Raw genomic sequence first — 71,370 nt, forward strand, 5'->3', positions numbered from 1 at the left:
AACAGTTCATGAGCGTGATCCCAACACTCGCGACACCTGAGTGGCCAGCCTAAACAACAATAAGCGCTGCTTGGCAACCGTGTGTGGCGGCAAAGTACATAGACATTTTGACAGGAGAGATTTAGTTTTGCCGGTATTCAACATATTTTACCAGTCATAGTCTGGTCATTATTTACACTCTTAAGAGTCCTACACAACAGACATGGCGTCAAAAAGGAATAATGTGTGGAAATATTTCGACCAGGTTAGTGAGTGCGGTGTAGAGGTCAAACTATGCCAAATTAAACTTATATATACATGCTATACCTTGCTATACCCGCAACCTCCGTTCCAGCTATGAGGGTCTTCTCTACAGCTGGGCTGATTGTGAATCGCCTCCGCACATGAAAGCTGTAGGCCTATAGCTGTCAAACTGTGATCACCAGTTCAATACATTTGACAAATTCGACTTGGTTTCTACACTTTGAACATGTATGTATTTATTTCATTAAAAAAAAAAAAAAAAAAATTTTTTCTTTTATAGGATATGTACATTTCGGTTAACCGGTTAACCGTTTTTTGGGGGGTCGAATATTCGAATATACATTTGCTTTCAAATTCCCATCCCTACTGGGAACAGATGCTTAAAAAGGAAATACTGTGCATTATCTCTTGAGATAATATAAAACAATGTCCAAATGCTAGTCTGTTCTCTATGTGCTGCTACTATCAGACCTCAGCAGGAAACAGTGTGCTTCCTGTCATCACTCAAGTTCTAGCAAATACTACATTGACTGCCTTACAGAATTACCACCCAGAGAGCATTAAGTGACATTTAATTAACAACAAAACTAGAAATGTCCTTTGGTTGATTATTTTGTACACAACAGTCCACTTGATTAAGATCAACCATTGTGAGATGTGTCTTAAAATGCTGCTGCTCTACACAGTGTGTCACACTGACTACTAGTGGGACCCCCTGGCTTTGAGAGGCTGTCAAAGCCAGACAGTGCTCACAAATGTCTTCCTTCGGGCGTGATTCTAACAAAACACATTCACAATGACACATGCCAGACACAGACGACTACACACTGTCGCCCTGTGCAATCTCTTTCTAATGAAGAAGACTCCTTTCTTTGAAGGTTCATTACATTTTCTATGATGATCACACATATCTGCCCCTCAGAATCAATTCTCTTCAGCAGAGAGTCCCTCCACAACATAAATATGTGTGTAAACTCGAAAAATCCATATTTTTTTCAGCTTAGTATTGCAAATGTTTCAGCTGCCAGGCTGTAACTAAGCTTGAAGGAACCAACCCTGTTTTTCGAGAATTCAAAAAGGAGTTGGTCAGACATTCTGGTAACAATATGTTAACACAGATTTCGTAAAAATAATATAATGTGCTGCCAAGAGGAATGAAAAAAGAGACACACCCTATCCATTGTGAGGCAATGAAACCCTTAAGAGAAGAAAACAAATAGTAGTTACATATATATGGAGCAGTATAACTGGAGAAAGAGAGGGGAGGATGAGAGCATTTTAATCTTACTACGCAGTGAAAAGCGTATCAAGTGGGGTCTAACTACGTCTCACTTCCTCACTCCCTGAAACCGATACAGGGGGTGACAGGACTACCCCAACATATCAAAGTTGGGCCGACTGAAGTCAGTAAATCAGTGAGTAGATGATTTAGTGACTCGCATATTACAGGGACAAGGTGCTGATTAAAAATGAGTCAGTAAAAAACTGTCAGGATATAGGAAATGGTGGTTTGCTGTTGAAACAAACTCAAATCTTCCTAGTGATGTCTCACAGTATAGTCTTCCAATGCAAGAGAATCAAGTCAAGTTTTCCCATGAGGGAGTGACATATGTGAACAAGTGTTGACTTGAAAGTAGAAGATGATTTCTAACTCTCTGATAACCAGTTTTCTGTGACGAAACCGGTTCCAACATATTGACATAGTATGAAAGCCTTATTTAGAAATAATGAGGCATTCTAGAAGCACATAAATGTCCAGGATGCAGGATCCCCAACATTTGTATACCTTTTTTTTATCTGCATCTGGATCAATACCTACACAAAAATAACTGAAAACAAAAATATGCAACAAAAAAAATGTGTATCCAGGTCAGTGTTTGGACTAACGCATTACAAAGTAACGCGTTACTGAGACCATTATTTTTGGCAGTAATTAGTACTCTGACGCGTTATTTTTTAATAATGTTACTAACTCGCAACAGCGAGGCGAACAGAGAGGAGAACTGTACTTAAGTACAGTACTTGAGTAAATGTACTTAGATAATTCCTTTGTCACATGCGGAGACGCGCTGTGGGCGTGTTTGTGTTTACTAACAAGACTATCATGGCGGCAGCGGAGCTCAAGTCGAGTTTCTCCGCCTGGAGATATTCTCACTATTTCGCTTTTGTCGAGCACAAAGAAAATAACGTTTTAGTTAAATGTAAGTTGTATCTTGGCGGGTCAAATATCCTATCTACTGCCCAAAACAGCAATTCAAATCTGTTGAAACATCTGCAGAAACAACATGCTGAGACGAAGCTAGTAGCTAAGACCACAGACCCTGACTCATCCGACGCCACTCCACCTCCACCTAAGCAACAGCGGCTGGACTTTAACCGAGGGACTGCTAGCCAGGGAAAAGTTGATAAAGCCATTGCACGGTATGTTTTAGAACACATGCAGGCTATTTCTACTATTTCTATTTCTTGATCAACAGATTGTATTATTCTCCAATGCAATAACAGTACTGAAATGAAGGCTATAAGGGCATTAATGGGAGCCTTTTTATTAAGTAACTAATGCGTTACTGTACACTTTTTGGTGTAAGTAATCAGTAAAGTAACTGAGTTACTTTTGAAATGAAGTAACTAGTAATGGTAACTAGTTACTGGTTTTCAGTAACTAGCACAACACTGATCCAGGTAAGCTTTGAATTTTAAATCTTCCCACTATGTTTTAAAGAATTTTGCTGACAATGTTTTGAGTTTTCCTGCTTTTCTATAGAAGAGGTAACAAGAACTGAACTTTCCTCTCAACCCTGCTTAGGGGTGTGAAGTACCAACCAACTCATGTTGTATGATTGGGTGTATGATTATGTATGAATAGGAGCTGCAACATTAACAAAAAGGAATAACGTCACATACTCAGGGGTGCTCCAAACAGCACGGTGTCCAAAGATTTGAGCTGCAACTTTTGCACGTGGCTGCGATCCAGGATCTTCAGAATAGCGAGCGTCAGGGAGGTGTTCTTAACAGCCAGCCTGAGAGAGAACAGACACACAAAGTCATTAAGCAGGAACAAGGAAGGAAGAGCAAAGGGTGTAATCCATTCTGAGCCATGTGTAACGTGACCCCTTAACAAATCTTTATTATCTATCATTCAGATTCAAATCACAAATGGTCACTCGATACACTAGCTACGGAAAATATAATTAATGTTCTAAAACTGACACTGACTGATCAGAATAGAGAACGTAATAACTTATAAAGAAAGTCATTTAAATGGGATTCAATAGCTGGCACTAAAGAAGATGCATCAAATCCATGTTATGTGTTGGGGTCATGTCCACACTGGCATCACTGTTGTACATTTGTGAGTTTAACAGTTTTATATAAACCACAACTTACTTGTGGTACATTTCACTTTGGAGAAGTTAGAAAAGTCTTGACATATTTTACCTTGGCATGACGCTTCCATTAAAATTCATCTTGCGAAAGGCCTCAACATATTGTGGCAGTTCCACATAAGTGATGAGCCATTCCACCACCTCCTCCAATGTCCAATTATATACTGTGGGGAAAAAATAAAAAACACATTTAGTTATAGTGCCCACAGATACTTATTCATCCAATTCCTGCAGACGTCCAGTATTGATAAGGCTCTAAGGTGCAGGTACAGTTAGGAAGTACAACTAATATGATCTTTATTGTTGCTCTCTTTCAAATGAATAAAACATTGGCTATGTGATAAAAAGCTGACTTGTATCATATGATGTTTGAGGGTTTTCTTATTGAATGGACAATGTACTCATAGACTTTTTAGCACCTCATTTGAGAACAGTGACCCTACACAGCATCTTTAAAACTCATTCCAAATGATCGTGCGTTTTGCTTATTTAAAAAACAGGCTTACGGTAAAGAGGCTACGAAAAAATGACCCAGCAATAAAGATGTCTGCAGTACAGGCCCAGCAGTGCATCACATAGTAGATACCGACTGTAGCAAAGGTTGTGCTAACTTGTCCAATAATGGCTGTCCCTTAATGCCCCCTTTCTACCTACACTGCTGCTCTGAAATGAATATCAAGAGAGTCAGCACTGACCTGGTGGATATTGTTTGATTTTAAACCCAGTGAACAGAGCCAAAACAACCACCATATGAAACTTCCATAACACTATCAAACTGCACTGTAAATACAACTTGACACATGAGACATATCAAACAAACATGGACAGCTGTATCCGGAATGATCTATGATGTATCCATTAGCGTAGAATACAGTGACCTGCCCATAGTGATAACCAGCAGAGACAACAGTGTGGGCTGTCTGTGTTAGTCTTATTTTCTTGGACAAAAACCCAGTTTCCTGGCTCCAAATCTCCAGAGCCTTGTCAAAAAACTGCATTGCAGGATAAGTCAGTGCTATGAGCAAAAAAGGGGGGAAAGGCAGCCACAGCAAAGGGTGTGAATAGACATAAGTGCCAGATACGGCACATGAAAAGTGCTCTCTATGACTACACGATAGCCCAGCCAAACAGATAGGCCGAAGGAGGTGATAGTGAACATGTGAATTTTTCGTGCTGACAAGAGTCAATAAGAGTGACACACTTGCTGGTGCTGATAGCTAGACTGCACTTTGCTTGACATGACATCTGATTGACTGTTGGGCAAGTGAGTGTCAAGCAGGGGAATGCGAGACCCACCCTTTCAGTCAGAAGACAAAACTAACTCAAATTTACAAGCTACTAACAGACACTCAAAGTCACAAGGAGTGTTTCAATAAACAGTCAAATATCAAACAGTAAGTATTAGCAAGGCGTGTCAATGCGGTACACAGTTTACAGAAATAAAGTTTACAGTCTTTAAACTCAAACAAGCACAACACAAACTGAGAGATTGGCCTTTGTTTGCAGTCACTGCTGGTTTCAGTAGGAACATGTATCAAAGCAATACCTTCAGAGCCCTTCCAGGCCTTCCACAAGTCCTCCACACTGATGAACTGGTCGTCACCATGGAAGGTGTTGTGCTTGGCCTTGGGGTCATGGTAGTTAAGATCTTCTCTCAGGAACTGCAGAATGACAAGGATGTTTGTAATGGTTACAGAGAATACCGTGAAACTATAGAGTCTTTGAAGTTTGAGCAATTCTGCAATCATTATGGCTAAATGTATAATATTTGTTTTAAAGTACACAATTATTATGTATTGATCTTGAGCCATTTAGAACTGGTGATAGTCTACATGAAAATAATTGTAATCCCCTAAACCTGAACAACAGAGGTATCTGGATTTCTTTTTGTATCTCTGTTTTAAAATGGCATGTTGACACCATGGCACCAAAACCCACATTTAGGGCACGAGTGGTAGTGGTCCACTACAAGATATGGAACCACACAGGTGGTTGCCCACTATATCGTAGGCTTACTCAGTCACACACATAACATCTTGCACTCCTACAAAATCAACTCATGCAACATGGGTGGAAACCAATAAGTCATGATGCCTTTCTTTCTTGCTATATCCGTGTGGGAGGATTTCACTACGGTGCATAGAGATAGTCTGTACTGCAGGTGAAGTATCACGCTCCTCAAAGTATTGTCTTTAGAAAATGTGCATCATTGTGGCTAAGGCCTATAGCTTATTCTTTAAAGCCAGATGCAGACTTTGAACTGTGTCATGAAGAATTCAGCTATCCTCTATTTATTTACTGTATGATAACAGGAAGTCGGATTATTGTCTTTAAGTGCTCTTAATCGTTTTAAGCTTTCTATTTCCTGGCTCTGAGCCACTACAGATGTGCGTGCTCAGTGTACAGACAGGGGTAGACATTAAGGATAAAATTCCACTGGCCCAAAAGCATTCGTCCAGAAAATAGACTAATAATGAAGAAAATTAACACATTTGTTGCAATAGTAATTTATGCACAAACTACATTACTACAACATTTTAATCATCAGTTCTTCCTCATTTTCCTCAATTGTTCATATTTGGTTTATTAAAATAATTATATAGTGGTCCTTGTTAAAAAAGGTCTGCTATTATCATTATTATGAGTATTATTATTTGTATAATGCGCTTTCTGCCTTCCTGTCATTAGGAGTTAGACATGTAATGGCTATGTAATAGAATAGAGCCTTCATTCTCCTAAACTGCTGGGACATTTCCCTATAGACAATACCTTTTTCTACTCTTCACTTACTTGTCAGCATAGGTCGGCATTGATGTACAGAGCCGACAAAAGCCCTTGTTTATATTGGCATCATATTGAAGCCAACTCCATCCATCAAGCCAGTGTGATTGAAACTTTCTGTCCCTCTTCTTCTCATACTCCCTGTCACTCTCCTTTAACTCCTCCGCTGACATTCTTTTGTTTAAAGATTGTTTTTTGCCCAGCGCTTGTCCGGTTACAGCTGGTATTAACAAAAATGTTGGCGAATGGTTAGATGGCTCTAAAGTCTGTAGGGAAGGAGCGCGCTCCCGCGCACGGGAGCCTGCTCGCGCGCACGGGAGCCTGCTCTCGCTGCGCTCTACTCCGCAGCAAACAGCTGTCTGCTTTTCACCCAACAACGACGACAACCACCTCACGAAACGCTATGTTGTAGCGTTAATAAACGAAACAATTTAACTAAATTGCTTGTCAAAATACCAATACCACAGGACAATTCCTTTTTTAAAGCAATATTTTCAGTGACCGAGCGGGCAAGTGGAAAGTACGTTATGCTGGCCCGGGGTGTCTAAATAGTGCTTCCGGGCCAGCGGGCCATTTATAATGTTGAGTCCTGAGTAGTACTTGATTTCTTGCCTGTTTTTATGCTCAGTGCCTCTTCTTAAAAAGCAGAGAGGCCATTGGTGTGGCCTCTACAGCAACAGACTGAACTAAAATTAAATGAGGCTCCAGAAGAGGTCTCCTGAAAATCACATGCAACATGTAGTTTAGACAAGAGCCCAGGATGTAAGCTTAATGGATGACAGGCAGTGTCTTTACGGCGCAGTGTTGCCTGATAAGCAACAGACTTGACTTCCGATGATCATTATCCAGCTGTGAGCGCCTGCTACTCTCTATACTGTGCTTTTATTATGCTTCACTGTACTTAAGAGAAAAGTTGCCAACACTATTTGTCATGCATTTCTACCTACAAACTACACAGTCTGATGAAAGGTATACTAACCTTCTGTGTTACCATGTGTATGTACTAATGTGGCAGCATGTACGCCAGTGAATTAGGTTAATTATTGACAAACACTTCAGTAAAAAGGGCACTGGAGTGGAAACAGAACAAATCCTCTTGTTACTCAGTGTAAGTTAAGAACATTACAGGGGTATGATTAACTGACCATGTTAGCAGCCAATCCGATGATCAGTTTACAGAGGATTAAAGTAATGATATCTGTACGCCTCTTTAACCTGAAGGAAGACCACCTCTGTGACTTTACAAACCAGAGTTCCCCCTTCAACAGAGCATCAGCTCCTGTTGAAGATGAATTCTGAGGTTGATACTTACGCCGTCTGTCTCGGACACGTCTACATTGCCGTTTGCGTCATCATCCATCTGCTTGTGAATACTACGGATCGCCTCGTAGCTGAGAAATTCATTCTCATCGTTGCAGAGCTTCTCATCGATGCGACACAAATCTATTGGAGAATCAAAGTCATATGAAGATAGTGTTAACTGGGTACTACCACAACAACAACATGAAGATTAGAAAACATCTTTATTGTCTGCTCAAGATAATTAAACAACATCTCTTTTTACAATAGGTATTAACAGATCATTTTGGTTTATTTGTGTTACCTTCATTCTTGAGAAACAGCAAATATTTGACATAATCCTAAATCTGTGAGATTTTTTGTACGCAATTTCTCTGTTGTTCTTGTTCCATCATAAGGAGTCTCCAAAACAACCAATATAGTTACACACAGAACAGTCCCCAAAGTTTAAAATAATACTTTTCAAAGTAGGTAGGAATTCAATCCCAGACATTATCCTTCCAGCTGCACTTTGAGAAAACTGCTATATTAGCAATGTCAAGATTATACAATAACAAGTTTTTAAAATAATAAATAGAAACAACCAGGCAGATTAAGACAGACCAATACAAAAAGATACAATTTGAATAGTTAAATAACAATTTACTCAAGTACTGATTCAACATCATATCTATGATAGCTCTTTTGAATTCAAATAATCCTGTGATGGCAAAAAAAAGTTCATGACTTTGAACCTTTTGTGTTTTTCAGAAGACCTCACTCAACTTTAAAATTCCTTCAAGACAAAGACTTATTTATGTAAAGCCTAAACCTCAATGAGGGGATGCAAGCCCCTATATGTAAATATACTTTAATATTGTTTTAATGAAAATCACCACAAGTCTGGGCATGTTGAGAGCTGTACATACACACAAGGGGAGTTAGTCGGGTCCGTAAGAGCCAGCATGCGGGACCGGGATATGTAGCCTTTCTAGTTGCGTATTTTTCATAGTCTTATATTTCAACAGTTTTAAGACAAACTGTGACTTTTTTGACATGGAAATTCTTTTTTTAAGATTGACAAACATATGTGTAATTCATGGCACAATTCAAACGGGATCGAAAGATAAGTTTTCTCTCTCCATTGACTTCAATACATTATTTTTCCGAAATAAGGTCCCATGGATGGGGGTGACTTCGCCTCTCTATTATTGTGTTGCATTGTTGGAGAAGCCTGTGACTTAAGATTTTCAACGACATAATTGCTCTGTAGCTATGTTAGTTTGACAATAAAGAACCTTGAACCTTGAACTAACCAAGAAGCTAGACAGCATGACTGTCAGACCAATACTTGGCCTCGACCTAAGGCAAAGCAGCTTTTGATAATTGTGTGCTCTACATTTTTCACATTTTAGACTTTAAAGTTTGGTCAAAATTATGTTTTGGTTGTTAACATTTGTTTTCTTTCAATTGTCTTTTTGTCGGTCAGGCCTCTGTAACTTGTTAGGTTTTCAGTGTGAAGGGCTCCACGATCATTTGAAAACAAAATTAGAAATGCATTTATCAATGGCTACATATCATGATATTTAGCCATCTGAAAAGTATCTAGTGAAGCTCATCAGCCCTCTGCTTCCTGAGGGATTAGAGATCCTCTGCACTAGATCAAAGATAACGCCACCACTCCCTGAGAGGAAACCTTGTTTGGCCTGTTCTGCAGAGATTCAGGAGCTGTGTGAAAGTGCCTGTAGTATCAGTACATTTCATTTAAATGTAATCCATGGTTTAAGTGAATTCAGAAGAATCCTGCCCCTGAAACCTTCAGACATGTATATATATATATATATATATATATATATATATATATATATATATATATATATATATATATATATATATATATATTATGGAATTCAACTTGAGACGGTCTTATATAACCTCTATGTGCTGCTTCTACTGCTATCTGATCCTGGACACTCCAGTTAATTTGTGATAACCAATCTCAGAAAGGTCTTTTCCTGGTTAAATTAAGTTAAGGGAGAAGCATATGTCCAAACAGTATGCTTTATTTAGTATTTCATAGCATTACAACCACAAAAAGAGGAAGAGGCCATGAGGGTTAAGGGGGAAGCTGCCTTGTTCACCAACATGAATAAGTGGCTTGCATTTCCTGGGCTTGGTTTTGTACCAACAACAATGTACCTCTATAAACCATTTAAAACTGAACTTTTTTAATAATATCATTACAGTCCTATGAATAAAATGCTTGATTCTTGTAGTTTATTCTGGTTTGCAGGGTAGGGGCTTTCTTTGGATAAATACTTGGATAAAAGTCATTTATAGAATCGTCATTCTCACAACAATAGGGTGTAACAGTTTGCATAATCAAACTCACTTCCCTTTTTATACATGGCCGAGCTCAAGTCCATATATCAATTGATACTGCTTTATCATTCATTAATGTCACCAACACAATAGCGTATCCAATGCAGGCGTTTGGTTTGCATCAGGCTGGCATTTACAGCGTAATGCCCCCCTCCAAAGAATCCCCTTATCATTACCCATACCCACCCATGTTTTTTTAATTCCCAGAACCATCTGTTATGACAGGCTGGCTCTGCAGTTTGAGACAAAACAGAAAGTAGGCTAAACATTGTCAGAGATTAATCCCTGCAACGGTACAGTGTCCATAAAAGCGTCTATTTAACGGTCTTTGATTGGCAAATAGAGACTTATTTCTGCTAGATGAACAAGGACGGCTTGACGCACAATCGCACATACTGCACCTCAGCGTAGCAAAAGGTTAATCTTTGAGCCAAAGTAAGCAAGCATTCAGTTTGAGAGAACCTGCAAAGCCACATACCAAAAAGGCAATTACTCTTCTGCATTCTCCCTCATTCACACTCACCATGTTAAACAAAGAGCGACAGTTAGCTTAGTGAAAACCTACCACCTGCAACACTCTCATACACCCAACGTGGCCTTCTTTCTCATTTGGCTTGCAAACCTCTGGAGACGCAAGATAAGATATTTACATACCAGTCAGCCGGCCTTTTTTAAGAGCTCAAGTTACGCAACTCATTCTGTGTGCCTGCATGTGCCGGAATAACACACTCCGAACTTTGCTACTTCAAAAGTACCGCAGGTAATAGGCTCTACGCCATTCAGAAACACTTTCATGCTTTGAAAATCAGTCAATAATACAGTTTATCCTCAGAGGGGCCTCATGGGATATATGACACACATAAGTAAGAACAATGTAAATTTAACAATGTCTCAATAGTTGCTGTTTAATTGTTTAGAAGTACTAATATAATATCTTAACAGAGCTTGGTTTGCATGTGTGGATCTTTGCCTCACTCCTGCTTAAAATTAGTGGGGAAAAAACAAAATCCTGAACAACTGTCATGCCTTTTGGGAGTAGACAATGATAATTACACTAGCACATTTCCAAAAACCCTGAGTCATGGTGTGTCTTTACCGGCTAATACTTATTTCTAGCAGACTCAGACTCAAGATATGGATCGACAGATGAAATCACTGTGACCATTGATTTAGAATCACTTCATGGTTTGAGGCAAGAGATTGTCAGTGATAGGAGACCATGGATCATTTTTCTTTTACGAGAGGAGGTTGTTAAATTCACCAAATATGTTGATCAATTTATTATATAAAAAAATGAATGCTTTATAATGTAATGCAGTATTTCACTGTGGGAGGATGCTGTGAGAGGATTACACTAATCTCTTACATATATCCATGTCAGCTAACACACGGTAAAAGGAATCCTTGTCCATAACATACTCTACACCTAAATACCGGGAGGCCATTTTTGATGTTCAAAACTAAGTTGCAATACAAGCATAGGAAATTCGTAAGTTTAAGGGTGGCAAAAACAATATTTTGATTGTATTGTATTGGAAATAATAATGGATTATTACCATCTGATTCTGAAACAACCTAAAACCCTGCTCAAATGCCATTAGAAAACTAACCATTAGACCAGTTAGGCTAATAATGCCAGACTATTCTCAACATGTCTACTTTTAGGGACTGCATAATCACAAAGACGTGGCATTAACACTTATACACCCGATTGTGTGTCATCAACAGGTGGAAAAATAGACAAATGAAAAGCTACAACAAATGAATACCATGATTGATTACTTACCCGACACGCCATTTTCAACAATATGATTGTCTGATGTAGATCTTTCAGTCCAACTCTTTCCAACGAGACACAAGCAAAATATCCACAATGTCTTCAATTTGTTGAACTCCATGACTGGTGTGTGCTGGAAAGTAGACAACAGAGTCCATTCATAATTCAGATCATTCTTGCAACACAATTTTGCAGGGTTTCTATCCAAGTACATCAATTAAACATTGCCTAGAACAGAAACTGCTTTGTCTCTTAGAACATATGAAAAGGAGAGAAAAACGCATTAAGTTGGCTTGTTTAGAGCACACCATGAAATATTGTTAGTTAACATTTCAAAAATATCCCTGGCAGCAAAAGCGGAAACATGCCATCACTTCTCAGTGTCACTGTTTCCTATTCTTGCTAAATAAATTAAGGTACACAGTCGTTTGTAAGTTATCTAATACCTGGCTTCTGCTAAGTCAGCTTGTTAAGCCCTATTTTGACAGTTTAGCTGTGCTTCAGGGTTCTTAGCATCATGTTTTAAAACACATGTTGCCTCAGGGAGAATAATAATAAGATTATCAGAACTGCAGCCTGGTCTGTATGCGTCTGGTGTGCAGATGTCTGACAAGCTTCAACAAGCAATGAAATGCTCAATTATAAATAAACAAGCCTAAAGAAAAGCCTGATGCCACATTTAATTATTTCAGTGAACCTTTATTTTATATTTCTACATTTATTTCCCAGTTATCCACATACTCAGATCATCGGTTGTTTGGTAATTTGTTGTCAAGTCATCAGTTGTCCCACAGCACAACAACCAATCAAAGGAGCGTATCAACTCCATGCCAAAGCTCGGTTGCCATCTGTTATGAACCAGACTTGCAGGGAGCAGAGCAAGTCAGAAACCGTAGCTCGAGTCTTGTTCCCGTAGGTTACTGCAGGGATCTCTCTCTAAAGAAACTGGCTTTGTAGACACAACTGCGGGGACAGTCCTCCCTGTTCTGCTGGTCCCTACAGACAGACTTCCCGAAAACGGACCCAGTGGCACCGAAGACAAGCATCAGAAGCATAACAAATGTTACTTGACTTTCATTACGAGTTACATGTTCCAAACTGTAACTTTAGATAAAACCATCCCCCAACAGGAATATCATAGCATCTTGTCTACAAGACTGGCCCTGACACATCAAGTCAACTGTCAGCCGGACTGTTGGTAAGAGCCTGGCGCCTTAGTTTTTGCGATTTAATGAAAATTACTCTGATAAGCAATTGAGAGCACAAGAGAAACAGAAGGGATGAAAACAAGGAAAAGTCAAGAGGGCATACAAATACTCGCTTATATTTGTTTACTTCCTCTAATCTGATTATTCCAAGACTTGGATATTTTCACTAGGCATGGCCCTCTGAAATAAAGCGTAGTAGTAAGCGAGAGTGAAGTGAAAGCCTGAAAGGTAAACGTTACTTTGTATTTTTTCGACATAAAGAAGCAAAACATACATGCAATTTGGCTTCTTAAACCACCCGTTCTTTGATGTTGGTTTGGTTTTTGGGCATTGAGATCTCCAGCCACATCCCAGCAGGTTCTGAGCGTGACTGGTTTTTGGCAGCGTACGATTGAGAGAAATCTAGATCTGGTATTCTACCTTAGGCGTACAGGAACACTTGAACAAACAAGCATGTCTAAGTCATAGGGTTGGACAGCAACTTGGCTAAACTAAAGAAGCAGCAACTAATCCCAATATAGCACCCTGCCTGTCAGGTTGCTATGTCAATAAATGTGGAATGATAACAAATAAAAGGTCCTCTAAAAAAAATAACTAAGTTAATATTACACTGAAATAAAAGTGCCCCTTACATAATTCAATTTTACATCAAATACAAGTCTCTTGTAATAAACACATTAAAAGTGTTGTTCTAAAATGAAGTTACCTACCTGTGTTATTATGAAACACAAGATCCCTGAAAAAAATGAAATGTGGGATTGTACAAAACAAAATACATTTGGAATTCTGAAATGAAGTCCCCTGAAATAAATACATGTGTAATTAGAAAACAAATGTGAACTGAATCTAATTAATACGACATTGTGCAATAAAAGTCCCTTTAAAAAAAAAAAGAGGGGAAATATAAAATAAAGGTCCCAGAACATAAATAAATGTGGCATTATGCAATTAAAGTCCAGTGACATAATGTTAAATACATGTCATTGTTCAATAATACTTGCTAAAATGTGTGTTCTTCATTAAATACAACCATTTGTTCATGATTTATTAAAAAGCCATAATAATTCATGTCATAGGCATTTTTTGTTACTATGTGTCAAATGGCATTCCATAACTAGCTAGCTTAACATCTCGGTTAATTAGGACATGTGTAATATCCAACAAAGAAGGAGTAGCACTTCACAGCCCTCTCAAAACGCTTCCGTGTTTTTCACTTCTGGTAGGTGTCGACTCTGCATTTTCAACGGACGAACGTTAGCCGCCGTCGGCGTTAAGCTAACGAGCAGACACAAGTCAGAACAGGGTCGTTAATAGAGAGCATCTGTAATGTTAGTTTTAGCTAGGCTATATGATAACTACGGACATACCGTAATGCTGAATAACATAAACACAAAGTTACCTGTCATGTATCAGAGCCAGCAGATCTGTAGCTTCAGCTCTGTGTTAACATCGCAGCAGACGCCTGGTCACCCTTAGTTGAAGCACTGCGAACTCCAAACGTAGGAGAGATCTCGGTCTGGTCTTTCCCCCGACCGTACTGGACCGAAAAAGCCGCAGAATGTGTCAAGGCAGCGGGCTACTCTTACTCTACGCCACAGGGTGCGTGGTTATTAACAGCAAGTGTCGCCCCCTAACGACTGGAGGGTGTAAGCCTACTGGATATCACGTCGAATTGACACAAATTGCTAAAGTGTGCCATCTCGTGGATTGTTTGAGCCAACACCCCTGGCCTACAATGATATGTTAAAGAACATGTTTACACTCAAATTGTCAACCTTCCTTCTACAGTATGTAGCATGTATACCTGTCATTAGGACTGTGAATTAATAGCTAGTTGACAGAAGACATTTTAACATGTCAGAAGTTGGATGACAACAGTGTGACAGCACTCCTATCGCTTACTTGGACCCTTGAATAAAACATAACCATCGCTAATGTTATTGGTAACACCTGATTTTTAAATTGAATCAAAGGTTTTGCTGTGTTGTTTCTGTGTTCATATTATTTTATAAATTGAACTGCTTTGATAAATACATTACAAAAAAAAAAAACTTAGTTATTGAAGGTTTTGATAGAATAATTTGAAGAGTCTTTGTCTAAAGGCAATGACATTGATTTTAATCGTATGCTTTACATGTGATTGCTTCATTATTTGCATATTTTAAATATTGTTATACTGTATATTGATATCAGAAAACTATTGCTATTAATAATGGAACTATGCCGGCCATCTTAGCCTTTACATTTGTATTTACCTTTTATTTGGAAAAACAGCCTACATACATGATGTACAATATGGGTTGGAACCTTAAGAAAGTAACATTACAGTTTTCCAGGTTTTGCTGTACAGTAAATATTATGATCAACATATTGCAAACACAATGAAATGTCTTTTTAGTGCTTGGCCAGTACTTGCATCATCAGGTTCTGGGTTTAGGGAGGAGGATGGCAAGAGGCTTCTGAGCATTCAAATGTTGCTATGGTGTATACCATTCCCTTATAACCAAACCATATATTTAAATTACACTTACCTCGAATTTCTTACATGGCAAAGTGTTACATAAAATAACACAAGTATATGTAAGGCGCTTTTAGAAATATCTAAAAAAAATTGCAGAAATGTGTGCTTGCTGCTGGGTCTATCCAGCTGCATGAACCTTTGGGTGTCAGTTAGGTAACTGATGTGTGATCATAATATCTTGCGCAGATTTACAACAGGCCATGAAGGTCACATGTAGTACAGAAAATGTCACACTCGTGAAATGTTGCATAAAGTTCAAGTGCTAACAATTATATTGTTGTTGCAAGTGAAGATATTTTACAACTGTATCTGAAGTGGCACTCGATTTTTTTGGTGTATGGTGTGAAATAGTGTCAGAAACCATTGTTTTTGTGTGTTGACCCTATTTGAGACTTAAAGGAAAGACCACAAGGAGACTTTGCTTTCCAGCATGTCACTCTTTACTTAATAATTAATATATATTTACCCCTTTTTTGTATTTCAAATAGAAGGCCAAACGTAATTGAAGGACTGTCACTTAATTTCAACAAATGTACAGTATGACGACTTTGTATTTGCAGTGTACAAATATTCAAATGTCACATAACATGGAATAGTGTACTGTATTTGTCACTGCATGTGAGTCAAGGCATCGAATGATGAGACACTGAGGCAGAAAATTCACTTATAGTTCACTCAATTGACAAAAGTACATAATGGAAATATATGGAAAAGGCCTTCATCCCACTCTTCTCCTGGGGCAGGATTAAGGCTGTTCACATCAGGTGGATGTGTGGTTGCACTCAGTCCTTGAGTTTATTCAGAATTCTTTATCTTCTGAGGATGATATAACCATGACCTCCCGGCTCTTAAAGTCCCAAACTGCTGTGAGATGGAAGGCCATATTGGAGAAGACCACTAGATACTCAAACAGGGCAAATAATGTGTAACCTGTAAAAAAGAAAAGGAAAACAAAAAGAACGTAGATATAGAAATGTTTTTAAGTAAGCACTTTTTCGCTTCATTTCAAATTACTGTTCATATAACTGATATGTTTTGGAATTGTGTGTATTCTCCATGGATCACTGTTATCAACCCTCCCCAATTAGATGGACATTATCAAACTGAAGTATTACTTACTCCCTGATTCGCAGAACACGTTGTGTTTCCAAAAAAAGAATCCGGCAAAAGCACAGAAGGATAAGTTGAGAAGTAAGAAGCGCACTTTCCAATAGTGAGACTTTGCATCCTATAAGGGAGAAAAACATGTATTTGATTGGAATGCCTCAAATGACATGATTGATTTTAGTCTGTGGTGCGTGATTTTTCATTCCTTACCTCAGGACTTAATGAATACTTCTTAATGGTCTTCCATAAACGGCAGGTTATCAACATGTGGATAGTGGAACTGACAAGGAAGAGGACAAAACCTTCTTTATGTACAACTAAGAAAAAAAATGTACAAAGAGAAGAAGAAGTTCAATCAGAAAAGCACAGTCATTGTAATAAATAAAAAGAGCATCAACCAGCCGGACAAAAACTCTATAACGTACTGTAAACAACTTTTAGAATGTGTTCCCTTCCTCTTATGTTCATTTCCACCTTCCTTTTTTAAAACTACATTTAATGTATGCCTGGAAAGTTTACTAATGTTGCTGATAAGATGATGAAAAGTTTAGAATACTTTGTTTCAAAAAGGAACAACATTTCAGAACATTTAAATATATCTAAAATCAAGTCAAAACTTTTGGTTACTTGACTAAATTCAAGCTTCATTATGATCCATGCTTAAAGGGAAACATATGTTTGTATTAAACCTCTCAAATAATATAGTACTCACAGTATGTTTCACTAGATGACACGTATGTGAGGAGCAAGAGGCCGAGATTTTCGAGAAGGGAAAAGGCCAGATTGAGGCAACTGAGCAAACTCTCAGGGAACTTAGAGGCAAAACGTGTCTTGTAGAATTTGAAGTAGGTAAATGCCACCAGCAGCCTCGGTGCTGAGTGCAGTCCAATACAGAACCGCCATATGTGACATTCAGGATTCAGGCTTATTGAGGCACTGATGGATGGCAGGTAATTAGGAACCTGGAAACAGACAAAAATGCTTTAGTATATCAGTAGCATCAAATGAAAACATGGTTGGCTCAGATTGCAAAATATGAATATTACCTGGCAATGTGTACCAGTAGAGTCCTCATAATGAAAAACAGAGGATATGAAAACACAAGTTATTAGCCCAAGCAGCGGTAGGCCCACAGTGCCAACAACGCAGGTGCTGAATGAAACCCTGATGACCAGGGGCCTGTCATGACCCAAGATACCGGATCCTTGTAGCATTTCTGAAACTGTGAAAAATTGTAATTAATTAATGTACATGTGGCAATAATAACTTTCTTCAAATATTAATACAATAGATACATTTTAGGTATTTATGATGATAAGTAAAAATGTATGCACAGTTATAGGAATTATCACTCAATTATTTGGGGGCATTTTTTTAATCCGGCATGCATTTAATGACCATCTCAGTCGGAAAAAAAACATAATCAACCTACCTCCACCAGATCTGCTGTTTACCAATAACTGCAAGCAATTACCGTGTAAATAACTACGCTATTACCAAATCATCACATTCATGATATCAGGTTGCATGATGGACATTTTCGGTACCAACAATAGGGTGCAATTCCTTAATCAGAGTTGGGGATGATCCTGACATGTAAAACCCCGGAGACATTTTTTGCATCTACTAAGATTAATTTCCATTGCCCAAGAAGACGATAATAGTCACTCGGATGCAACATCCTCCTTGTTGAAAGGGGGAAAAAAGGGGCGTGAAAAACATCCGCACCCGGAAGAGAAAGCAAGCGGAGGAGAGTGATGAGGCTACGTATGGGCGGCGCAGCCTATCAAAAAATGATGCACACAACACAGACCAGAGACCACGTTTTAAATACAGTAATGTATACATTCATTGTGTCTCTTATGACTAATAGGCCTACATACAAAAATAATAGTGCAAGACCGTTATTAGGTGGCGAGGCTGAGAGCTCTGTGTTGTGCTGCAGAACAAAGGGTATTTTTTAATGCATTTTTTAATATCAGAGACATAGGCTTCAGATCGTGTGTGTGAAGAGTTGTTTGTGAGTCCGATGGTCCTGGTGTTTGTGGTTAACATGTGGTGCTGCTGCCCCGCCTCTCTCCTACTGTCTCTCAGCAGCACTTGGTGGAGTGCAGTTCACAAACAGCTGCAGTCGCTATCAGTCTGATTTCATTTCTGTTTGGATTATTTTTAGTGAAGAAACTCTGAAAGGCACACATCTGCTCAAACGGTCTTTGGATCAGGATAGTTTGTTTCAGCAATATGGAACGATGGAGAATCCAAACGTTATTCTGCTTGCTTCTGTGTGTCAGTCTATTACCAAGTAAGTTCCCACTAATTCATTCTATTAGGATTTTTAACAGTATTATAAGATTGTTGCATTCTCGAGTCAAGTACATTCTAGAGAAAACCTCCAATGCTCTTCTAGCAAAAATGGCGATGAGATGCTAGAACATGAGCAGATACATAATTGAGTAACAACTTTGATTAGTTTTGGATGCTTTTTTCTCTTTTATTAATGTCAGTGTTTTGATATTTTATGAATCAAATATTCCCTCTCTGATTTCCATTCCTCTTTCATACAATCTGTTGCCCAGACTCTGAACATGATGCCAGTAGTTCAGGGATTTGCTGTAATCATAATCCTTTTCTTTCCTTGTATCCAGTTCAGAGGCTTTATCAAAACAGCGTTCCAGGGTTAACAACTGGCCTGCCCAAATCTATTGTTGACACTCTAAACAAGCTCCAGTCACAATATACAGTAAACACGTTTTTTCATTGAAAACTAAACATCTTATTCCAAAATTGACTTGGAATTATTAATGTAAAAGGCATGAAAGCCTTCTTATAAGACATGTACAAATATATTTAAAGATGGTTTATACCATGCTTCTCTTGATTTATCTCCCTGTTGAGGCTCATTTTGATACTCATATGTTGTTTAAGATATTACAGTTCAATCAATACATGCAAAATATACACAATTCGAACTGACAACAACTTACTGCTGCTTAATGGCAGATTTGCCTGATCTCTCTGTAGAGCTGTAGAGCTTAATAGAGAGGGCGATCTAGCTTGACATCACTCTCTGTCCCCTTCACCATCTGTCATGGATTCACATTTTCTTTCCACATGTACCCTCCTCGGCATCCATATCGTTTCATTTATTCAGATTATCACAGGCCAAAAAATTGAATGATGAAAAAATTATCACATCCGAATGTTGTGTTAGAGAACACATTTTTACCTGAAAAATAATATTAAATACAACAGGTGCTTTGTGGCGATATACATCTAATCATCAATTGTTTCTCTTTTTGTTTTAGCCTGTTGGTGTGCTCAGGGAAAATACGCCCAGAAGCTCCTGAATGATTTATTCACGAACTACACTAGTGCGCTGAGGCCTGTGAATGACACTAACACCATACTGAATGTGACCCTGCAGATCACACTGTCACAAATTATCGACATGGTAACACGCCACAGTGCACAAGTCTCCACCAGATTGTATGTGTTATAGGGCTGCACGATATATCGTGTCGTGACGATAATTGCGTTATGCGCATGCGCGATATTGACATCGCAGGACGTGCGATTTCTTTTTTTTTCTTTTTTTTAGGACGTGCGATATTAAGTAGGCAAATTAACTCAAACACGTCATGTTACAATTATTTTGCTGCTTGCTACAAAAGGAAAATTTGCGCGGCTCTCATGTCAGGGGTACTTGAGTGAGTGACATGCAGGCTCTGCATGCAAAGCAAACCACCAATCACAACCATTCTTGATCAGATCACAGCAGGATAATAATAATAATAATAATAATAATGCATTTATTTTATAAGGCGCCTTTCAAGGCACTCAAGGTCGCCGTACAACAAGGTTAAAAACAATTTTTACAAACATAGTTAAAAGCAAAACACAGTTTAAAAACATAACTACTAAAAACATACAGCTTGCAGCACAGGTCAGCCATACGCTTGCCTGAACAGGTGGGTTTTGAGGTGAGTTTGGAAAGTGGTGATAGTGTCCATGTTTCTAATATCAGGGGGGAGGGAGTTCCAGAGGTGAGGGGCAGAGCGGCTGAAGGCTCTTGACCCCATGGTGGAGAGACGGGCTGGGAAAACTTTGAGAGTGATGGAGGAGGCAGACCTAAGAGACCGGGTGGGAATGTTGACATGGACAAGGTCAGACAGGTATGGGGGGGCGAGGTTATGAATGGCTTTGAAAGTATGAAAGAGGATCTTGTAGTCAATGCGGTGTTTAATGGGAAGCCAGTGGAGTTGGTGTAGTACAGGGGTGATGTGACTGATGACAGGGGTTCTGGTGATGATACGGGCAGCAGCGTTTTGGACCAGTTGGAGTTTGTGTAGGTGTTTGTGGGGGAGACCATAGAGAAGGGAATTGCAATAGTCCAAGCGGGAGGTGACGAGAGAGTGGACCAGGATAGCGGCACTGTGGGGAGTGAGTGAGGGGCGGAGGCGGTTGATGTTTCTGAGATGAAACTGAGCTAGCTCAGCTTGTTGCTCTGATAACTTACGATCCAGAAGTCTGTTACTAAAATCTTTCATCCGGTTAAATATTGTTAAAAAAATACCAATTGTATAGCATTAAAGTTCAAGAAAGGATGGTTTGCGGACAAAAAAAACGGTCTTTTCTTCAATTCCTGTATTTTTTCATATCGCAGGGGAAGAAAATATTGCAATGTCAGTTTTTTCCAATATCGTGCAGCTCTAATGTGTTATACAGATACCCAGAAAATTATTTAATATTTAAAAAAAATATATTTCTGTTCAACCTGCACTCTTTCCCCTGTTGTTGCCAATTGTTTTCTATTAATTTCAATGTTTTACAGGATGAGCGAAACCAAATTTTGACTGCGTACTTATGGATACGTCAAGTGTGGGTTGATTCACACGTTCAATGGAATAAAGATGATTACGATGGACTCGATACCATCCGCATACCTGGTAGTTATGTATGGAGACCTGATATTGTCCTATATAACAAGTAGGTCGGATTGGTATTGGGTTAATCAGAGTGGCTCCTTTTGGTCGGTATAAAAGGCACAAGCTGAACACTCCTTGAAGCCATTATTGACACAGGAGTGTCCAGGCCTTTGTCTGCTTTTTATACAAAGGCAATGTCAACTTTACAATTAAGACAGAGGTACCACATGTTTGACAAAGAGGAAGAGGAAGGAGGAAGGAATAATCACCTGAGTATTTGCGAGGCCAGTGCGCAATAAATCCTATGCCTCTGATGACATTTCAGGATAACAGCTCACACTATGAACACTTATCAAATGCTGACACACATAAACACAAACACTTAGCATTAATCAAAACATATGAAAAGCAGACACAAACACTGAGCAATGAGTACAACTCTCATAAATGTGTTAACTCTTCCCTCAGTTGGTGTACTTGTGCCTTTGTATTCTGATCAACCTTTCAAGTTGTCTCGACCTACTGAGGACATCACAACTGCTCCTTTTTTATTTAGTTTTCATGGTATGGACAAATACATTTTCTCTTGGTATGATACTCAATGTTTTCTTTGTTTTTCCAGTGCTGATGACCATTTCAAAGGCTCCATGGACACCAATGTAGTGATCCGGCATGATGGCCAGATCATGTGGGATTCCCCTGCTATCACAAAGAGCTCCTGCAAAGTGGACGTGTCCTACTTCCCCTTCGATTCTCAGCAGTGCAGGTTCACATATGGCTCCTGGACATACAACGGCAACCAGGTGGACATCCTGAACGCCATGGAGAGCGCTGACCTGGCCGACCTGGTGGATAATGTGGAATGGGAGGTGTTGGGTATGCCGGCCAAGAAGAACATTATTCAGTATGGCTGCTGTGCTGATCCTTACCCTGATGTGACCTACACACTGAAACTACAGAGAAGAGCTTCATTTTATGTCTTTAACCTCCTTATACCATGTGTAATGATCTCTTTTCTGGCTCCACTGGGCTTTTACCTGCCTGCTGATTCTGGAGAGAAGGTGTCTTTAGGTGTCACTGTTATGCTGGCACTCACTGTCTTTCAGCTGTTGGTGGCAGAGATCATGCCACCCTCTGAGAATGTGCCACTTATTGGTGAGGGTAATACAAATCCAAACATGTGTGATTAAGATGCATTAGAACTCTATGTTGATGTCCTCTTATTCATCCACAGGAAAGTACTACATTGCAACGATGACCATGATCACTGCCTCCACTGCCCTGACCATCTTCATCATGAACATACACCATTGTGGCCCGGATGCCGAGCCTGTTCCCAAGTGGGCCAAGAAGGTCATTCTGCAGTACTTGGCCAGAATGTGCTTTGTTTATGAGGTTGGGGAGAACTGCTTGTCACCACAGCCCGAGAAGCAGGAGCTTCAACATGTAAAGAACACCAACTGCACCATGAATGGTCAGGCAGGACCAGGCAGAGAGGAGTGTGTCTGCAAACTGGACAGAGGACAAGAGACAGTGGGCTCCATGACCACAGAGGAGAGGGAGGACATGGATCAGATGATGAGCCCAGGTGGCTCCATCGGGAAAAACCCAACCAACAACTACTGCACTTTGATGAATGGTATTTTCATGAGCATGGACTGTGGAGATTCCCAGGGTCAGAGGAGATGCCGGAAGGGGGGTGTGAGTGATGGAGAGAGAAAAGACGGAGAGGTTTCCTGCAACAGTCAAAGCAACGAGAGGCAACTAATGCATAACATCGAGTACATAGCCAACTGTTACAGGGATCAGAGGGCGACACAGAAAAGGACTGGGGAGTGGAAGAAAGTAGCCAAAGTTTTAGATCGCTTTTTCATGTGGATATTTTTCATTATGGTGTTTTTAATGAGCCTTCTCATCATGGGCAAAGCCATCTAACTGAAGAATGGAGACGAGACTTCATGAAAGTGTTTATGGTGTACCCAAGACAGAGATTATAACAGTTTATAATAAGTCATTAAGTAATGTACTTAGCAGTAGTTTAATTTACATTCAGATTGCACTTTTTCCTCAGACCATGTGATCCATCCTACTGCAGTCCTAACTAATAAAAAAGTCGAATTATATCTTAAATACATTTTTGTAAATAAGTGTTGTTGTTGAGAATTTACAATCCCAAATTCAGGTCCCATTGTAGCAAATCAATCACATTGTCTACTGATGCTATTTACACAATGTTGTGATTTTAACCTAAATGATAAAATATTGATTTGTGTCCATACATTTATTTATTTGTTTCTGAAACAATAGGCCAAGGGATTTATAAAGCAACATGAACTGATAAATACATCTGATATTAAAATATATTTGTTCTATTTATTTACATTATGGGTAATGGAAAGTGTGTCTCATAAGTAGGGTAAAAGATACAAAGTCATTTTGAAACCAATTTATATATTTTTAGTGATACAGTCAAAATGACAATGATTAAACGAAACAACACACCAGACATGAAATAGTTTGAGGTTAGAATAATTTACATTTGTAAAAGACTTTAGGAGGTCGAAAATAATAAGTATTGTATTAAGCCCTCATTAGGGAAAATGTGACTTTACCCTCATGACATGAATCGGAGAGAATAACCCAACTTTACAGAATAGTAAATGTGTTCAGAGATATCACCAGGAAAGCTTCTGTACATAAAATCATAGCAGGAGAAAACAATATCTCAATAAAGCTTATATGGATTATCTGTTTAATCCCCTATCAGCACCATGTACTTCAAACTGATACGTTTTAATCTGATCCGGCAAAACTCTATAATCTCAAACAAAAGGGAGATACAATGCTTAATCATCAGAACTGTGTTTTAAACAATTTTGGATTTGGAAAAAACGCTAACGATTTAACTGAGATGCACTGGACAGCAACTGAACAACTGATATGACCTATTTTGGGCCTTTTTTGTTATAAATGGAAAGAGTAAAATTCCGTTTAAAAAAAGTTGATAAATATAATTAGTCTTTACAGCATTAACAGGCCAAGAAACATTTTTTTGTAATTTGGAAGGCCCAATACCAAATACCAGTATAAGTACAGGTATTTAGTATTAGGTATTGTAATATACACCAACACAGTATTTACATCTTATTTTCAATGTATGTCTGTCAATATCTAGATTACATGAAACATTGCTATTATACCTGAAACTCAATGAAAACAAAAACACGAATACACAAATGTTATGCTCATTAATCATCCCTATTATATGAACAGTTTAGGGACAAGAATGGACATTGTGGTTTTAGTATTTGCATGCTATACAAGTATAAAGACAGAAGAGGTTGGTAAAGATCTTGGCACACAGGGGCCAGTGTAGACGCTCATTTTACTGTCGGCACACTTTATGAGGGATAAAGTAATTTCCCATGTTGTAAAAAAAAAGCCAATTGCTATTAATATTCATCCATAAACCACATTATTAATAGATTAAATTTGTATAGTGCCTTTCAAGGGACCCAAGGCCGCTTACATGGTGAGCAAACAAACAAAACAAGCGGGGCAAATATGTTACCATTAACTTTGGTAACAGATGTTTCCTTGTTTATGATCGCCGAGATATACAAAATAAGTTTATACAGAAGGGTAGACAAGCATATACATGTATAAATATTATCATGTTCCAGATACAAGTTAACAGAAGACAGATTAGGTTGGAGTTACTTGTCTTTGCATAATTTGAATAATCTTTTCACGCAATGACCTTGTTTGCATCCCATAAATAATCGGATTTAAGTTAGCAGGGACCACATGGAATAAAATGTAAGCAATTTTCCTTAAATCTGGATAATTTGGGAAACGATGCAATATGATAGTTAAAAACCCTGACCAGAGCATGATGAGATATAGAACAAGGTGGCTGGTACAGGTCTGAAGTGCTCTGCTTCTCATCTCTTTGTTTTTCTTGACCCAGCAAATGACAGCTATTCTGAAGTATGTGACAGCAATACCTCCCATTGAGCAACTAAAAAGCAGCACAGTGAAGAAGAGTCCATAAATATTGTTGATGGACACATCCTCACAAGAAAGCTTGAAGAGTGATGCGTTGTCACAGTAAGCATTTTGAATAAAGGATCTACAACGGGAGAGCCTCACTGTCAGACCTATCAAAACTGACACCAGCACCAAGGACACCCCCCACGCACTGGCTGATAGTGCAATCAAAGTTTTGGTAGTCATGATTGAGCTGTACCTCAAAGGATGACATATCGCCACATATCTGTCAATTGCCATAATAATCAGGATCATATGTGAGGCTGATCCAAACGTGTGGCTGTAGAAGGCTTGGACCACACACTGGTTGTAGGTGATGAAGCGTTCTGTTGAGATGATGTGAGCCATCAGCTGAGGCAGTAGCACTGTGTTCCCTATTAGATCATTGACAGACAGGTTACAAAAGAGAATGTACATGGGCTGGTGCAAACTCTTCTCAGTGATGATAAGCACTAGGACTCCAATGTTAGAGAAGAGCAAGGTTAGGTATACAAACAGCAGTAAGAAAAATAGAGGGTAGATGAACCCTGGAGATATGTCAAAGCCTTGGATCTCTATGATATCACTTGTCTTGTTGCTTTCCATTCTGTTTAAATGGATGATACCTAAATGAGAGAGACAAAAACATGTTAGAAGCTTTAATAGTGATACAGTAGGGCGAAATAATGTGCATTGTTATATATTAGGCATAATTCTGTTACTCATTGCAATTGATTTTAGATCCCATTACAAAATTAAATACTAACAATCACTAATACAAATCAAACATAACGTTGGTTAATTCAATAGAACAGTTAAAAACATTATGCATTTAAAGACAATACTTACTTTTTCAAGAGTTGATTTCAGTGTCCATTTCCTGCAAAAAATACTTAAACCATTTCAGCAAAATGTGTTTTGTGATAATGGAAACTAATAAATAAAGTACATCAAATGTAAAGACCTATATACATTAAATTGACATTAAATGTTACACCACAATGACGCTAAGCAAAGCCAAGCAGGCATAGTCCCAGTGTTCTATCAGCATCTGTTCTCACAGATGATAGTACCTTCCCCTGTGGAGGTGGGAATCAGAGCCCAGCAGCTTCAAACTGGATCTCTTTTATATTCAACTTGAGTAACATGACCTCACTGTTAGAGACTCTTAGGCACCTTGTAAGGATGGAACTATTACATTTAAATTTTATTTGAGTCTAAAGCAACATAGTCTTCATATGCAAGCAGCTTTCCAGTCATACACACTAACACACCCCTGGGCCGTCAGGGTGCTTAACCACCACACTTAATGCAATAACCGTAACCATCTTCACACATATACACACTTTGAATGCACTTTAAAAATTAAAAACTATTTTTATATCAATATTTTTAACTATGTATTCCCCCGTATGATTGCTTCTGCCGTGTTTGTAATGTTTTGTATGGTGAGTTTTTGCACACTGGGAGAGAGTTGCACTCTCGTTGTATTTTTTGTATAATGAAAATAAAAGGCTTTAACTTAACTTTAACACTGGGCCCTGAGGCCTTTCCCCAATACAATACGATAATACCATACAGCTTTATTTATAAAGCACTTTAAAACCTCCACCTATTTTTTATTGGATGTGTGAATTCCTGCTTTTTTATTATACATACAAAATGTGAAGCAATTTCAAACTTATTTTGAAAAAAAAGGCTACATCAATAACATTTGATATTATTATTCATAAGACATTATAAAAGAAGAAGAAAACAGTTACAAACATTGTAAACTACAATTGTAAACATGTTACAATGTATTAATACGTTCAGGGACAACATAGTTTAAAGTTCACATAACCGATGTGTGTGTTGTATAGGGAAATTGAAGAATCAAAAGACGGTGTTAACTTTGAAAAGAAAGGCCCAATCACTTTGCAGTAAGGCGAAATGATCTCTGAACCCAATAATCATGATTATGATTCACGTAATTGTTGAACTGCCAAACAGGAGAAAGACCAGAGAAAATAATTAGAGGGTCAAATCAATTATTATCAAGGGTCCATCACACTGAAAAAAAGGGGAAAGTGGGGTTGTTCAATTTGCAAATATGCAGTTAATATATGAGACATAATTTATTCATGTTTCTCGTCGAAACATGAATCAATCATGTAGAACTATTTTAATCTTGAGGGCTGTACGTTCTATAAGTCTCAATCATTTTAAGAAATAAGAAAAAAGTTATGTTTATCTCTGTAACTCCGCCCACTGAGCACATACGTCAGCAGCTTGCTCTGCAGCCGATTACTCAGCTTCTAATTATTATTTACAAATATTTTATTCACAAATTAATATGGTCAGACTCAAACCCGTACTTTAATAGTTTCGTAATTGAACCTGAACAATATGGCACTTTAATGGACAAGATGTAAAGCACAAAAAAATTGCAAAATATATTTATTTTTAAAAATGTGAAGCTTTTTCTTTTTTAAACAAAGGAGGGGGGGGGGGGGTTCTACCATATTTTCTTCCCGCATCGGAGGAGTAAGCTGGTTCTGTCCCGAGAACATCTCTACAAGGTAAAAGTTATTTAAAGGTTTGTAATGTCATCAAATGTTCGTCATAGTTACAGGTTATCACAAGACGCATTGTTTGCAAAAAGCAAAGTTCACATTTGCCGTTACAACGAGCAACGTAAATACAGCTGTCAATTTGTAAACATTGTCATTCACTGGTGTTAGCTAGGATAAAGCCATGAAAATCATAAGGTGACTTTATATTGATTGACTTGTGTTTAGCGTGTTTTTATACTGTGAGTATTTGTAGAGCGTAAGTCCGGTAGTTGCTTGATTTACAATATTTAAAACTATGAACCTTGCCCAAAGTTATGCACATTAAACCGAGCTCAGTGGGGAGGGGGGAGTCATAGCTGATGGATGAGCTTGCGGCATGTTTGGATGTCTATAGGCTACGTCTTGTTTTAAATGATTGTTTCATGTCTGCTGTCAGGCGGTGTAGAACTGTACTGCGTCGGTCCGGCTCTGCATGTCTACTCTTGTGCCGACTTTTAAGGGCGCTGATACAGGTTGTAGGCCTGTCTTACGTTAAGCGACCCTATTTACCCATTTAAGGTGTTGATTGTTAAAGATACAATATTGTCTGTGGGACCGCAGTGTTTTCCCTAAAAAACTGTGTTTATGTCTCTGCTTTGATACGCTCTGTGTTCATGTAAATACCGTAAATACACACAGATCAAAACGGATCAAAACAGAGACACAATATTGTGCGTGGGGGTGTGTCCCGGAAAGCAACACTTGATATACTGTAAAGTGGAGGATATTAATGATTGTGTTACATTTTATCAGCGGTGCACATACCATGAATATGAGGGACATGCCGGACAGATCAAGTAAGGGTTACGATCCACCTGCTGTGAAATGAACTTAACTTCCATATTTGTCGTACACTTGTGTTTACGGAAGTTGAGATGTTTCTCGGTTGTGATTGGTTGTTCCTCGTCACATGAAGAGCGGTGCGCGCTGCTGCAGTGCACGTCACCATTGAAACCAATGGAAATGAGCTCGCAACGCTGATGTGTATGGCTCGTTACAAAGTTGTAGCCTACTCATTGCATTAGTATATAGGCTACTGTAGCTTTTAACACTGGAGGCGCCCATCTTGGCCGAAGTCGGTTCATATTAACCTAAAAGTACATCATTAAATGGTAAATGTTGCCTTTTAAGGAGCAGAACATTTTTGTTTTATTTGTGTGTGAATAATGAAATAATTTAAAATATGTTCTTATGTCATAGGCAATTGGTGTGGAGAAGATTGACCTCAGCCTTGCTTTGAACATTGTTCCAAAGGCTCTGTAGTAAATGGTGAGTATTCAAATGTTTTGTGTGATTTACTTGACTAACTTAAACTTGAATTTTAACTAATTGAAAACTGGTATTAGTCTGACAATTTCTGAATATTTATTCATAACATTTACATACTGCAAACATTGCAGGGATATACATATTTTCTGATTTCTTAGGCAAAAGTTATTCAGAAAGTGAGAGGCAAAAGCCAAACATTCTGCGATAAAGCCTCCTTCACAAAACTGATTTTTTTGTATGTTGAAATGGCTATAAGGGTGTTTCTTATATGTAGTCTTATATTACAGTAATACTTATTTTAAGTCACTTTGGAAAAAAACGTAAACTAAATTAGATGTAATGTAGTCTAACCTGGTTGTTCGTACTTGATATAAAAAGTTATTCTCACTATAGAGCCAAAACAGGAGTAATGTGGTCCCTTTTCTGTGCTCTGGTCAATACATTTTGAATCAGCTGAAGCAACTTAACTGAGTTCTCATTCGTAACACTCCGTTCGATGTCTCACTATGGGATGCGCCTCATCGCGGAGCAAACGGAAGCATCAATCTCATTACGCCAATCCTGATTGGCTGGTGATCTTGATGTCAAAGTCAGGGAATCCACCCCCTATAAGTAGCTTGCGCTACGCTGCATGCGTCATTCAAACACCTCTTCTCACTTCAGAGCACATCTCTATATTGGTAGCCGGGCTAGCTCACACAGTCCACAGACGGAACCAAGCTATCCAAGCTAACTTCGGTCGACGGGCGCTCGCCGGCTACTTCTATATATACTTCTGCAAGAAGATTGTTAATACTAACACACCAGTTAGTATTGCAAATCGACCTCGCCGTTTTTTCTTCGGAAATAAATGTAAGGTTTTGATTTTTTCAAGCTTGTCTTCCCTCACTACCGACACCACGGTAGCGAGGACGTTTTTTATTTTTCTCTCTCACACCAGAGGAGTAGAAGATAAAAAAGGTATTAACACACCAGTTAATAATCTTTGAGAATAAAATCTACACCGTCGCTTTTTCTCCGGATTAACGACAGGTTGTGATTCTCTTTTCTCAGCAACGCACCTGCTACGAGCGCGTCCTTCCCACGTCGCCATAATGGCGAACAAGGTGGACACGTCTCTCCCTCACACCAGAGGAGCCAGGGAATCGGAGGCTCGGCTCTGCGGCTGCGGGTTGAAGATTTCGGACACAGACGCACACCAGGTCTGCTCGTCCTGCCTCGGGCTGCAACATGCCCAGGAGGCTATCGACAACCCCGACTCATGCGGGCAATGTGCCCGTTTCACCGTGAAGAGCCTCCGCCGACGGTTAGCTCGCCAAGCTAGCTTGTCGGGTCAGGACTCCCTCATGTCCTCTGATTTACCGGACGGAAATCAGGACACGGGGGCGTCCGCCACAGAGATGGAGCCCCGCACTGTGTCGATCTGGGGCTCATCAGTAGTGGCAGCTGCAGAACCGGAGTCCCGCGCCGTGTCAGGCTGGGACTCGGTGGCAGCGAGGGACGTGCGAGCGGGGCCCCACGCTATACCAAGCTGGGGCCCCCGGCTGGACCTCACCATGGTCTCGCCTGCAGAAGATGTCCTGGAGTTGGACTATACAGAGGACGAAGAGGATGAAACCTCTGGATTCCTCCTGTCCGACTCTGATGAGCAGGAAGACAACGTCTTCATGTCATCGGCTCAGGCTGCAACGCCGGGAGCGATGGCTGCTCTCCCGGGCGATAGCACACCAGCTTCGCCCTGTCTGAGTATGGACCTGCAGGCCGTGTGTCAGCGTGCCGCAGCCAGACTAGACATCCCATGGCCCGAAATGGCCAAGGAGACCCGTTACGAGGGGAATAATTTGCCCCAAGCAACGAGGACAAAGAGGCAACTCCTGCCGGTCTTCCCGGAGATGTTGGATGAGGTGTCGGTCTCGTGGAGAGACCGGCCCTTCAGCAACAAGTACCCAATCCAGGGTGCCTCCTCCCTAGACTGCGACGGTATGGAGAGGCTCGGCCTGCTCCGCATACCGCTGATGTAACCGCTGGTGGCAGCTTACCTCCTCCCGAGGATGGCGACTACACCGAGCAGGAACCCCACGCTGCCGGCAAAGGGGGACCGGTTCCAGTCAACCATGACTGAACGGTCCTACAGAGCCGCAGCATTGTCTGCCAGGGCTTTGAACATTTCCTCGATGCTAACCGCTTACCAAGCGGAGCTCTGCGAGGATCTGTCAAGTAATCCTGGACCGGCAGTACTGGACGAGATAGCCGCGATCACGGACATCTGTCTCCGCGTTCAACGCTGCGCCGTCCAGGCCACGGGAAAGGCAATGGGAATTATGGTGGTGCAGGAAAGAGCTAGATGGCTCAACCTCACCAACCTTCCAGACCGGGAAAGAGAGGATGTGCTGGACATGCCCATCGTTCCCGAGGGGATCTTTGGATCTGTGCTCGCTTCTATGCAGAAGAGATGCGAGTCCAAGAAGAAGGAAGACGAGGCCCTCCACCTCTGTCTTCCTCGAAGTGTCCAGCTGCTGCCTCCACAGCGGCAGTCCTTCGCCCAAGCTACCTCAGCTGCTCGGTTTAAAGTACCAAAACAGCAGAGGTCACAGCCCGCCCCGAGTCCCCAGCCCAGGCAGGAGACGAGGGCGAGTTGGCCCAGAAAATCTCCGGTTCCGGCTGCAGCCCAGGCGCAGCCAACCCGGAATTTCGGCCAGCAGTCGAGGAAGAAGAAGCTGGCGGCCTGAGAGCCTCCTCTTCTTCCCTCGGTGACGGAGCTGGAAGGTTCCCCAGCTCCAGATGTGTTCCCGCTGCCTCGAGAGATGCCTCAACGCCATCCTCAAGTGCACCAAAACACATTTCACAATATTGTTCTGTTTTCTCGGATAAAGCATTTTCCGCTGACGCATCCAGGCCTCAAGCTGAGGGCGCAGCTCAAAAAAATGAAAGAGAAAACAATAAAACCAATAAACAGCCCGCCATTTGTTCCCCTTTTGAGAGCAGCTACGGCCTCTCTCAAAAGGCGGACAATGAACGGGTCTGTGAAGGCACCGCCGCCACGCGCATGCGCAGTGACGACTGGGGCTGTGAGGCTACCACCGTCACGTGCAGGCGCAGTGCCGGCTGGGGTTCTGAAGGCACCTCCGTCACGCGCATGCGCAGTGTTGGTGGGGACTGTCAAATCGGGGTACCACCGTGTTCAGACACTAGAGGGCCCCATAACACAACAAGTAGAGACTCAGAGGGCAAAAGACGTGACATCTCCGCTGGCTCTAAGGAGCGAACAGTGGAAGATGCTCACAACGTCTGCTTGGGTGTTCAAGACAGTTACACGGGGCTACAGACTCCAATTCGCTGTCACCCCCCCCTCACTTCTCGGGGGTTCTGTATTCACAGGCCCGAGGGGAGTCGGCCCACATTCTAGAAAGAGAGATCCTCTCGCTTCTAGTAAAGAAGGCTATATCTATAATACCCGCCGAGCGGAGTCAGAGCAACTTTTATTCCAAGTATTTCCTCGTTCCCAAACGGGGAGGGAACGGAATTCGGCAAATACTAGATTTGAGGGCTCTGAACGCGTATCTAAAAAGATACAAATTCAGAATGCTCACTCACACATCTCTGCTGCGTCTCGTGCGACAAAACGACTGGTTTACATCAGTCGACCTGAAAGATGCGTATTTCCATATCCCAGTATATTACCCACACAGGAAATATCTGGGGTTCGCATTTCAGGGTGTCTGTTACGAATACAGAGTACTTCCCTTCGGGCTGTCTCTCAGTCCAAGAGTGTTTGTACGGTGTCTGGAAGCCGCGATAGCCCCGTTGAGACAACAGGGTATTCGCCTGGCAACCTACCTAGACGACTGGCTGCTCCTCGCACAGTCGTAGCAGGAGGCTATTACGCAGACAAATGTCCTCGTAAAGCACCTGCTCAACCTGGGTTTCATAATAAACACAGAAAAGAGCATGCTGTGCCCAGCACAGACTGTACTCTTCCTGGGTTTACGCCTAAACTCGGTGCCCTTTACAGCCCGCTTGTCGGCGGAAAGAGTGAAAGCTTTCAGAGCTTGTCTCGCTCATTTCCAGCTGCGCAAACATGTTCTCTTCAGATCATGCCTGCGGTTACTGGGGCTCATGGCGTCAGCCATCCTGATCGTAAGACTGGGACGCTTACACATGAGGGAGTTTCAGCGCTGGGTAGCCGCTCTAAAACTAAACCCCGCACGTCATGGCGCGCGGAGAGGGATAGTTACGGCGAGATGCGTAATGGCACTGCGCCGCTGGCTACACCCGACTTTTCTAGTACGGTGGGGACTGTCCTTTCACGGAAGGTGGTCACCACGGACGCATGTCTGACAGGCTGGGGAGGTATTTACGAGGGTCGCCCGCTGAGGGGTCTCTGGAGCAGAGTCCTCCAGCGGGCGCACATAAATTACCTGGAGCTTTTAGCGGTGTTTCTCACCCTAAAACGCTTTCTGGCTTTTCTCAGAGGACACCATTTCCTCGTGAGGACGGACAATACGACCGCAATATTGTATATAAACCGACAAGGGGGTTTGCGCTCTCTCCAGTTACACATGCTGGCACGCAAACTAATCTTGTGGAGCTGCGGCCGTCTCCTCTCTCTGAGAGCGATGCACGTACCAGGGGTATTGAACCTCGGGGCAGACTTACTGTCCAGAGGTGCAGTATACTATATGCAGACTGGACTCTACATCCAATGATTGTGAGCCAGCTGTGGGTGCGTTACGGCCGAGTCGCGGTAGATCTGTTCGCATCAAAAGAAAATGCTCACCGTCAGCTTTTCTTTTCAATGCGCGATCAAAACGCACCGTTAGGCGTGGACGCGCTCGTGCACAATTGGCCTCGCGTTCCCACCCCTGGCGCTGATACCCCAAACTCTGGCCAGAGTGAGGGAACAGCGCCACGCAATGGTCCTGATAGCTCCGCACTGGCCTGCAATGTACTTGCTGGCGGACATCTATCAGTTGCTGTGCGGTCAGCCGTGGCAGCTCCCCCTGCGCAGAGACATACTGTCTCAGGCGGGGGGGGGCGATCTTTCACCAACACCCGGAGCGCATGGCCCTATGGACCTGGCCCGTGAGTGGTACAATCTGAGTGGGTCTCCCGCAGAAGGTGATAAACACTATTCAGAGTGCAAGAGCCTCCTCCACCAGGTCTCTTTATGACTGTAAGTGGAGGGTGTTTGAGGAATGGTGCCTTCAAAAAGGGCACACCTCTTTTCAGTGTCCTGTTGGAGTGATTTTATAATTTCTACAGGACTTAATTGATAAACACAGAGCTTTCTCCACGATCGAAGTGTACTTGGCTGCTATTGCTGCATGCCATGTGGGCTTTGAGGGTAAGACGGCCAGCCAGCATCCTCTGGTCTGCCGTTTTATGAAGGGAGCTCGCAGGCTCCTCCCTGTCTCCAGGTCACTGGTGCCCTTATGGGACTTGCCAGTGGTTTTAGATGGGCTCACTCGAACCCCATTTGAACCTCTGGAAGAAGCTGACATGAAGCACCTGTCACTAAAGACAGTGCTGTTACTGGCTCTGGCATCAGCCAAGCGAGTCAGTGACATTCATGCGCTATCTGTACATCCTTCATGCACTCAGTTTTCCCCAGGGCAAACGAGGGTGTTGCTGAAGCCCAACCCTGCCTTTATACCTAAGGTGGTTGGTTCGTGTACCTCAATTGACATTGTGGCATTTCCTCCGCCGCTGTGTCCCTCCGGGGAACAGCAGCCGAATTTGCTGTGTCCAGTTCGTGCTTTACGCACCTATATGGATAGGTCAAAAGAGTTTCGTCGTAATGACCAACTCTTTGTATCCTGGGCTAACCCTCACAAGGGCAAGCCCGTTACTAAGCAACGGCTCTCCCACTGGATTGTGGAAGCGATTGCTTTGGCCTATACGAGTCAGGGTTTACAGGCACCTCCGGGTTTGCGTGCTCACTCTACTCGTGGTCTGGCTACATCCTGGGCTTTGTTCAAGGGTGTTTCCATTCAAGACATTTGTGCAGCGGCGAGCTGGTCCTCGCCGCTCAATTTCGTCCGCTTTTACAGATTAGACGTCTCTGCTCCCAGTGTGGCTCATGCAGGGCTGGGCCCCCTGCTCAGTTAGAGCTCTAACTGTTAAGTTCTGGTTGGTCTTGGTGACTTTCGAGATAAGCTCGTCTGGCAATACGGGAGCTACAATATCCCATAGTGAGACATCGAACGGAGTGTTACGAATGAGAACTATAGGTTACTTACGTAACCCCAGTTCTCCGAGTAACATGAAGTGAGATGTCTCACCAGACGGCCCTCCTTGCTATGGTGAAGCGAGAAGAGGTGCTTATTTTGAATGACGCATGCGGCGTTCCGCAAGCTACTTATAGGGGGTGGATTCCCTGACGCTGACGTCAAGATCACCAGCCAATCAGGATTGGCGTAATGAGATTGATGCTTCTGTTTGCTCCGCGATGAGGCGCATCCCATAGTGAGACATCTCACTTCATGTTACTCTGAGAACTGGGGTTACGTAAGTAACCTATAGTTTTTGGTACACCCTGATAATAAAGAGTTATAATAAGCTAGCCTTGAAGTAACAAATGCATGGGCTATTTTCTCTGCATCGTTTTGAGGCAAGCACACAACTACAATCATAACATCATTAGAAAATGAAATGATTTCATGATTTTTATGACTGTGATATTTTGTTTTCTTTGATAAATGCGGAGTTTAAGCGCATAACAACCCTTACCCTCCAATCAAGATTTCTCTCTCAGCTGGATGTGCTATCTGACAAACTTCTGAAGGTTTTTGAGAAGAGAGGAGGACAGATTGGCCAGCGTCTGAACTGTATTATGTCAAACATGACTCAAGTAAGAATTAATAAAAAAAAAATTATACATCGAGTCAATAGTGTACACATTTCATTGAGCAAAATAGATTCTTTATTTTCTTATTCCCCTTCACTTAGGTTGATGATGTCGATTTAGACCGGGATTGTCTTCTCAAGGGGCTGTGTGTGTACCTCAATGAGAGAGTTTGTGGTCAGTAGAAGTAATATTTGACCTTTTGATTTTTTTGTTGGGCTTTAAAATATGTATTGAAACACCACATAGTATATAGCCTAAACCCTAAAGTATGTGAACATCCCTGTTTTTTGTTTAATAGCCAGACTACACTGAAAAGCTAGAGGGCTTTTAATTTAAAACGGATACAGGAAATGAAACATTTTTTATCAGGTCAGACAGGAGTATATCAGATAACAAGGAGGCTTAAAAGTACAGAAATCTGACAAAATGTACTTGTTAAACACAGGGACTTAGTAATGGGTATATATATGTATTGATTTGTTAGATCTCACTCTGTTCCTTTTGTGACTGTGCGCTCTGCAGGCAGAAGATGAAGACATCATTCTGCGGTCCATTCAGGGGATTACAGTGGGACTTTATTTTGTCAAACACAATTCCACCATGAGACCAGAGGACAGATTGTCCTGGAAGGCCAACAGGTAGCCTACTAACTGATGTGGACAACATTGCATTAGCTGCTACCAATTCTGTTTGGACTAATGTATGCAATGAACCTGAACTACCCCCCTAAACTGAAGTGCACGTTCGAAGTGCTCCAGCAAATGTTAATGGAGCTAGACGGCAACATGCTCTCCAAGAAAGCCCACGCGTTTAAAAACAAACTGTTTGAGTGAGCTGTTGCCATGGACCATTGTGCACTTTTACAGCATTCATACTGGACTTTCATCAATACAACTGTCTTGCACTTCTTTTGCTCATGCTTTCTGCTTGATTTGCATGTTTCCGAAATTTGGGTTTTTCCTGGGGTCATGTGTTTTCAGAATGTACCACTTCTCATGTGTTTCAGAATGTACTAATTGCGCTACTTCAAAATGTCAGTTCTTGTTTTTATTTGTAATACTTTCTTTAGTATATACAGGACTGTCTCAGAAAATTTGAATATTGTGATAAAGTCCTTTATTTTCTGTAATGCAATTAAAAAAAAAAAAAAAATGTCATACATTCTGGATTCATTACAAATCAACTGAAATATTGCAAGCCTTTTATTATTTTAATATTGCTGATTATGGCATACAGCTTAAGAAAACTCAAAAATCCTATCTCAAAAAATTAGAATAGTTCCTCAGACCAAGTAAAAAAAAAAGATTTATAACAGCAAAACACAATCAAACATTTGAAAATGTCCATTAATGCACTCAGTACTTGGTTGGGAATCCTTTTGCACGGATTACTGCATCAATGCGGCGTGGCATGGAGGCAATCAGCCTGTGGCATTGCTGAGGTGTTATGGATGCCCAGGATGCTTCAATAGCGGCCTTTAGCTCATTAGCATTGTTGGGTCTGGTGTCTTTCAGCTTCTTCTTCACAATACCCCACATATTCTCTATGGGGTTCAGGTCAGGGGAATTTGCAGGCCAATCGAGGACAGTAATGCCATGGTCAGTACACCAGTTACTGGTGGTTTTGGCACTGTGGGCAGGTGCCAGATCATGCTGGAAAATGAATTCCTCATCTCCATAGAGCTTTTCAGCAGACGGAAGCATGTAGTGCTCTAAAACACAGTGGACCAACACCAGCAGCTGACATGGCTCCCCAAACCATCGCTGACTGTGGGAACTTCACACTGGATTTCAAGCAACTTGGATTTTGCTCCTCTCCAGCCTTTCTCCAGACTCTGGCGCCTTGACTTCCAAATGAAATACAAAACTTGCTTTCGTCTGAAAAGAGGACTTTGGACCACTGTGCAACTGTCCAGTGCTTCTTTTCCTTAGCCCAAGTCAGACGCCTCTTCCGTTGTCTTGAGTTCAGAAGTGGCTTGACCATGGGAATATGGCTATTGTAGCCCATTTCCCGGACACGTCTGTGAACAGTGACTTTTGATACCTGGACTCCAGCTTCAGTCCACTGTCTTTGAAGCTCCCCCAAATTCTGGAAGCGACTCTTCTTCACAATGCTGTTAAGGCTGCGGTCATCTCTCTTGGTTGTGCAGCGTTTCCTGCCACATTTCCCCCTTCCAACAGACTTTTTGTGGATGTGCTTTGAAACTTCACTCTGTGAACAGCTTGCTCTTTGAGAAATTTCTTTTTGTGTCTTACCCTCCTGATGGAGGGTGTCAATGACGGTCCTCTGGACAGCAGTCAGATCAGCAGTCTTCCTCATACTTGTGATTTAGTTTACTGAACCAAGCTGAGTGTTTTTCAAGGCTCAGGAAACCCTTGCAGGTGTTTCGAGTTAATTAGACGATTCAAGTGATTCGTTGAACACCCTACTAGTATACTTTTTCATGATATTCTAATATTTAGAGATAGGATATTTGAGTTTTCTTAAGCTGTATGCCATAATCAGCAATATTAAAATAATAAAAGGCTTGCAATATTTCAGTTGATTTGTAATGAATCCAGAATGTATGACATTTTTGTTTTTTTAATTGCATTACAGAAAATAAAGAACTTTATCACAATATTCTAATTTTCTGAGACAGTCCTGTATATGTGGTGAGAAACCAGGCCATTATTATACTTTCATGTATTTTTCCAAAGCAATGCCATTGCTTTTTTGCATTAAAGTGCCCTTTCATATTAGCAGGTAACTATTTAAATAATGGATTTGCAAGAACATTTCCTTTTTTCGGCTAGGTGTTGACATTTTCTGTTAATTGTTTACTATGAATGAGTTACAAAAATAAGCCTTTCTTTGCAATTTGGCACAATAAACTTTTATTTTGGTCGCGAGAATAGTTTCCTTTAAGCTTCCTTGCTGTGTTCTAACACAATAATGTATATGTACATGCATCACAAACATTTTCTATTTCTTTATTGTCAATGTATTTGTTAATTCTCCTGGGGCTGCATGATGGAAAAACCAAAAGCTCATCTGGATGTGTGGTGGTTGTTAATATTGTTTTATTTTTTGAGAAAAATACATGAATGTTGTTCAAAGAAATGTGTTTGTCTTTATTGACAATTTGTTTTAAAATGTTATGATAAATGCTGTAGATATAAGAGATTAGGATGGATCCTGTTGAAGAATGTACGAAATGCCTCTATTCACATGAAATAATTAATCTTAACGTATGTAGGTTAAACAGCCAATTATAGCATGTAGTTTAAACAAAACATTAATGTGGCTTTAACAGGTACAAATGAAATATACTGAGTATATTAAAAGCCTAAAATGAACATAAAAAGTAATGTTGGTTAAACATAGGGTAAATGAATATACCTAATATTAAAGGAAATATTCACATTAACATAACAATTTCATGTTTCTTTGACATAACATAGTTGTGTGTCTTATAATGGAATAGTTTTGAGTACACATTTTTTTAATATGTGCAACCAATGTCCATGTTAAAATCATGTGAATCCAACAGCCTTTTTTTTCAGTGCATGACCATTCCTCTTGGGTGAGATGGTTTGTCTTAGGTCCCAATGTCCTTAAAGCTCTTTTGTCCGCATCCACAAGGTCCATATTCCCAAAGGCCTGATGTGACCACTTCAACGCTGTGTTTCAATGAGAATCTTTCTCCTGGGACACATAAACGAACAAGAAAATGCTTTAGAATATGGTTTACATGTTTAATTAATTGAGCCATTTCACATATTAATGAAAAGTGTGGACTTGCTTATAAAACATGGCAGTTGAATGGAGAAAACAAAGCAAATACTATTTCATGTGATGCTTCAACTCAACTTTAAAAGTATTCTTTTTAAATGTTTTATATATTAACACTCGTAGCCATTAAAGTTAAGGAATATAATGTTTAAAAGATGTATTGTGATATGCAGCATCCCATGTGACAGCTTCCCTTGGGTGTTATTAGACAACATGCTTCATTAGCAAACAACAAGGAATCTTATTATCAACAAGAGGTTTACTAATTATCCAGGGGTTAATTACAATGTGAGACAGTTAATAACACATCATTTTATTATATCTCAAAGGGGCTCATTAATGCATTTGTTTTGCCTAAAGTAATAGGGCATCCAGCTGATGTAACTCTGGATATTTGTATTGTATCACATTATATGCTACAGTAGCGCTTTGCCTGAGAAGCTTAATAAAATAAAAGTTGGAATAAATATGTTTTATTTGTGTTGATATCAATACTCTATAAACATTTTTAAATCAATAGAAACTAAAAAAAGATTTCAGATATATTAGCAGCAGTTGTTTTTAACTAAAGCAGTTGGCCAAAATGTCTTTTTTTTTATTCGGCTGAACCAGGGTCTGCCAACCCAAAATCTAGATAACAAAACTGGGCACATACACACTGTAGATGTAACAGGGTAAAGTGACAGTGAAAATCATTTGCTTTACCGTCCTGCAGCAAAGAGACTGTGATACTATGAGTCATTTTTGTAATTGAGAAAAGTAGGTACAGTTGTTAAGTCATTTAAAAGACAAATAACATTTTGGTCCAATAATAGACTAACATTTTGGTACGATGATCCCTAACCTCCCTATAAGGACAGTGTCAGGGAATGATTTCCCCTGCATGTCATCTTTCGCCCTCTGAGGCAGATGCCCAGCCTTGGGCAGCCATTATCTCCCTTAAGGAGGGGCTGCCCAAGCATTTTGTTGTTGTTACCGGTTTATGACAACAAGGCAACTTCGGTCAGAGATAGTCATTGTTATGGGACATCTAGAACACATCCTTCTCGAGGTGTAGATGACCCCGAGCCATAAGCGACAACAAATGTGATTCAGTGTCCCTCAGCTGTTTAGTCTATCTATTGAAGAATGTTGATTATTACACTCTGAACTAGTTAAAACCTCAAACTACAGAAGGTTGCTTCAGAATTGATTTGGCATCTCAACCGTGTGGTCAGATCGTGGCCCATGACATGTCTCGTGAATTCTCCGGCCGAAGCTCCAAATAAACCGTCAGTGTTTGTCATCAAAGCTCCAGCTCACCTCGTGTCTCTCTGAGTCCTGACTCCAAGTGCTTCAGAAGTTTCCCCCACAGACAGAATATTAGTTGCTGTGACTGTTAAGTAAGAAGTGGGGTCATATGCATCAACACAATCAGACTTATTTGCAATCAGTGGAGCTATAAGAGTTGTTTTTATATTATTATTATTATTAAGAATATTTCAGTACATTTGCATGTTTTAGGAACTTCCTAATAGCCTTCACTGTTCACCTGGAGTTTGCAGGGTTGCTTCACTAACAGTAATCCACATATTATTCATCTCTGCAAAGCTAATGACAATCCCAAAAGCAAAATGTGACGTCAACAAGTTATGGTGCAGTAGCATGACTTAAAAAAGGATGGGCAGGGCAGTTGTCATCCCTTCATGCAACTCTTCTAAGAGAGTGACATGTTGTCTTACATCTGAGTGCTTTAGTTTAATTTCATAACAGTTTTTGTTTTAATAATACTAGTGAAGATTAAATGGAGAACACTTCTTTTTTGTTCAGCTCTGCATTAACCCTCGACCCATTTGTTATTCCACCTGGAGGAAGATATCCCATCTTTTTTCTCGGTATTGCAATTTATTTGTTTATAATTTTTTGCAACCTGACCTTGATGACACTGATCATTTTCAAGAAGAATCTTCACAAGCCCATGTATTTTATCCTGTTCAGTCTTCCTCTCAATGATCTGATAGGCATAACTGCCATGCTACCAAAAGTACTTTCAGACATTGTTACTGAGACAAATAAGGTTTACTACCCTCTCTGTGTTTTACAAGCATTCTTACTCCACATGTATGGTGGTGGAATTCTGTTTATTCTTGCAGCAATGTCTTTTGATCGTTATGCTGCCATCTGCATGCCGTTACGCTACAGTTCTTTTATGACCCCCAGAGTGGTGACATGTATTATCTCTCTAGTTTGGGGTCTTGACTTTGTCTTGATTGTGTCATTGTTCTCTTTACAGACAAGGCTTCCCAGGTGCAAATCTGTGATTATGAATGTGTTCTGTGATAACCCATCTCTACTGAAGCTCACATGTGGAAACACGACACTCAATAATATCATAGGATTGTTTAACACAGCTGTCATGCAAGCTGTATCTGTGTCTATTCAAGCCTTTTCCTATGTGAAGATTCTGATTGCATGTGTGTTTACGAGGAGGTCTGAGGAAAAGACCAAAGCTGTCAACACTTGTGTTGCACAGTTGCTTATATTGATTATATTTGAGATTGTAGGGACATTCACAATTTTATCTTATAGGTTCAAAAATGTCTCAGGTGACTTACAAAAGATAATGGGCATGCTAATATTTCTTGTACCTCCACTTTTGAATCCAATTGTTTATGGGCTGTATACAAGTGAAATACGAAACACTCTTCTGCAAGTTATGAAAAAGAAAAATAGACTATTTACCTGAATCTTTACACAAGGTGCTTTATTTTTTGTTTTTCAAACCTTTTTATTTTCAGAGGAGCTACACTGAGAGAACCACACAGATATACATCCACACGAGGAAGCTGCTCAGTGTATCCACTCTGATCTGCTGCTCACTGAGTAGCTCGGGTCATGGGTCACACTCATAGGCACCTGAGTGATGGTAATGAGGATATTTGTCTTTTAAATTACAAAAACATTCACAATACTGTGTTTTTCTGGTAGTCTCTCAGTTGGGGTAAACAACATTCATCAGTGGATGAACTTGAACACAAACTGAAATCACTTTCAACAGTTGTGTTGGTTGCGGACATAGAAATGCTGATGTTTTGTAGTACAAGAAGTTTAAATCTGGATCGGAAGTTTATTAACTTGTCAAATTGTTCCTCAATACAAAACAACAATTGTTTTGCGCAGGAGGGGAAGATATTTAGTTTAATCAATCTGTGATAGGGCCTCGCATTAAAAAGACAAGATGAAACTGATCTTTTCCTACTGCAATCATATAAATAATATGTCACTTGTTAAAGGTTTGGAAAAAATATTTTTTATTGTGATCTTTCCCGATGTGTTTCTATTGATGTGAACAGCACTTTGTTCTGTGTAATTACAACGCTGTGTGGTTCAAAAAAGGGATACTAGTCTTAAATTACACACAGTCTGACACTCAATACTTAATTTGGCATACATTACAATTTTATTTAAAGTATTTTGTAAAAATGTATGAGATTTTGCCTGCTCTTTGCTTGCTTTTATATTCATCACTTTTGATTGCTTCTTAAATTATGTTAGCTATATCAAGATGGTTACATTTCTGTTTACTCATGCACTCCTAATGTTAGAGCCATTTTCATTTAGTTATTATTGTCTGAATGTTAGGCTTAATAATAATATAAAGTAGATTGAACTCTTAATTAATCAGGTATTTTTGTGAGTCAGACTATGGTTTAAAATTTATTAATTTAAGGCTCACTTATTATTTGTTATATGTGCGTCAGTATCATGTGCATTGCTATATGCCCTATATATGGTAGGTTGATAGGACACAGCTGAGGTTGATGAGACGGGGAAACGAAACATGCAGATGTGTTGATGTTAAATGTGTGATCCATTAAATCCAAATATTCTGAAACATTCTGTATTTCATTTTGTTACAAACATTTAATTCATTTTCATAGTAGCCTATTTTGACTGAAGTTAGATGAGAACCCAATACATAGTCAGGTTTTTTTTATATGCAAATTGAGAGGTTAAGGGAAAAAAGAAGAAAACAGAAAAGGATGCAGATAAGGGTGCCTAGAGCAATTCTACCACCGATTATGACGTTTAGTTGTGGTTGTGTTTATTCAATAGAAGTAGTACCGTATATGTAAGGTTTTACTCACTATGCCAGTCCAAACTACTTTTTGCATCTGGAAGAATCACAATTGTTGCATGATTTATCATTCTGTTGTGTAATACATCTTAAAGTAAAGTAAAGTAAGGCTCTCCTACAGGTAATTCAAGAAATGTGTCTATTGTAACACTGAATCGAGAAACATCTAAAATATTCTATATTATAAATCATTTTGTAATGTTTTTCATATCTGAATTCTTAACTCCTTCTTCTAAGCGCTCCAAAACATTAGAATCTTGTACCCTCAAAAAAAGACAACATCATACTGAGTATCAAAGCAGTCCCTCATTACTGTATGACTGTCTTAAATCATAAATCACAGCATCAACTTTTTTGTTCCCCTTCAAGTTAAGTAAAGCAGATTATTACAAAACTAAGAATCAGCTAAATAGTTTGAACTGGGGAAATTCAGTGCCATTAAACCAAATCAGATATATCAATTAAAATGTAAAAACAAAAGAATACAGTTCGTACCAGTGGTAATACGTTTATAAAGATATAATAGGCCAATGAAGTGTATGGAAAGGCAAAATCACCTAACACAATATGCTTTCACTGTGTTTAAAGGACTCAAGTGAGGACCCCGGATCATCTTGGAATAACTTTATATTGATGTGAACATTGTGTATGTACCAAAAAACCCACAATAAATAGTTACAAAATAAATGTTTCCCGTATTACTATTACTATTATTATTTGATGTTGAATTTTGCTTGTATGGCAGGCCTTGAGTGTTTCTGGTTCTCAGGTCTCAATAGGTTAAACCTGATCTAATAAAAAGCGGGCTACATGAAATGAAATAATAAAGTCAAAAATAACTAGTGTGATGTCATAACTGATTGTGTATGGGCTCAAAAATTTACAAAACAAACCAACTGGAAAATATATAGAAAGGTAGCAGTTTAAACATTTAATTGTGTTAGATTCAGCATCCATCAAGTTTATTGTACTCTAATATTACTTTCACAAGTGATCTCTTATGCTGTTTTTTTTATAACATTATAAACATCTGATGCAAGCTGCCACCTATCTGACCTGAAACTATATCTTTTATTTTTAGGTTTTTGTGCAAAAACGCGTTAAAATATAAGTGTAATATTATGGATACATTTATTTTTAAATAAAGGCAATGGGGGAGGAGGTTAAAGAAGTGACACAATAAATAATGTTACAGAGATAAGTATTCTATTTAAAGTTTTTGTTCTTTTTAATATGGATTAATGATTAATATTCTGCACAAAAGGCTATTTTATAACTACAATAACTGATAAATGTTTTTCTCATGATGTCAGTTTGGTCACTTCAATTACACACACCGTCATATTATGCTCTCTGACCTCAAGGGTGTAGCATACAAGTCAATAAAAGAAAGAATCTCATTCCTTTCCCTCCCCAACAAAGTGCAGTCGAGGGCAAGATAACAAGGTGTAACAGCAGGTATGACACCCTGACGTACATTTGTAACCATGTATAGCACTAAATTCTAAATTGTTTGTTTTGATAAAACATTTATTTCAGGGGAAGATCCTTCATCGGCTGGCTTGGTTATTGAGAGAGACATTTTGTTCCATGTGTGAGGCGAGGACATAACAAAGACAGAATAATGATGTATACAAATACATCTTCTAGGGAATTACTAATGCTAGTACCATTAGGGTTATCTACCACGCACATCTATCCAGCGTTTGTATTTGGCACTCTTACCTATCTTATTATTGTCTTTTGTAACTTGTTGGTATTAACAACTATTGCTGTGAGTAAAAAGCTGCACAAGCCCATGTTCATCCTGCTGATTAACTTGCCCATTAGTGACATTGTGGGTGCCACAGCTTTGTTTCCTCAGCTTCTTTTCAGCATGGTGACACAGAACAGACAGATCTCGCACCCTGCTTGTGTTATTCAGGCATTGCTGATTCATATTTATGGCACAGGAAACTTGTTGATCTTGAGTGCCATGGCATATGACAGATATATTGCTATATGTTGTCCTTTGAGGTATAATGCAATAATGACCCCACACAACTTAGTTAGAATAATTATTTTGATATGGTTCCTTAATATTTCGCTCATAGTCACGTTGATTATTCTGGTTGCCCGGATGCAAGTTTGCAGGACGGACATAGTGGATTTGTACTGTAATAATCCATCATTAACTAAACTGGTCTGTGAGGACACCATGCTGAACAACTATTATGGATTGGCAACTATAGTTGTGCTTATGGGCGGACCACTGTTAGTGATAGCATACACATACGCACAGATCTTGCGCACATGTGTCATGAATAATAATAACATGGATGCTCGGAGAAAAGCCATTCAAACATGTGGTACACATTTAGTTGTTTTCCTAATTTTACAGATTAATACTACCTTTACACTCATTGCTCATCGCATTGAAGGTGCATCCCCAAGCATTAGAAGAGTTCTTGGTATATCCGTTTTAATATTTCCTCCTTTATTGGACCCAATTATATATGGACTGAAAATAACAGAACTCAAGGAGAACATGCTAATGTTCCTGAGAAGAAATGTTTTTTCAACCAAGTTTTAACCAGATTTTGTATATTCTGCACAAGGGGAATTATTCTCATTGAACAGTCGCACATTTTTCTATACACCGCCTAAATGAACACTGATTTCAGAATCCACTTCAAATTAAGCCTAAGAGAGTTTCACTTAACAATATGCCATGTTTTACTGTACTGTGCATAAGCCACACACATCTTTGTGTTTGATGAATACCCTGTATATTTCTCTATACTGTATATGTGTAAGCTTGTCTTTATTAGCACAAGTACAAATCAATAGGTCTTTTGTCATTCTAAGGTCCACACTGTACTTACTAAAATGTGAAGAAAAGGACCAAACAATATACTTTGTGCACATGTACTAAATCATATATGAAAGGATATAATGGAGTGAATTGATGTCTAAATCAATGCATTTTTGAACATTAGAAACACTAAGATTATCTGATGCAAATATTTGACCACCATTTTTGGTTTTCAGTCTTCTGTCCATGTTTTGCAAATTTGACTATAAACAACTATTGCTGAGAGTAAAAAGCTAACTGCAGAGAAACCAGGCTGCAAACTCTCTCACCTTTGACTACTACTTATGCCATGTTTCCAAATTGTTTTATTTACAAAGATTATTTTAAATGTAATTGTGTTATAATGATTTCAGATATAATACATTCAAAAGATTTTGACGAGCACACAAATCTTGGCAATTTGCAGTTTTATCGATGTATTTGTTGTCATCCTAAGGTTGACACTGCACATACAAATGACAGCAACATAGACTGTGCACAATGTACTGAATCACATATTCTTGAAAATGACATATATTAAAATAAAAGTTACGGTTACAAAGACGGAACTTTCTCATTGCTGGGCTGCACTTGCAACTGACTATACATGGAGTGAAAATATATTGAAATGCATAAATAAATATTTTCCACTATTTGTGAAAGTTTTGCGTGACATTTATTTAGTACTAAATGTGTATATCATGTGCTATCTCAAGACTGACTCAATAACACCTGTGAGATGAACTACTAATAAGAAGAATAAAACTGTAAGGGAAACTTCTGTGTAGCAATGCAGTGGGATTCACCGACTCATGAAGGAGACACGGGAAGAGCAGGAGCTTTGATGTCAAACACTGATGGTTTATTATATGAGCTTCGGCCGGAGAATTCACATCACAAGTCCAAGAGCCAGAGGTTCTGACTTCACGGTAGAGTTGCCACGTCAAATCTGAAGAACTCTACCCCAGACCCATGTATTTAGCTAGTTCAGAGAGAATAATCAACATGCTGCATAACAAGATAGAATCATAACACCTCTATCAGCTGACGCCAACAGGCAGGAACAGGGAGACAGAACACTGAGAGCACAGCAGCCAAAGTTACAGGTGCGTGTGCACTATCAGGACAGTTTGAACTGATAAACTGGGTCAAAGTTATGGACCTTGGAAAATATTTCCCCAACAAAAACAATATGTTTTTCTATATGAAACTCCTGTGTTTTTGCAATATAAAAATAATGTCCTGCCAAATGTCATTGTGTTAAATATGATGATAGTTTTTTTAAATAGATTCAGATCTGCAAATGTTAGCACACATAGCAAATTAATCACAAGTTAATGTAATGCATAAATATACTATGTACCTCAATGAGCTACTCTGTTATTTGAAATCCTCTTGTGTTCTGCAGTCTTATAGTCTTTTGTTGCACTTATCATCAGTCATCCAGGACTAGATATCCAAAAGAGTTATATATATATACATTTCTTTAGAAATTTTAAATCCATCCTCATTTTGGCAGATTCAAGACACATAAATATATGAAAAATAATGTAATGTGTGCAAAAATACAACGTTTTTTTTTCATATGAAATCCCTGTGTTTTTGCAATATAAAAAAAGTTTGTTTTAAAATACACTGTAAGAAACGTACCGTGACATTCACAGTATTTAACTGGCAACACTTGACAAGTTACTTACTGTAATTCATTTTACAGTATTTAACTGGCAGCAATTGACAAGTTAATTACTGTAATTCATTTTACAATTGCTGCGAGTTAAATACTGTAAAATGAATTACAGTAAGTAACTTGTCAAGTGTTGCCAGTTACTTTCTGTAAAATGAATTACAGTAAGTAACTTGTCAATTGCTGCCAGTTAAATACTGTAAAATGAATTACAGTAAGTAACTAGTCAATTGCTGCCAGTTAAATACTGTAAAGGAAATCACAGTATTTACAAGTTTTTATTTAAAGTAACAGTGTAAAATGAAACACAGTAACTTCCAAGCACTGTATTTGTGTTTACGGTAATAGTGTTTTAACTGTAAAATGAAACACAGTAATATTTAATTACTTTATTTTTTGTTTATAGCTGCAGAATAAAACAGTAATTTCGAAGCATTGTATTTTTTTTTAAGCTAATAGTATTTTAACTATAAAATAAAACACTGCCATTTAAAAAGTACTGTATTTTTGTTTACGGTAATAGTGTTTCAATTGTAAAATAGAAAGACTAAATCAATGCTATAATGTTAAGTTACAGTATCAGTATCGTAACTAACATTTATTATAGTATACTTCATGTCATGCTGGTAATTTACAGATTACCAGAAATTCTTGACAAAATGTTAAAGCTCACCAATAACTGCAGGGAGACAGCAAACAATACATTTTAACAATGTGTTCTTAATTGTTGAACGGTATCAAGACCATGTATTTTCTTGTGCTAAATTATAAATATTTTCATCCATAAAACAATCGATATTAATATTGCATTGCAGGACTTCCGGTTATGGCGCTGAGCTGAGAGGCTGACACTCCCCAGCACGGTTGCTATTCCTACTAAAATCCTATTCTAATTAATCGGAACCCACCTAAAACTGCATGGTATTTGCTTCTAAACCCCCACAACATCCATTATGCCACAGAAACTGTCAGAAAAAACAAAAAAGGCGGAAAACTCAACAGAAGACGGAGCAAGTGAGGACGCCATGGCCACGCTACAAGGCGACAACTCAGCTAGCAAGGAGTGCTCAGAAGCTAACGCTACCACTGACAACACCGACAATGCTATCCTAAAAGCAATACATGGCCTGAAGGCAGAGTTTTCATCTAAACTGGATGGGCTACTTGCAGCAGTCAACAGCGTTAAAAGTGAGCTGACCAGTTGTCAAAAGAGAATATCCGAGACGGAGGAGCGAATATCAAACGCCGAAGATGACGTCGTCTCCCTGCAGAGGAGAGCCGTGAGCCTAGAAGAACAAGTTGCCAAGCTTACCTCGAAACTGGACAGCTCTGAGAACAGGAGCAGAATATCCAATTTACGATTGGTGAATTTACCTGAAGCGGCAGAAGGGAAGGATATTTGCGCATTCCTGGAATCCTGGCTCCCTGAAGCCTCGAGATTAGCGCCGCCAGCCTCTCCTATTGTTATCGAGCGAGCCCATCGGCTCTCTGGCCCTAAACTTGCTGGTGGCAGGGGCGGCGTCGGGGGGAAGCTAGGGGGTGCTGAAGCACCCCCCAGGATTGCCAAAGCACCCCCTAAGCACCCCCAAGAAATATATGTTTTTTATTTTTTTTTTATTAAATTAAATTAGAAAAATTATTGATTACATCAATGCAAATGTGAAACAAACAAATGTTTGACCAAAAACATAAAGCCAACACAGGTGATAAGGCCAATGGCCAGCACCCATTAGATTTTTGACCTACCCATAGGCTAAATTACTTTGTGACACTTGAGTGACTTCCTGTTAGCTGGAGCGCCAAATTATTTGCTAACAGCAAAGTGACAAATTGATCGTTTTTTAGTCCTTAAACGTCCACGTGTGGACACTCAATCAAAACCACCTGAAAGCGAGAGGGATTCTGCACATAATAGGCCTCGTGAGTACAAGTAGCTTACTTCTGGCTCTCTGTGTTTCATTCAAGCTCTGCTCTGTGTGTGTGTGGCACGAGCCATTTTGTGTGCGTGCGCGAGCACCGGTGGGTCTCTAGCTCTACCGGAGATCGTTGTGGTTAGCATCTGGTGCTAGCTAGCCAAGCTAACGGATATAAGGAGCTTTTTCAACAACAAAGTGGAGGGAGAACTCTCTCCTGTCAGACTGAGAGTCTCAGATAACCTCAGCTCAGGTGAAGTAAAGGACTCTCAGTGTTTAGATAGTTAACTTTAGTCTAGTTATCTCAGTGGGTCTCAAACGTTTTGTTTTAAAAGGGGAGTGATTTGTAAAATATCTATAAAGAAATAGTAAATCTGTTTACAGTTCTGTTTCATATGTATGTTGAGAGATGTATCCATAGATCTCTTCATTTTGCTCTCAAAGTGCACCAGATTGATGCTTTTAACTTCAATATTTAAAAAAAAATCTTCGGGAGCATTTCAAAATGCAAGATGGGGGGGGGGGGGGTGCTAGTGGATCAGAAGGAGTGAGCAGAGAGTAGAGTAGTTGTCGATTTTTGTTCTGTTTTCTGTGACTATCTGCCTCACCCTCTCAGACTTTCAGTTGCGCAAGCTACTAAAGAGACGTGTTACCATGGAAACCAAACAATGGTGTAGCTATATTAAAGTCCGAGTGGAAACAGTCCTGAGTAAATCTGATTTTGTCAGAAATCGGGAGAAATGCGGGAGAAATATGACCCCAGGAGGAAACCGGGAGTCTCCCGCGAAAATCGGGAGGGTTAACAAGTATGAGTTGCAGTAGAAAATTCAACTGTAGCACTGGTGAATTAATGGGAAACCCTTAAAGTTTGAGCCCCCTCTATGAAACGTCCATCTACCCCACAGCACCCCCTAGAGAAAATCTCTTGCGCCGTAACTGGCTGGTGGCCCGCCTAGACCACTGATCATGAAGTTCCTTAATTACAAGGATAAAGTCCTCGTTCAGAATGCTGCAAGACAAATGGGTAAAATATTCTATAAAGATCGCCAAGTGACGCTGTTCCCGGACGTCTCTGCAGAGCTGCATAAACAACGGAGGAGATTCAATGGAGTTAAACGGAGGCTGCGGGAGATGGACGTCCAATAAGGAATAGTTTTCCCGGCGCGACTGAGGGTCAAACACGGCGGCCGATCTTACTTTTTTGACAACCCCTCGGACACGGAGAACTTCATCAAGGACATACAGAAGAAATAAGACGGCGTGAACACTAACTGAACATGATTTACGGACGTAAATCAAAATATGTTAAAAGGAGAAGCGTTTGACTAATAACTCGGAAGTGGCCAGGCGGACAGCCGGCAATGAGACATACACAGGTGGGAGATGACTGGGCGGCTTGCCCCTACTTGACCTATATTCTTTCCTGATAAATAGTTGTTTTGGCTGTTTTGTCTGAACCGAGTTTGAAATTAACCACGTGAACACCGCTTATATATATATGTGAATTTCGGAGCGGATGCCCCAATAATAATTTACGATTTTACGATTGCCAGTTTACAAGTCAACATAAGCAAGCTCTCCATTTTTTCAATGTTTCTCCCTCTTTGCTTTGGGAGTCAAGTGGGCAGCGAAAGACGATGCCCCCTAGAATGGAGGCTCAATTTGTTTATTTTTTGATTGGTAAATTATAGGGATGAACCGAATATTCGGCCACCGAAAATTATCGGCCGAAAATGGTTAAAAAGGCCCTTTCGGCTTTCGGCCGAAAAGGTTTCATCACCGAAAAAATATCACCGAATGTCAGAGAACAGGGTTACGTTGATCATACTCCGCATATTTGTCCGGGTGTTTTGATTTCAAGTGGTGGAGTAATCCCGAAGTGGTGAAAGTCTTTGCAGTTACACCCCCTCGAGAAATGTCAGCTGAACACGTTTTACAAATCGCAATCCGCGCCTCTCTCTCTGATATTTTTAAATATCTCCAAGCGGCAGACATGTTGGCTGTGAGCCAGCCGCGAGCATGGTCGCGCGCCGCGCTTGTCGCCGCGTTTTGATTACGTCATCACAACAACACGTTAGGTTACCAAACTTATAGGTGCATTTGTTGTTGTTGAAGGCCTGGCTGTTACAGTCTTTATTTACACTATTTTGTTGTAGGCCTACTGGCCTAGATGTTTATGCAGTTTTAAAGCACCTTGGCTTTGTTCTGAATGCACTCTGTTGTAGTTATCCTACAGAGAAAAGAAAATGCACTTGACTTGGAATTAATGTACTTTATGCATTCAAAAGTGCTGAATAAATGTTTTATGGACCCATAATAGTGATTATTATTTAAGTTAAGTTTTGCCATAATCATGTCTTTTTCCATAATCAGGTAGCTGAACAACATTGGTAAAAAATGTATACATTATATATATTTATTTCTATATATATATATATCTATATATTTCTATATATATATATATATATATATATATATATATATATATATATATTTCTATATTTCTATTAATCATTTTCGGCCTTTCGGTATTCGGTTTTCGGCCAACTGTTTCCTATTTTCGGTATCGGTTTCGGCCAAGAATTTCCCATTCGGTGCACCCCTAGTAAATTATACAACGCTTCCATTGGTTGGAATATAATTCTTATTTGAATTCAAGCTATTCACCTTAATGTTCAAAGTTTACAATATTTGTTCTTGCAAAAGTTAGGAATCGGGTAATGTTGCTGTTATCCTGAACGAATGGCACTTTTGGAGTTTGGGAAAGAGAAGGGAGGGGGGATGTATTTGTGGGGGTTCTGAAAGTGTTAACTTAAGGGGAATCTGTAACACGTTGCAGGGGGAGGGTAAAAGATGGGACAAAGGATAGCCCACTACAGTGTGCAGGTCTGGTGGTAGGTTGGCCATGTCGGAGGTGGTAAGAGGGAGGGGAGATTTTTTTGTAGATCTCAGGGGGAAATGTATGTTAGAGGGTTGGGGTTTTATGTGTACTTATGTGTTCGAATATATGTCTTTTTACACATATTTTTTTAGGGCAGCATCGTTTATCCACTCACTATTACAGTCACTGAACAACCTATATAACACAATATATGTTCGATTGAGGTATGTCTAAATCTATGAAGGTTAAGGTTACATCTTGGAATTGCAGGGGCTTGGTTAAATTAACTAAAGTGAAGCAGGTACTTAGTAGACTAAAACAAAAACACTCACACATAGTTTTCCTGCAGGAATCTCATAGGATGCAGTGTGATTTGTCTAAAGTAAAAAAAAGATGGCAAGGCCAAGTGTTTTCAGCCTCCTATACTGTAGTTCACATGCCAGTTTTAACCCTAATTCACAAGTCAATCCCATTTCAAGTAGTCAATTCAATAATTGATCCCAAGGGCAGGTACTGTACATTATACTTCAGGGCATATTACTATACAAGAAACTTAATTTAGTGAATGTTTACGGCCCCAACGAAGATGACCCCGCATTTTTTGATAATTTATTCTTGACCTTATCAACGCTCCCAGGTAATGTGGCCCTGAACCCACAAATAGACAAATCTACTGGATCGGAAACGTCCCATATTAGAAATAGAACATCTATATTACATTTTATGAAGGATTTGAGCTTATCAGAAATCTGGCGGGATCTGAACCCAAACAATATAGAATATTCTTGTCACTCTAGCACACATAAAACCTATTCACGGATAGATTACTTTCTAATATCAACACATATAAGATATAAAATTAAAGACTGCAACTATGATGCCATAGTGTTATCTGATCATGCCCCGATATCTTTTACATATGTAGATTCTAAACTGGTTAATAGCCCTCCGAGATAGCGTTTTCATATAAACTGGCTACAGGACCCGGCTTTTATAGACTTTATTGGGAAACAAATAGATATGTTTTTTTAAATGAACACAAGTCAGACCTCGGCTTGTATCAGATGGGAAGCTTTTAAAGCCTTCTTGAGAGGACAGATTATAAGTTTTCCGTCTCCTAAATTAAAACGCATCCGTCAAAAACTGGAAGAGCTGGATTATAAAATTAAAGTGCTAGAGAAAGACAAGTTTATGGATAGCTCAGAAAACCCACATCAGGAACTATTACTTCTGAAGGCTGAATACAATAAAATATCTGCTGAGAGGGCTGCGAATAGCTTGTTGAAGCTTAAACATAATTTTTATGATCAGGGAGAAAAACCAGGTAGACTTCTTGCCTGGAGAATTAAACAGCTACAATCAGAAAGATCTATTAATGCAATCGAAAATTCTAAGGGAGATGTGACTGTGGATCCTGAAGAAATAAATGTAACCTTAGTTTAGAGAATTCTATGAAACTTTATACTCCTCAGAATATCCGCCTAATTCGGATGCTCAAACTTCATTTTTGGATAATTTAAAATTCCCAAGTGTCTCAAATGAAGAAAAAATCAACCTGGATTCTGATTTGTCAACAGAGGAAATTATAGAAGCAATTGATGCCATGAATTCTGGCAAAGCAGCTGATCCTGATGGATTATCAATCGATATTTATAAGAAATTCAAGAGGAAACTTTTAACTCCAATTATAGAAATGCTTCAGGAATCCTATAAAAACGGGTCACTCCCTCCCTCATTGAGAGGTGCCATGATCATTTTCATTTTAAAACCAAACAAACCAGCCCATAAATGCCAATCTTTCCGTCCAATCTCACTTCTAAATTCGGACATTAAAATTCTCTGCAAAGTATTAGCACGTAGATTGGAGTCTGTTCTCCCTGTCATTATAGATATGGATCAAAATGGATTTGTTAAAGGGAGACAAGGCTTTCATAACGTACGGAGTGTTAAATATACTTCACGAGAGGAAAGACGCGCCAGACACTGCTCTGCTATCAATCGATGCCGAAAAGGCGTTTGATAGAATAGAATGGCCTTTTCTATTTGCAACACTAGACCGTTTTGGATTTGGGACTGCTTTCTGCAATTGGGTAAGGTTATTGTACACTCAACCCACAGCTTAAATTCTGACTACAGTAACAATGTTATTTCTCAACCATTCAATATTAATAGGGGGGTCAGACAGGGGTGCCCTTTGTCACCCCTCCTATTTACACTCGCCATAGAGCCCTTCGCCTTAGCAGTCAGGACACACAAGAATATTTCAGGTGTCAGGTTGGGACAGCTAGAACATCGCATAGCTCTTTTCGCGGACGACGTCATTTTGTTCCTCACGGATTTAGCTAATTCAATTCCAGCTTTACTAAATGTAATTAAGACGTTTGGATTATTTGCGGGTTATAAGGTGAAAAAAAAAAATCCTCCATAATGTTATTGAATGGAAAAGAAAGATGCAATCCTATGGACCATGTGTCCTCATTCAACTCAACAGACTCTTTTACCTACCTAGGTATACATATAGTGCCTGATGTGGGAAAAATTGTAAAAACCAATTATGATCCTGCTCTTGAATCAATTTATAAATCAATGGAAAGATGGTCTAATATGCCAATTTCTTTAATAGGGCGAATAAATATACTGAAAATGAATATCCTTCCAAAACTATTGTACCTGTTTCAAAACATACCTTTACCCTTGCCACTATCGTATTTCACTAAATTGAGGAAAACTTGTTCGAATTTCATTTGGAATAATAGAAGACACAGGCTACGTTTGACGTTATTATACTTACCGTATGACAGAGGAGGACTCAAACTTCCTAACTTCCAGTGGTATTACTGGGCTGCCCAATTACGCAGCATAATGTATTACTTCTCCCCCGACCCAGTCCCAGCGTGGGTAGACATTGAAGCCTTTTCACTTACCCCTAAATTGCCACTTAACTTATACATGTATTCTGCCAATGTTAAAAAGCTCAGGGAACAAACATCTAACCCATTTGTATTGAATATGATCAATGTTTGGTATAAAATTCAAGATGTGCTAGGGGAAAAATCATCAATGTCCCGTTTTAGCCCAATCTGGGGAAATGACCAATTCAAACCAGGAAGAATGGACCAAGGTTTCCATCATTGGGCAACGAAAGGTCTAACAAAAATAGGAGATATGTTTCAAGATGAAACGTTGATGTCATTTGAACAGTTGCATACTAAATTTGGCCTTTCAAATAGCAATTTTTATAAATACTTACAGGTACAAAGCTTTATAACTGCATCCCGCAACCAGTTATTAACTCCCCCACCACTTTCTGAACAGGAACGAGTGATCTCTGATAATTGTCATGGGAAAAGGCTTATTTCAGTGCTATATAACTTGTTGGTTTTTAACTCCACTGAATCTTCTACCGACCGGCTTAACGCCTGGAAGGAAGATATACAGGAGGATATTTCCTTGGATGACTGGGGTGTGATATGTACTGAGGCACATAGACAAACTGCGAATACCAGATAAAGATTACTACAACACAATTGGCTGATGCGCATGTACATACAGTAATACCTGTGAGATTACATCAGTTTAATATTCAAATTTCTTTATTAGGATAAACCCCTTGAGGTGAATCACCTCGTTTTCAAGGGGGTCCCAAGAAAACAAATAACAAACAAGTACAACATACAAACAACATTCACACACATACATCGGAAGAAATAACCAAGAAATTACAAACATTCAGCCTAAGCATACAGCACATGGTAATACATTATAGGCGGTTACATTGAATGCATATCATTGGGTAGAGTAAAGTAGAGTAGCTGTACTATATATACAAAATCATAACAATAAAGACTTAGAAATAAAGACTTAGAAATGGGCAATAGGTGGGTCATCTCATGAGGAGATGGTGAAATAAGATGGAGCCTCAACAACCCTTAAACAATAAATAAAGTACTTCAGGTCATACAAAAACATTCAACCTTGAGGTGAGACGACAATGCACGCTTGAACAAAGTCAGAGTAGGGAGAGATCTGATGGTAGCAGGTAAGTTATTCCAATCAGCAGGAGCTTTAAATTTGAAGGCTCTTTTGCCAATGTCCTTTTTAACTAGAGGAACGGTGAAGAAGAGCTGAGAGGTATGTCTAACTTGGTGGGTTGATGTAAAACGAAAGAGATACTGTTTCAAATATGGGGGATAATTAAAGTTGAAACTTTTATAAATGAACTCAAGCCAGTGCAAATGTCTTCTCAAATCAGGAGAAGGGAGATTGAGGTTTAGGTACAGTGCACAGTGGTGTGTATGGAAATCACAACCGAGAATAAATCTACACATTCTATTGTAAGCAATGTTTAGCGGGGCTAGAACAGATTTCGGAGCATTGAGATAAACAACGTCACAATAGTCTAATAAGGGAAATAGCAGTTGGGTAGCAAGTTTTTTCCTAACTTTTAAGGTAAAACAGTGCCGAGAGCGGTAAAGAGTACCGAGACCAAAGTTTACTTTATGCAGTATATGATCAATATGAGGTTTGAATGAAAGGTTAGAGTCAAGCCATACCCCTAAATATTTAAAACTGTCAACTCTATGCAGAATTGTACCATCATTGCAAGAAATATCACATGAGCCAGTCAAAGATTTGAGTTTGTGTCGGGTACCAAAGATCATAGAGAAGGATTTAGTTTTGTTCAAAAGTAACTTGTTCTGGAATAGCCAGTCTTGCAGGAGGGTGAAATCTGACTGGAGTGAAACTTGAATTTGAGAGAGATTTGGTTTTGATGTGTAAATAACGGTATCATCTGCATATAGATGAACATTACAGTTTTGAAAAATGGAGGGCAAATTGTTTATATAAATGGTGAAAAGTAGTGGTCCAAGTGTAGAGCCCTGAGGTACTCCACTATGCTGTATAAGGAGATCAGAACTTTTCCCATTCAAAATAACACACTGTTTTCGATTATGTAAATATGAGCTAAACCAAAGTAATGCACTTCTAGAAAGTCCAATAGCATATAATTTATCAAGTAGTAAATAGCGATCAACAACATCAAAAGCTTTGGTAAGATCAATAAAGATGGCACCAGTTAACTCCCCTCTATCAGCTGCAGAGAACACATCATTTGTGAATTTAAGTAGGGCAGTAGCTGTAGAATGATTTGATCTAAAACCAGATTGAAGGGGTGTGAGAATGTTGTTAATACTAAGGTATAGTGAAAGTTGGTTAAAGATGATTTTTTCAAATATTTTGGCAACAGAGCATAGGATGGAGATAGGCCTGTAATTATTGCAATCAAGCTGATCACCACTTTTATGAAGAGGAATAATACGTGCATATTTCCAGATAAGTGGTAGTTCGCTGGAGACAAGTGACAGGTTGAATAAATCAGTAAGAGGGTACATAATAATATTGGCGGCTAGCTTGAGAAAACGATTTTCAACCCCATCAAGTCCAGCACCACTGCTTACCTTTAATTCACAAATTACTTTCTGCACTTCAGTTGGTCGTATTTTCCGAAAGGAAAAAGAACTGGTACAAGGTGGCATATTACCAGGAGAACTGGTAGTCGGTTGACTGTCAGGGAGAAGCGAGGAGCAGACAGACGAGAAATGATTGTTGAAGAACTGGGAAATAGATAGTGGATCATTTAGAATATTGCCATCAAGCTTAATTTGATTAATTTGATTAATTGAATGTTTTTCAGAGATGTTAGTAATTGTTTTAATTTTTCTCCAGAATTCTTTGGGATTTTTAAAGTCACCAGTCAGGCATTCTCTGTAGTAAATAGCTTTGGCATTAGAAGTTTTAGTTTTGCTTAGATTTCTCAGTTTTCTATATATTTCCCAGTCAGCATTGTCTCTTGTCAGATGGTATGTTGTCCATGCTTTGACCCTTTTCCTAAAGAGGTCAATAAGTTCAGGACTGATCCAGGGGAGATGTCTACCCTTTACCTTAATAGTTTTCCATGGTGCATGTTTATCTACTACTTTTGTGAACTCGGAGAGAAAAAAATCCCATGCATCTTGAACATAAGGTATTAACTGAAATCTGTCCCAGTTAATAGCAAGTAAATCATTCAAAAATAAGTCAAGATTCAGTTTTTTATATTGTCTGATACTAATCAACTTAGGGGGCACTTTCGGAATTTTAATTTTCCACACACAGTAAACAACACAATGGTCACTAAAACAGTCTGACATGATACCAGACTTGGAAAATCTGTCAGGATGAGAAGCCAGTATCCAGTCAAGAAGAGTTTGAGACCGGGGTGTAATACGAGTAGGCTCTTTAATAAGTTGAGTTAGGTTTAGATTACAATAATCTAATAACATTCCAGATATATGTATTAAGTGTGAACAGTCTAAAGGGACACTTTGCACTGCATGTGGGAGTGCAAAGAGATGGCAACTTTCTGGTGCGAGATCTCACAAAATGCTAGATGTTAAGATACCTCTTGATCCTAAATTGTTTATTTTGGGACTTTACCCCTCCACCCCAGTCATAACAAAGAATAAAAAGAATCTCATAAACATGTTTACTCCAAGCAAAACGCTCGATTGCCTTGTCATGGAAGAACACTCAGAGGCCACATGTGGGCCAATGGCTGAGGGAAATGAGTAATTGCTATTCTATGGAGAAGATAACGTATATTCTGAAAAGGAAAAATGAAACCTACGATAGGGTTTGGGGCCCGTTTACTCAACTGTTGGGCGATGTTAATGTGTCAAACATGCCAAGGAATAATAATGGAAATCCATGAGAGCGATCTGGTTGAATGGAAAGGTAAAGTACTTCTTAAACTGATTTGACTGTGTACACTTCTTAGGGTAATGTTGCTACTGCCCAATTTTATTTTATTGTAAAATGTCATTTTATTTAATGTCTCTTATTTTTATTATATATTTAATATTTCAATTTCATTTAATTTTTGTAATGATGTCCTGTCTTGTCTTTGTCTCTGTTTTTCACATTTGTTTTATTTTAATGTTTTGTTGTTATAAGTATTTGTAAGAATGAAAATTAATAAACATCTTGTTTAAAAAAAAAATATTGCATTGCAGATTGCATTTTTAAAACAGTGTCGATAAGAAAACACAAAGAATATGAAGCCATTTTAGAGACGTGCTGTCACGACCTCGACACAAACTGAAGAACCCAAATGCACGACCCAGAGACACATTCTTGAATGTAACAAACATTTTCTTTTTAATGTCATTGAACAGAAAATCCCTCTGAAATAAACTTAAACTAACACAACAACAAAACCTGACAAGACTGGAAACTATCCTCTCTTTGCTGAGGCCTGGCACGACCACATGTGGGAACAAACATGAACTGACACAGGACAGGGGGGAGACAGGACTATTTAAACATGAGGTGAGTGGGAATAGGTGGAAACAATCAGGGGCGGGGCAGACACTGATGATGGCGGGAAAACACAAAAAGGGGGGCCTAACAGGGCCTGAAATGAAAGACAAGAGGTAAGTAGAAAATGAAACAGGAAATGGAAAACGAGACACGACATGAAACACAGGGACTTAACTAAAGATGAATGACAATAGACATCTGTCATGACGTGAATAAACATGAAAACCTTACTAAACGTGAAATGACAGACATAATACATAAACATAACCAACACATTTGACGAGACACAACAAAAGGCACTGTTTGGCAAATACATTATCACTATTCTTATATAATACACAATATTTGAAAATACTTTGAATACAGACAACCAAATGCATGTAGGAATGGACCCTGTCCTGAACTTACAAACCTTACACGTGTAAGACATTTTGATAAGCTTGCCGAGTACAGTTAGCTTAACTTGCTTTTTCACTAAGCGGCCTGACGTCGGACTGTCAAACTTTGGCTAGGGTTACATAAATTAACTGACAAAATTATTTGTATTAATTACTTTCTTTGTCTCTTGAATTACCATGTCCATTGGGGGAGTTTACTTCCTGGTTCAGCAAAGGGCATGGCCTAGCGCTGAGGACTCATAAATATTGCAAGGAGCCAATTGGGACAGATTGGGACAAACCACCTGCTTTCATGTTAAAGGGGGGATTTGGGTTTTGTCCGTGTCCTTTGTGTTTTCTGTTACTATTAATTATCCCTTGGTTTCAACTTGGTTTGGGCACGCCACTATATAGGTTCCTTGGGTTTTCATTGTAGCAGGTCAGTTTGTTGAGTTAACACCTAAGTGTTAAGTTGATGCCATGTTTCTTTGAAGTCTTGTCTGTTGACCTCTTTTATAGGCCTAGTTATTAGAAATGATTGGTTTATGATGTTTTCTGTGGACTTTTGGGTAAATAAAAAACCCTGCCGCCACAATAATAATACAAATGATGATTATTACCTTACTTTTGTCTATTTTTATTCCTCTGTGTTGCGTATTTAAGGTGCAATGCCAAAACACATTCTTTGTATAAATCAGCACCACATTTGTAGTTCTTCCAGTTTGCACAGACATAGGGTCTTACAAATATACAGGGGCGCCGGCAGGGATTTTGGGCCCCATGAAAAGATATCACATTGGTTACTTAAACATTTTTTTCTTAATGTTCTAAAATTGTTTGTGCCCCTGTCAGTCACGGGCCCTTAGAATCGTTCTAACTTTTCACACCCTTAGGCCGCCCCTGCAAATATATATCTAATAAGGATATAAAATATCTAGTATAGCCAAACTAGTAATTACACTGCATCAAGATTATATATATTAAGAAAAATATATTGGTTTATTTAAGATATTTTAGCTATAAATGGGGTTTTTCGGTTAGTTCTTTCTTTTTTGGTTACTGTGATGTTCTACAGTACATTGTTGGTTACTGTGAATATCTACAGTACATTGTTGGTTACTGTGATGTTCTACAGTACATTGCTAGTTACTGTACTGTGATGTTCTACAGTACATTGTTGGTTACTGTGATCATCTACAGTACATTGTTGGTTACTGTGATCTTCTACAGTACATTGTTGGTTACTGTGATCTTCTACAGTACATTGTTGGTTACTGTGATGTTCTACAGTACGTTGTTGGTTACTGTGATGTTCTACAGTACATTGTTGGTTACTGTGATGTTCTACAGTACATTGTTGGTTACCGTGATCTTCTACAGTACATTGTTGGTTACTGTGAATATCTACAGTACATTGTTGGTTACTGTGATGTTCTACAGTACATTGTTGGTTACTGTGATCTTATACAATACATTTTTGGTTACTGTGAATATCTACAGTACATTGTTAACCTACTGTGATGTTCTAGTTAGTACATTGTTGCTTACTGTGATCATCTACAGTACATTGTAGGTTACCGTGATCTATTCAATCCTATATACCCTTTTATGAAAACATTCACATAAAGTAGACAAAGCACTCAAATCCAATAAAAATAGGTGTGTCTGATAAGTCCAGTGTGCCACTTGTGCCACTTAGAAATGATTATATTTGTGTTCACTTAATTTTCACTTATATGTGCAAGTTAGCAAGTAGGTACTATAAATAACATTTGTGTCATTTGAACAAGGTATTGATGGTCCCTATGTGAAACCTTGTAGCTCACCATCCTCGGACAGCTAGCCAGGGACGTCGGAACTATTTTCTGGGGGGGGGTGCGGGATTTTTGCTGGGAGGGTCGGGGGGGAAACTCACACTATCAATGATTAACGAACTCGACACGTAGGCCTAATAGCCTAGGCCTATACATAACAGATATAGGCTACATAAACACACGCAGCATCTTAATTGTTACGAAAATGTATGAAACAAAATGAATGAATGAATTAATCAAGCCTTTATTAAGGAACATACTGTAGCCTAATAGGCGATAACATAGGCCTACAGCATTCAGAAAATCAACAGAATAATACAGCCTTTACGAACATAGGCCTAATGGAACATTCAGAAAAATAACGGTTTACTTTGCGCTCGTAAGGGCTTTTAAACTGTTCCAAAAGTAGACCTTCTCTCCGTTGTTCTGCTGATAAATTCTTTAAGCAGGGTCGAGACATCGCATTCATCGAGAAGGTCGCTATGCGCATTCATAATGGCCAAATGAGTGAGTCTCTCCTGCTTAATAGTATTGCGCAGCCACGTTTTCAACCTGCGCAACGCCGAGAACGAGCGCTCGGATGCCGCGACAGAAATGGGCAGAGCCAGACAGAGCTTTATGAGCCTCTCCGCTTCCGACAGCATGGAGCGGGATTGGGGCTGCAAGGTGTGCAGAATGGCCAATACATCCTGAATGGTTTTCACTTCTCGCCCCCTACACACGTCGCTCAGGATGTCCAGCTCAAGGCTTAGCTGCTCTCTTGAAAAGGAAGTCAGTTCCAGGGAACCCACATCCACTCGTTTCCCTTGGGCCGCCTGTAGAACTGCCTGCTCTCGCCCTGCAGCTACGCGGAGTCCTTCCTGGTCAAAGCGCCGCTCCACCTCTGTGCGCACCAAGTCCAGGGCCTCAAACAATTCCCTCTTCCACAGGCTTGGATATTCTTTAATAGTTAAATATAACAGTTAAACAACAACCAACAAATAGTTTCCATATGGGCTGCCTATTTAAGCTGGGTGGGTCAACCTTAAATTTTCAATTTAAATTCAAATTATGAATATGGTTTGTTATGAAAGTAGGCCTATACGTTATTTAGTCAGTTGATACCATTGTAATGAATTATTAATTGCAGGCTAATTTTGCAAATAAGCGTACATGGATGTAGTACATTATTATGAACTATGATATCGTTTTCTATGGATAGATCAAATCTGTCCACAAATGCTGGAGAGCACGCTCTGTGTGCGTATTTGTTGCATTCTTTCAACATTACAGACCGATGAGCTTTATGATTAATTTTAAAATACTGTTGGCATTATTTATTTATTTATTTAGGCCTATTTATTTACCCTCGTTCTCCAACTCCCGTTCCTCCTCCTCCGCTGTATGGCGAAAACGCGCTGGGGTCTTGCTGGTGCGCACTGGATGAGGAGGCTTCAAGTTGTAGCGCTCTGTGTATTGTTTGGTCTTGGCCACAAGGTCAGCGAAGGTGTCATCTTGTCTGAGTGTGTTCAGTCGCTGGCAAAGAAGTTTGGCAGCTTCCATTGATCCAAGGGCTGTGACTTTGGTGCCTTGCAGTGACCGAGCCACGGATTCACATGGCGTAAACATGGTAACGCAGGCAAACAAACCAAAGACTGTGCGCGTAGTGGTGCCCTTTTTGAGCAATCCTGCCACTTTGGCACGCGTCTCCCCCTTGACAATCCTGTCACTCTCCAAGGTCCTAAATGTCTGCAGCATCTCTCCATAGCATGCCAGCAACCGTGACAGTGCCACAACTCTGACGCACCACCGAGTTGGGCACAGGGCAAGCAGGTTGATCACTTCTCCACATCCAAAAAGAGACTGGTATAACGTTTTTCTCTTTGCTGAATCATTAATCACAACTGTGACTTCCCGAACAAAGTTCAGTGTATCGGCAACAAGGTGCACTTCTTTTGCCACTTCTTGCAACACTAAATCCAGAGAGTGGTTTGCGCAGTGGACAAACAAGGAGTCAGGACATGTTTCCTTTAATCTTGCCTGCACTCCCTTGAACCTCCCTGACATGTTGCTGGCTCCATCAAAACAGTAGCCTTTCAGCTTCTCCAGCGGCAGATTTAGCCGAACAAGGACATCTTTAATGCACAGAAAAAGCATCTCGGCGGTTGTGTCTGGAGCGTTGTAAAAGCCCAGAAAGAAATTCTGGACTTCAAGATTTTCATCTGCAAATTGTATACTGCATGAGAACTGTTCTTTTCCACTGACGTCGGTGGTCCCATCAGCAGTTAAGCCGAAAAAAGGACTTTCGGATGCTTTGGCTCCGATTTTCCTCTGGATGTCATGGGCAAACAGCTCCAGAACTTCATTCTGGATGCTGCCCGACATCCAATTGTCCCTCCTCTTCATCCAGTTTTGCAGGTCAGGATCAGCGCGTACCCTCTCGACCACTAGCTGCCACAACACCCCATCCCGATTTGCAGCTCCTCTCAGAGGGAGTCCCTGGCGCCCCAGGAATCTCACGCTGCTGAAAACGAGCTCCAGCATTTTCCGGGCTGTTATTTGTTCTTTAGCAGCAGCCTCAGACAAAAGCGCATTAATTGGCGTAGTTTTCAATGCAGCCAATCTTTGAGTCGCATCTAAATGAATGCGTGTTTTCTCGTGGTCTCTGATTTTCTCCTTTGCTTTTCTCCAGTTTGAAAAGCCCGTATCTTTCAAAAACGGACTGTCAGCTTGTTCTGACCCGACCAACTTGCGCTTGACAGCTGACCTGCACACACCACACACAATGCCATCACTGACCGCGATGTATTCCAGCCACGGCCACTCTCTGAACCAAGCGGCCTTGCAGGAACGAGTGAAGTTCTCACCCAACTTCTTGGCAGGAAAATTGTAATCCTGTGGTGGTTTGCATGATATTGCCTCTTCTTGGCTAGCACCGGGTGCTGGTGGTGGCGCTGGGGAGGAAGGACGAGGCCGAGGGCCGCCGGGCCCTTCGGCTGCCTGCTGCTGCTGTCCGGTTGCTGGCACACAGCCTCTAGGTGTCTCTCTCGGACGTTTAGCTGGGTCGGGCGGATTTGTAAAAAAATCTGAAATTCGTTTTTGAGACATAGGCTAGTTCTAGCTGGCGTAGTTGAACTCAAATCATGTAGCCTATGCATATGCTAAAAACAAATGAGAGCCGCGAACACAGCAAACATAAAAAAAAATCCCGCTACTTTTTTTTTTTTTTTTTTACACATAGGCCAACGTCACAGTGAGCTGTCAGATGCAGTCTGCATAGCAACAGCTATGCCATGTCAGCCAGGCTGCTGTATTGAGCCAGGCAGGGTGCATATCACATCAAAAGATCTGTATTAAGAAATACATGTAAGTCAGACAAATTGAGTTTAAATTCAGAATCTTTATTTTTATTTTTTTAACGTAGGCTAATCCTGTGATTCCTGAGGCTGACGGGAGGGGGTGCTGCCGCACCCCCCGCACCCCTAGTTCCGACGTCTATGCAGCTAGCAGTCTATGAAACTAAGGAAGTAGAGGCCACTTGATTTGGAGTTGATGTTTGTCGAATATCCAACCTAATATCAGTAGCGTGGCGTGGGGAAAAAATTAGGGGAAGCCAATAATACGTCCTTTCTTTTGGGGTGGGGGGGGGGGGTGTGGTGGTCAATGTAATAACGTAACCAGATGAGTGATTACAGCGCCCGGTATCATTTTACACACATTTGTATCATACAGATGCAGGACTTACACACGCCTGTTATCTGACCGGCAGGTCCGCACGCACTCTCCAGCCGAAACTCTAATAAGCATTCATTCACAAACTAAATCAGGAGACCTTTAACGTTTTACGTCCGGTTCGCTCCTTTGTTCCTCGCTGTACACAGCTCCAGTTTAGGCATTGGCCTGTCATCAGATTGTATTTGTTGTTGCTGCTGCAGCGGAAGTTTAGTACAACTATTTTTGATTAAATACTCCAAATCTCCACCCTCCATAATTGCACTTGCTTCAGTTGCTTGCTACTTTCTAACGGCGGTGAGAGTGGTGCAGTGACGCTATCTATCTTCTATCGATTAGATTTATGATTTGAAAATTATAAAAGTAGGGTAGACATGTGGATATTATCCGACTGAACAAAACGTGCATTTATCTAACAGGTTCGTTTTCCACTGACCTTATTTTGAGCTATTTTCCAAAACCCTGTGGAGAAATCCCATTGCTATTTTGTCGAGGGAAACCGAGCGCAGCTTACTTCCGCTTTTTGGGACGCGTCACTGCACCACTAAGTTGATGCGATTTGATTGGATTGTGAGGCAAGGGAAGCCAGCCGCCTCTGGCTTCCCTTGGCATGGCCCTGACCAATCACAGGTTGGCAGGGGCATGACGTGAGCCTCATCTGATTGGTCAATCCCTCCATTTTTTTTCACCAAGGGAAGCAAATTTCGGCTGGCCTCCTCTCGCAACAGAGAGTGCAATATACTGTTTCACCATAACATCTGGAGGGGCGCTGTTTCACTCTTTGTAAAATACTCAATGAGAATGGGGGAGAGACGGGCCGGCAGCAACACACAACAAAGAATTTCCGAAACTAAACGAAGTGTTTTTATTTATTTATTACAATTATAACTACAATCCGAAAAAACAGGGGAAGCCTGGCTTCCCTTGGCCTCCAGGAGAAAACGCCACTGCCTAATATCAAAATAAATGCTTATTTTACAGAGGTAGATATAAAAATGGGCCAGGTTTACATGCTGTTTCTCTCGGCAGTCTCTCTATCTGCCTGCTGATCAGCAGCTTTCACTAGCTGTTCGGAGCCATTCATCAATTAGCAAAATAAATCGGAGAATATCTGCAGGCAACCTACTTGATATGTCCAATATAGTCGTCCGATCGCCCTAATCTGAATATTATATCTGGGGTTTAAAACTCCTCCTTAAAACGTTTGTCTTCGTGGCAACATATAGAACATGTGGCAACATATATTTAATTGTTACAGAAAACATTTGAATCTCATGTTCAGCTATGTTTTACAATGGAAGAGTGGTCTGAGTCCCTATATATTTGTGCAACCTTGCCCATTGTAGGCCTCTTTGTCCAGCTGTTTGGCCAATCAAAAAAGCCAAACTGTGTTTTTCTGCAAGGTCAGCTTTTGTAACATAACAGTAAGGATGATGCCTTTACCACACTAGGTTGGAAACTGTGTAACTTAAAGTATTCAAATAACTTATATTCTACAATCCAATTAAATTATGTTTTGTTTTTTTAACAGAAAGTTCTTCTGTAAACACTTTTTTATTTAGTTTATATTAATGTGTGGATGGTGGTTCATCAACAAATACATTTATTATTTTTTCAAAGCACCAGTCCATAAGTCATTGCCATAACAATGCAACAATACATGTATGGTGAATCATACTCCAGGGAACTGTCTTCTGTTCAGAAGAAAATCACTCCTATAAAGATGCTAATCCTTCTGAAGATGTTACCAGTTGGTCACTGCTAGTATAGTGCTCACTACATGTTTCGTATTTGTTCAGAGACAGAATGAATGTTCGATTTGTCTCCTCTCTGTCTATTTTGGTTCTAAAGTGTTGGTGCAAAGCTGTGAATCCAAATCACTATAACTTGTTATTCATGCACAGTATTTGGTAATGTGTCATGATTAACAAAATGTATCTGAGCCCATAGAGGAGTGAAGTTGCGTGGACATATAATTTGGTAAGTTATTGAATTTGCTAAAATATGACTTTTACCACATTATCTCTGTATGCATTTCTTGTGTTATTCATTCTCACATGTTCGGGCTAAATCGTTCATGTGTACATAGTTGTTATGCTACTAACAATAATGACATTATTAACAATGAAGGCTTTTTCATTTTCTAGGCAGGAAGGGCATCAAAATGAACATCCACGATAATACATCCAATGTTTTGGTGCTAGAACGCTTAAATATCTCCTCTGAATACGTCTTTCCTGCATTTCTTTTTGCAACTCTGAGCTACATGATCATACTTTTCTGCAACCTTCTTCTAATACTTACCATTGTACTGAGCAAATCTCTGCATCAGCCCATGTATCTAATATTGCTGAACCTTTCTATCAGCGATCTCATAGGATCCACAGCTTTCTTCCCTCTGGTCATTAAGGGCATACTCACTAACAACAGGACAATGCAATACTCGGCTTGTGTTGTCCAAGCTTTCTTTATCCACATCTATGCAATAGGTACAATTTTCAGTCTGACTGCAATGGCATATGATAGATATATTGCCATATGTTGCCCTTTGAAATACAAAACAGTTATGACGAATGCTCACATTATGGGAATAATCACATTAGTGTGGATGAGTTCACTAGTTTTGATAACTGTCCTTTTTGGTCTGCTTTTGCGTTTACCACACTGTCGATCTGTATTGCACAACCCCTACTGTGATAACCCCTCTCTTCTAACTCTGGTCTGTGCCGACACAACCATCAATAATATTTATGGGCTCTTTATAGTTGCTCTTACACAACTGTTGGCTAATGGGACAATTTTGTACACATATCTCCAGATCCTTGTTGCATGCTTCAGATCCAAGAGAGCCGACACAAAAGCCAGAGCTCTGCAGACCTGTGCTACACATTTGACAGTTTTCCTCCTTTTGGAGTGTCTTGGTCTTTTTACTATCATATCATACAGGATCAAAGGTTTTTCACCACATTTAAGGAGATTCATTGGAATGTCAACTTTAATTTTCCCTCCAACATTAAATCCAATCATCTATGGACTGAAAACCAAAGAAATTAGAGAAAAAGTAGTGTACTTTTTCAGGAATAAAATCTTTCCATTTTAGGCAGGCAGCAAGGTTCAACTTCTTTTTCATGTCTTGCAACCTTATAAATACGTTATTTGCTACTAATTCTTTTTTGTGACTGCAAAACCTAATTTGGCTTTATGTTCATGTAAGGTTTAATTTTCTGACAAAAGATAATTTAAATACCGTGGGCTAATTATTGTACATGATAATGTGAAACAATAAATGTCCCATTTGGAACGTATAATTAATTATTGCATTATTATTTTACTGTTAACAAAATGTAAATAACCTTTATGACCTTGTCATGTTTTCTGCTCCAGGACATTCCCCCCCAATACAATTTTTGTAAAATCACCAGGATTTGTTACTTAAGGAATACTGTGACACACCACTGCTGTTTTTGCATATAAACGTAATTGTAAAAGGCAAATCTGTAAATGAAGTGTCTCCGAGTTTGCTTTGACAATGTACAGTAAATACATGTTAATACTAATTTGTTTGATTTGTTAAACTGTAAATAATAAGGAGGTAAACTGAAGACATGATTCTTTAGATTTTATTAAAATGTTAAGAAATGTCTAATTATCCCAGTCAAGCCTTCTCAGTTTCTTGGAACACATGTATTCATGTTACTGTGTGTGTTCACAATACAAATACAGCAGAGGGCGCCATAAGTACACAAAACCGTAGCCATAGCTACTTCGTATTGGTTCAGCCCCGTGTGGATCTTTTACATTTTGTGTGATTTTGCTGCTCTCTTGTGTATTTAAAGGTCAGCATTTACTGCAGCACTCAACATATACATACAGTGGAGCTTTTAAGGAGCCAGGTATTTCATTGAAGACTATATTATGAGTTAACTTAAAATAGCAATAACTTATAAGAATTGGAAGATAATGTGTTCCAGAAATGACGTACTTTGTTACTCCAGATATAATTTGAACGACATAGATCGAAATCTTAATATTTTATATTCTAGCACATTGATCAAATATATATATATATAGGTTTGGATCAACTATCAATTACACTGACCATTATTTTAATAAAGATTGCTGCTTACTTTATAAACTTGTTTGTATTGTTGTCTTTATAAATTGTTTTTGTTAGCTTATCTTTTGTCACCCATGCTGCCATTTTTGTGGCTATACATGCAGTGTGTCTTCATGTACTTTTGTCTTTGTCTTGACAATATTTGTTGGTCACAAACCACTAAAGTACATTTTTCTACATAATTGGACAACTAAGCAGAACTGAATATATTGTCTATTAAAATAATGCCTGCACGAGGCTGTAAATTAAATGATCAAATATGTCCAAATAATATACATTTATATTACAGCGTGACAATTGTAAAACATACTTGTTTCTGGTGATATTTTAGACTAAGGCTGTAGATTTGAGACATACAGCCTTAACTACAATGTTAACCCTCACCCTAAACAAAACTACATTGTGAGCATCCTTGATGTATTAATATTATACATCATAAAGAC

At 39.6% G+C, this 71,370-nt stretch overlaps 8 protein-coding genes and 1 long non-coding RNA gene across 13 annotated transcripts; 5 read left to right on the plus strand and 4 right to left on the minus strand.

Moving 5' to 3' along the window:
* Window positions 1–3,118: 3,118 nt before the first annotated feature.
* On the minus strand, window positions 3,119–14,638 carry LOC307026925 (stromal interaction molecule 1-like). Its single transcript, XM_079695083.1, has 6 exons — window positions 14,455–14,638; window positions 11,857–11,980; window positions 7,723–7,853; window positions 5,176–5,290; window positions 3,682–3,793; window positions 3,119–3,263 (listed from the first exon to the last, which is right to left on the minus strand). Exons 2-6 carry the CDS (start codon window positions 11,966–11,968, stop codon window positions 3,140–3,142), a joined length of 594 nt encoding a protein of 197 aa, XP_079551209.1. The 5' UTR covers window positions 11,969–11,980; window positions 14,455–14,638; the 3' UTR covers window positions 3,119–3,139.
* Window positions 14,639–15,188: 550 nt separating this feature from the next.
* LOC307026926 (post-GPI attachment to proteins factor 2-like) lies at window positions 15,189–18,374 on the minus strand. The gene is made up of 6 exons (XM_079695084.1): window positions 18,116–18,374; window positions 17,730–17,905; window positions 17,396–17,645; window positions 16,894–17,000; window positions 16,696–16,804; window positions 15,189–16,506 (listed from the first exon to the last, which is right to left on the minus strand). The coding sequence occupies exons 2-6, from the start codon at window positions 17,895–17,897 to the stop codon at window positions 16,376–16,378; spliced, it is 765 nt and encodes a 254-aa protein (XP_079551210.1). The 5' UTR covers window positions 17,898–17,905; window positions 18,116–18,374; the 3' UTR covers window positions 15,189–16,375.
* Window positions 18,375–18,439: 65 nt separating this feature from the next.
* On the plus strand, window positions 18,440–23,855 carry chrna10a (cholinergic receptor, nicotinic, alpha 10a). Of its 4 annotated transcripts, none has more exons than XM_079695079.1 (6): window positions 18,440–18,518; window positions 18,857–18,985; window positions 19,989–20,134; window positions 21,515–21,669; window positions 22,231–22,763; window positions 22,843–23,855. In XM_079695079.1, the coding sequence occupies exons 2-6, from the start codon at window positions 18,925–18,927 to the stop codon at window positions 23,541–23,543; spliced, it is 1,596 nt and encodes a 531-aa protein (XP_079551205.1). In that variant the 5' UTR covers window positions 18,440–18,518; window positions 18,857–18,924; the 3' UTR covers window positions 23,544–23,855. The 4 variants fall into 4 exon arrangements, with proteins under 4 accessions (XP_079551205.1, XP_079551204.1, XP_079551203.1 ...); XM_079695078.1 differs by having other exon boundaries at window positions 18,451–18,636; XM_079695077.1 differs by having other exon boundaries at window positions 18,451–18,985.
* Window positions 23,856–25,313: 1,458 nt separating this feature from the next.
* Window positions 25,314–26,243, minus strand: LOC307026927 (olfactory receptor 52N5-like; the record flags this gene model as incomplete). The annotated part of the gene is made up of 1 exon (XM_079695085.1): window positions 25,314–26,243. One exon carries the CDS (start codon window positions 26,241–26,243, stop codon window positions 25,314–25,316), a length of 930 nt encoding a protein of 309 aa, XP_079551211.1.
* A 1,851-nt stretch (window positions 26,244–28,094) lies between these two features.
* LOC307026928 lies at window positions 28,095–36,982 on the plus strand. 2 transcript variants are annotated; one of them, XR_013804477.1, is made up of 5 exons: window positions 28,095–28,198; window positions 29,432–29,500; window positions 36,242–36,350; window positions 36,449–36,521; window positions 36,870–36,982. It is a non-coding gene; the product is annotated as an uncharacterized lncRNA (long non-coding RNA). The 2 variants fall into 2 exon arrangements; XR_013804478.1 differs by lacking the exons at window positions 28,095–28,198; window positions 29,432–29,500 and having other exon boundaries at window positions 35,896–36,350.
* Window positions 36,983–41,258: 4,276 nt separating this feature from the next.
* LOC307026922 (olfactory receptor 52J3-like) lies at window positions 41,259–43,002 on the plus strand. The gene has a single exon (XM_079695080.1). The coding sequence runs from the start codon at window positions 41,905–41,907 to the stop codon at window positions 42,844–42,846; it is 942 nt and encodes a 313-aa protein (XP_079551206.1). The 5' UTR covers window positions 41,259–41,904; the 3' UTR covers window positions 42,847–43,002.
* Window positions 43,003–45,865: 2,863 nt separating this feature from the next.
* On the plus strand, window positions 45,866–46,810 carry LOC307026930 (olfactory receptor 52B2-like; the record flags this gene model as incomplete). Its single annotated transcript, XM_079695086.1, has 1 exon — window positions 45,866–46,810. One exon carries the CDS (start codon window positions 45,866–45,868, stop codon window positions 46,808–46,810), a length of 945 nt encoding a protein of 314 aa, XP_079551212.1.
* Window positions 46,811–63,488: 16,678 nt separating this feature from the next.
* Window positions 63,489–65,622, minus strand: LOC307026923 (zinc finger MYM-type protein 1-like; the record flags this gene model as incomplete). Its single annotated transcript, XM_079695081.1, has 2 exons — window positions 63,489–64,039; window positions 64,446–65,622. 2 exons carry the CDS (start codon window positions 65,620–65,622, stop codon window positions 63,489–63,491), a joined length of 1,728 nt encoding a protein of 575 aa, XP_079551207.1.
* A 3,352-nt stretch (window positions 65,623–68,974) lies between these two features.
* LOC307026924 (olfactory receptor 52E4-like) lies at window positions 68,975–69,910 on the plus strand (the record flags this gene model as incomplete). The annotated part of the gene is made up of 1 exon (XM_079695082.1): window positions 68,975–69,910. The coding sequence occupies one exon, from the start codon at window positions 68,975–68,977 to the stop codon at window positions 69,908–69,910; it is 936 nt and encodes a 311-aa protein (XP_079551208.1).
* Window positions 69,911–71,370: the final 1,460 nt, after the last annotated feature.

This window comes from Notothenia rossii (genome assembly GCF_949606895.1).
Source record: "Notothenia rossii genome assembly, contig: scaffold_232, whole genome shotgun sequence".
Taxonomy (NCBI): domain Eukaryota; kingdom Metazoa; phylum Chordata; class Actinopteri; order Perciformes; family Nototheniidae; genus Notothenia; species Notothenia rossii.

What these genes read in the sequence shown, in the direction of transcription:
- LOC307026925 (XM_079695083.1), bottom strand. Translation starts at nt 11,968, where the DNA reads ATGGAGTTCAACAAATTGAAGACATTGTGGATATTTTGCTTGTGTCTC. An exon ending in GGCCTGGAAGGGCTCTGAAG is followed by an intron (nt 3,794 to 5,175) that starts GTATTGCTTTGA and finishes TTTTCCCCACAG; the next exon opens with TATATAATTGGACATTGGAG. An exon ending in AATGGAAGCGTCATGCCAAG is followed by an intron (nt 3,264 to 3,681) that starts GTAAAATATGTC and finishes GTTCTCTCTCAG; the next exon opens with GCTGGCTGTTAAGAACACCT.
- LOC307026926 (XM_079695084.1), bottom strand. Translation starts at nt 17,897, where the DNA reads ATGCTACAAGGATCCGGTATCTTGGGTCATGACAGGCCCCTGGTCATC. An exon ending in CTACTGGTACACATTGCCAG is followed by an intron (nt 17,646 to 17,729) that starts GTAATATTCATA and finishes GTCTGTTTCCAG; the next exon opens with GTTCCTAATTACCTGCCATC. An exon ending in AGTATTCATTAAGTCCTGAG is followed by an intron (nt 16,805 to 16,893) that starts GTAAGGAATGAA and finishes TCTCCCTTATAG; the next exon opens with GATGCAAAGTCTCACTATTG.
- chrna10a (XM_079695076.1), top strand. Translation starts at nt 21,287, where the DNA reads ATGGTTTGCGGACAAAAAAAACGGTCTTTTCTTCAATTCCTGTATTTT. An exon ending in GATATTGTCCTATATAACAA is followed by an intron (nt 21,670 to 22,230) that starts GTAGGTCGGATT and finishes TTGTTTTTCCAG; the next exon opens with TGCTGATGACCATTTCAAAG. An exon ending in TGAGAATGTGCCACTTATTG is followed by an intron (nt 22,764 to 22,842) that starts GTGAGGGTAATA and finishes ATTCATCCACAG; the next exon opens with GAAAGTACTACATTGCAACG.
- LOC307026922 (XM_079695080.1), top strand. Translation starts at nt 41,905, where the DNA reads ATGGAGAACACTTCTTTTTTGTTCAGCTCTGCATTAACCCTCGACCCA.